This window comes from Phaseolus vulgaris, chromosome 9, assembly GCF_051622355.1.
Source record: "Phaseolus vulgaris cultivar YP4 chromosome 9, ASM5162235v1, whole genome shotgun sequence".
Classification (NCBI taxonomy): Eukaryota; Viridiplantae; Streptophyta; class Magnoliopsida; order Fabales; family Fabaceae; genus Phaseolus; species Phaseolus vulgaris.
Window position 1 is genome coordinate 20,444,167 of NC_143506.1, and position 72,089 is coordinate 20,516,255.

The window sequence follows — 72,089 nt, forward strand, 5'->3', positions numbered from 1 at the left end:
CCCGGCCAAAGGTATAAGCCTAGTCCTGCACCTCAATGCACTCACCCTCCTCGGCCTCAGCCTCCCTACCCTGAACATCGGCCTCCCCTCCTTCGGTCCCGGCCGGTTAAACCCCTCGAGTAGTCAAGGCCGCCACTTCAGCACTCGGCATGATCCGACCCTGATAGACTTCACAATCAAGGTCGAACTCCCCAGCAGCCGGCGGCCCTCCATATAGCACGTGCGCTTGACGCACGGCTCTTTCAAAGCACTGCTTCAGTAACTCCTCGGCCTCGTCGTAATTCTCGTCGAGTTCAGCTTCGACTTTGGCCTTGGCAGTTTGAAGGGCAAGTACCTCAACGGCCGACTAGGCCAGCTTCCTGTCGGCCCACTCCTTCAACTGGGCGACCTCAGCAGCCGCCCTCCTCTTCTCAGCCTCAAGCTGCCGCTTGGCCTCGGCAGCCTCATTTTGAGCCAGCTCCCTATCGGCCGACTCCTTTGCAATCTTGGTTGTCAAGTCAGCGTTAGCAGCCAAAGATTGATCCAAGGACTGGGTGGCCTCCAAGAGCTGATGCTCCAAGTGTGACACGGTCTCCACGTGTCGGTCTTGCCCCTGGAGACCGTGCTGGAAAAGCACCACCGAACGGCACACGAGCTCGAGGCCACTCCTGAAGAGCTCTGTCGGGGCGACGCCTTGGAGGGACTCCCGAGACTCATCGGGGAGCGCCACACGAACCCTTTATGTGAACTGATGGCCGCGCCCCAAGAGATCAAAGGGGGTCGGCCCAGATGAGCCCGGGCGGGAGCGAGGAGAGAGCTGCGCCACCTCGGCCGCCTCTCGACGAGGAGGAGGCGGGATCGGCATCGAGCCAGGGGACCGGACAGTAGTTGCTATGTTACTACCCTCTCTCGGCCTCTTTTTGGACTTCTGGGAAGGACCAGCCCGCTCCCTGGTTGGGGCCGCCACCTCACTGACCGGAGGCATCACGTCCAAGCTGCGGCGACCCCTGCGCTCGGTCGCTTTCTGTCGGTGCTTATCAAGCACGCCAACAGCACTTGGCCGCTCGTTCACCATGGTTTCTGCAAAAAGAAAACACAAGTTAATAAAGGCCGAACGATGAAAGATGACGACCAACGGACCAACTAAACGCCAAAACAAAAACCCATACCCCGAACGGCCGCCCAACGCCCAGGCTTGGCATAAGCCTTGACCAGCGTCCGACATGGGAGCCTCCTCGGGAGGGCGTCAAAGAGCGAAAGAATTTCCATCTCATCGGCACCCTCTGTCGGCCTCGGCCATTCTTTGAAGCCGCAGGGCTTGCGAGTCCAGTAGAGAGGGAACCTCGATCTACCGGACTCGTAAAAAAATATGGCTGTCGCCTCCAGCCGAATGATGACTTTAACGAAACGCTCCTTAAAGCTTTTGTAGGAGCCGACAAATAGGGCGAACAAAACACTACCCGTCCGCCCAACCAGTGAATGCCACAAGGCCTTCTTGGCAGGGTGAGAGGCATAATGACAAAGAAAACAAGAGGGAGAAGGATGAAGGCGCATTACGCCGCACAACAGGCGGAAGGCCTGAAGGGACGCCCAGGTATTCGGATGAACCTGGGTGGGCGCCACGTTGAGCGCTCGAAGAACGCCCATCGTAAACGTGTCAAAAGGCAAAGACACGTGGAGGTCAGAAAAGAAGCAAGTGTACATATAAAAGAAAGGGGGACCGTCACCCGGTCGCCCCATACACACTCTCTCAGTTGGCCCACAAGGCACAACATCGAAATAACTAGAGTGGCCGCCCGGCTTTAAAACTGGGTTCTTAACAAAGAACTCGGCCACGCACTCCGCAGTACTATATGTGGAAGATTTCTCAACCACGTTAGGATCCACCCAGCTAAAATCCATTAGCGGTATGGCCGAGGGAGGAGAGTCCGACCGGTCACACGCAACCGCCGGATCATCCTCCCTCACAACTTCCACCGGGGACGACCCCTCGGCCAACCCAACGGACTGGGAGCCGGTGGAAGAAGAAGAAGATGAAGAGGAAGACTGTCCGATAGGAGAAATCGAACGGCCAGCAGAACACATTGGACGGGCGGAGGGAGAAGATGTTCGACCAGATGAAGAGGATGTAGGCCGAGACCGGCTCGACATGACTAACCTTTTTGGGAAATGAAGTATGGACGAAGGATCACTCGGCTATCAGAGCTAAGGGCGAGAGTGCACTCGGCTATCAGTTCGCTCCAATAAAAGTTATAAGAACGCGACGCTGTGGTGGACCCCTATATATAGGGCCCATGGGCCTCGAAATTCGAAACGTCGTATCAATCTCAACCGTTAGATCTAAGAGATCTAACGGTTCACAAATTCCCCCGCCCAAAAAAAACCCTCATCAATGCGCGTCACGTCGCGCCGTCTGAGGTCATGTCACGCCGCTTAGTCAAATCATACCTCGAAAAACGAAACGACCGCACAACCAAGGGAGCCCAACCGACTCCCATCATCAAAGACTCATCGGACATATCTAACACATCTGCCCTTGAGCCTGGGGGGCAAGTGTACCGGTACTGGGCGAGGCCGGGACCCACCTGCCTGCCCGACGCCCAGTCAAGCCTGACCGAGAGACTGAGAAGTCAAGATCTTCAGAGACCTGACCGAACGGCCGGCAGACCTAGACCTTTGTATACTTGGCCGACTGATGAGTGGCCGAGACCTTTGCATACTTGGCTGACAGATGAGTGGCCGAGACCTTTGTATACTTGGCCGACTGATGAGTGGCCGAAACCTTTGCATACTTGGCCGACTGACGAGTGGCCGAGACCTTCGGAGACTTAACTGAGACGGTCGAAGACCACATTTATTTGGCCGATGGCCTACCCTCACCATGAGAATTTGGCCGATGGCTGAACCCTATTACAATTAACGCTCAAACCGAGATCAGTAAAGCTAATCCATCATCAAGAATTAGGTAATGCAACCCTAAGCGGTATCCACCTCGATAAACGGGCCCAACAAGGTAGGCCCATTAGAATAATATAAATAGCACGCATTCCAAGGAGTAAGGTATGCCATTATTACTGTTCACCTACCTGAGAGCTAACCACCCGCTTTACTGACTTGAGCGTCGGAGTGCCTTCGCAGGTACCCCCACCATCCGGTGTTCACCCGATGACCGAGTCCCGAGTGCCGAAGGATAAGCAGGAGGACGAGAAGAATCTCAGCTCATCACCCAGTCACCTGCCCAACCGAAAGAAGACGAAGAAGACTTCAATAGTTCTCTAGGTCCCATCTCCCTAGCAGGAACATAGTCATTAGGAAGAGTTAATAGTTTCTTTCTTAATTAATCATGCAATTCTGTAAGATTCTAATTAAACTCAGTAACCATTCAATTAACATCTTTAAAGTATTAGGTATTACAAATCAAAGTATATAAATGTCTTGATAATTATTATGATAATATCAAATCTAAGGAAATTATTATTATACTTTTTCACAGAATTTTCGGACTAAGATAATATTTAATTTTGCCTCTCAGCATTTAATTTTTTATTAGATTTATTGTGAAACGTTTCATATTGCTGATCATTTAATTTTACGTTGTTTTTTATTCCTCTCAATCATTATATTTTTTTTTTTTTGGTCTTGTCTAGTTAGTTCATGATTATGTTTGTTATTGTATAAAATTACTATAGGTGTGATATACTATGATATGCTACTGGAAGAGTCTGTGTTCTGTTAGGAGATTGACGCTTCATAAAGATAAATTTTAATGAATCCCGTTTAATTTTTAAAATGAATAATTATTATTTCAATCAGAATAATTACTTTTGAATCAATTCTAATTATTTTTAATAATGGACAATTACTACTCAACCAGAATAATTGTTTTGTAATAAATGCATTTTATTTTATAATTAACTTTTTAGGATAATAAGTTATTAGTGTAATTATTGTATGTTATTGTCCCTCTTATTTGTTCTGGCGAATGGAATGGAATTTTTCACCAATATCACTAAAAGAATCAAGTAATCAAATATACAGACACAAAATAATTAGTCCATAATGCAAATTCCTCAATTTCCTTATTCGTCTTTCGTGGTATTTCAGTTATTAATAATCTTATGGATGATTATTAGTATCCTCTCAAAATGAGGTGTTTTTTTATTGAAGGCATAACACCTCAATATGTACAATTTTGTCAAATACGTATAATCACACGTAAAGTTGACCAAGGGATGAAGGTGCAACGAATGATAGAAAGAAGATTAATAAAAAAACAAAAAATTTGCTCCATCCTAGTTTCTCAGTGCCGAACAATACAGAGAAAACGGTATAAATATATACCTAGATGAAGAAAAAAAGTTATCCATGATGTATTTTTATTCAATATACGTTTTTACTTATAAACTCTTCAATTATGTTTCTGATAAATATAGTTTGTCTCTATTTCATCACAAAACCTACACAATAAAGTCAAGAAAATAGTAAGTAGTGGGGTTGTTGTGAGAGTGGACGAGAAAGAGAATGAATGGTAGGAAGAATGCACAGTGGTTTGGAGATGGAAGAGAATGCCATGATTATGGATATGCACAATTTTGTTTCATCTCTTCCTATCCTATGCTTTCTAAATATTGAAATTAGAATTATAATATGCAATTCAAAATATATTTTTACCTATTGGAAAATATGAATGGTGAGAAGACTGTAAAGTGGTTTAGAAATGGAAGAGAATCCAAGATTGTTGATATGGCTGTTTGGAAATCCAAAGACAACTCCAGAGGCAGAAAGAACCCTACGAATCTTTAACTTTTCAGATAATAGATTTTTTTCAATTAATTATGTCATCATATACGTATTTATATGTGTTGAGTATTTACTGTTTCTGATAAATATAGTTTGTCTCTTTTCATCACAAAACCTGCACAATAATGTCAAGAAAATAATCAGTAGTGGGGTTTGCTGGGAGATTGGAGGAAAAAGGAAATGAATGGTAAAAAGATTGAAAACTGGTTTTGGGATGGAAGAGAATGCCATGATTGTTGATATGCCTGTTTGGGAATCCAAAGCGAACTCCAGAGGCAGAAACAACACTGTGAATCGTGAACTTTCAGATAATAGATTTTCTGTTTTTTGCAATTAATTATTGTACGTTATTGTACACAATTGTTGTACGTTATTGTCTCTCTTAATTGTTCTCGTGAACATAATGACATTTTTCATCAAGATCACTAAAAAAAATCAGTGACCAAATTTAGAGACAAAAAATAATTAGTCCATAATGCAAACCCCTCGATTTCCTTATTCGGCTTCCGCTAATACATATATTTTTTATATTTGTGTGAGTACCACGAACTCCAAACACATAGAATATCCCTTGAGCTTCTCCCACCAGGTAGTCATATTAGAATTTATCGATATTATATATATGCTCTTGGTGATATTTTAGTTACTAATAATCTTATGGATGATTACTAGTATCCTCTCAAAATGGGGTTTCTTTTATTGAAGGTATAGCACCTCAATAGGTACAATGTTGTCAAATATTTATAATCACACATAGAGCCGACCAAGGGATGATGAAGGTGCAACGAAGGATAGAAAGAAGATTAATACAAAACAATAATTATGCTCCATGGTCATATTTTAAAGTTGAAATTCCAACTAGTTTCTCGGTGCCTAACAAGTACAGAGAAAACAATATAAATATATCCCTAGCCGGAGAAAGTTATCCATGATGTATTGTTATTCAATATAAGTTTTTGCTTATAAACTCTTTCATTTTGTTTTTATCTCTCTTCCTATTCTTTCCTGTAACAAAAGAATAAATTCTTCATGGGTCAAAAATATTTAAGATTCTACAGTTTTTAATATATTTTCATATTATCTCATTCTAAATATTGAAATTGGAATTATAATATGCAATTTAAAATATATTTTTAACTGTTGAAAAATATGAATGGTGAGAAGAATGGAAAGTGAATTAGAAATGGAAGAGAATAACATATGCGGAGGAGAAAGGGAATGAATGGTAAGAATAATGAAAAGTTGTTGTGATCAACGAATTTCATCCACAAACTGATGGTTAAATAGAGATTGTGAACAAATCCATTGAGGCTTATCTCCATTGTGTTTTTGGGGACACTCCTTCCAAGTGGAATGAGTACTTACCTCTTGGAAAATTGTGGTACAACACTTTCATTCAACTATACAGTTAACTCCATTTGAAGCTCTTTATGGCTATCCTCCTTCTATTCCCACCATTATACAAAATAAAGATTCCTTAATAGAAACGGTAGCCTATACTATGAAGACACGTGATGAAATTAATCCGCTATTAAAAGCAAATATGGTTAATGCACAACAACGTATGAAGTTTTATACGGTTTAAAAAGGAATGACAAATAGTACCAGGTTGGAGATTGAGTTTATTTAAAGATTCAACCATGTAGGTAGACAACTTTATCCAATACACATTTTCACAAGTTAGTTGCCCAATATTATGGTCCCTACAAAGTTTTAGAAAGAATTGGCAATGTGAATTATAAATTGGAATTACCTACTGACTCTGACATTCATAATGCTTTCTATGTTTCCTTACTCAAACCATCACATAGAAATAAACCAGTGTCTACAACTTTACTTTTTGTTTACTGATAGTTGTCCTTTTGCTGTCAAATTAAGATGATTTCAGCGTAGACTTGTCTAACACTAGATAGATGATAGTATAATTGTAGTCAAATGACCCCAATTTGTCTCCCAACGAATCCATAGGGAAATTAGTAAATCAATGTTTAGAATTTATCTATAAGCAAGAAAAGTTAGCAATAACAATAAAGATAAAAGGGGGTTGAGATAGTTGTGAAAAAAAAAATATATAAGAGATTAAAACAGCAAATAGAAAGTGGTTGATCCCTAAGTTCTTTCACCATTGAATTCTTCACAGGTTCTCTAAAGATTAATCATTTCTCAATCCTCCACAAAGATAAACTAGATTGAACATGCGTCAATCTAATTCAACCGAAGTTCACCTGTAAAACATGCGTGTACTGGTTTAATCAAGACTATTGGTTTAATCAATACCCATTTTGTTCTATGCGTATACTCTATAGGAATGCTTATCTCCTCTCCCTTGAATCATGCATCCAATAATTAATTAGAACAGTGCAAACTAACTAAGAAACCAAAGTTTAAGATAAGGAAGACTCTCAATCATGCGATCAAGTACAACCTCTCACAAAAACCAACTTTCCAGGAGATTAGAATATTAAAACAACTACTATAGAGAAATAAAAAACGAAACTTTTATTAACCAAAACCTCTGAACTCAATGAGAAATTACAAAAGAATCAACCAAAAAGGTTTAGCCTTCCATGAGGAGACAAAAAAATAATTACAAAGAAGAAAAGAAACTAAGAAAAGCCTATTAAGCTCCCTTATAGTTGTCGTTTTGCTGTCAAATTAATATGATTCTAGCGTAGACTTGTCTAACACTAGAGAGATGAAAGTATAATTATGGTCAGATGACCCCAATTCGTCTCCCAAAAAATCCAATAGTAACATCAGTAAATCGGTGTGTAGAATCTATCTACAAGCAATAAGAGTTAGCAATAACAATAATAATAAAAGGGGGTTGAGATAGTTGTGCAGAAAAATATAAAAGAGATTAAAATCACAAATAAAAAGTGGTTGATCCCAAGTTCTTCCACCATTGAATTCTTCACAGGTTCTCTGGAGACTAATCATTTCTCAATCCTCCAACATAGCTAAACAAATCGATCATGCGACAATCTGATTCAATTGAAATTCACCAGTAAAGCATGCGTCTATTGGTTTAATCAATACCCACTTTGTTTCATGCATATACTCCATGAGAATGCTTATCTCCTCTCTCTTAAATCATGCTCCCAATAAATTAATTAGAAAAATGTGAACTAACTAAAAAACCAAAGTTTAAGATAAGGAAGACTCTCAATCATGCGTTCAAGTACAACCTCTCACAAAAACTAGTTTTCTAGGAGATTAGAATATTAAAACAACTACTATAGAGAATTAAAAATCAAAAGTTTTATTGATCAAAATCTCAAAACTCAATGGAGAATTACAAAGGAATCAACCAAAAAGATTTGCCTTCCATGTAGAGACAAAACAAAAGAATTACAAAGGAGAAAAAAAACTAAGAAAACCCTATGAATCTCCCCCCTTTCTCCTTGATGCTTGTGTCCTTTTATAGGATTTTTTGTTCCAAGGATCTTGGGAAAAAAATTGTAGTTTATATTTTTTTAACAATTTTCAATTTTCCATAGTTCTTGTATTTCGCAGAAGATTTTCTTCCACTTCTATTTCTGAGATATTGTAGCTTTTATTTCCTCCTCCTTCTCCTCAGATTTTGTTTTCTGTTTTGATTCAAAGAAGCAACTTGGACTTTTGCATATTTGGTCAATTTACAAAGGTAGACACTTCCTTCATAGCATTTACTCTAAAAACACAATTAACAAAAATAATAGTTAAGACACAAATAAACCCAATTATATGAATATTAATTAAAACGAAGAATTTATTTGTTATTATAGTCCAATAATCTATGATTAAGGTTATTGAGTGTGAATAAATATATGCTTATCACTGACAAGAAGAATCATTTTGTTCCACAACCATTGGTGATTCTAGCTCACAAAATAAAAAAACAAAATAATAAATCTGTAACTGAAGTGTAAAGACAAACGCCACTTACCCATCCGAAGAGCGAAAAACGTCTTTGAAACCCAAGTTTCTCCCCTCAGCAAGCTCTCTAGAGTAATCTCATACTCACTTTCTACCTAACCTTCCATACAAAATTGTCCTTGCAACATCACCATCCATCACATTTACATTGTTACCCTTTGCCACATCATCAATCATAGCCACGTTTGCGGTGTCAACAATGTGTAAGGAAATAAGAGTGTCAAGAAAACATTTTCCAAATAAGTATCATACTTCGTTTGGATGCTCATAGTACGAAAGAAGGCACTAAAGTGAAGTCTGAACATGGAGGCCATAAAGATGGGTAATTAGTAAATGGGTTACAATTAATTACTTTGCATATATAATCATAAATAGTCATTTTTGCAAATAAAGTTGAGATGCAAGCATGGAGACAAACAATTGGTTATGGCAAAGTACTAAGCACCCATGTTATGAAATTGAATCAGAAGTCAAATAAGGTTTTGCTGTCTCCCACATACCAAAATACAAAAGTGCTAAAGTCCATTATTGATGCACAGAATAAGGAACCACGTAAAAATAGCGGCAGAAATGAATACCGAAGCCAAAATATGGAGTCTAAATCATTGCTGCACATAATTTAAGCATGTTATGTTTAAGCATGAGTAGAGAATGTGTAGTGATCAGATTCGCAGAACATTATGAAGGGTAGATTCAGCAAACCTAAAAGTTCTTGCGTAAAAGAGACAATGCATTTCACAGATGATTATGGTATGATCACGTTCGGCTACATTAAAAACTATCCCATTTTTATTGTTGGTGATCAAATTATCAAAGAGAAAAAAAAATACATTTTTTTTAATAATTGAAGGACTGACTTTAATTCAAAAATACATAAGATCAAGTTCGATCCGGAAAAAACAGACTTTTCTCCTAAAGTCATTTTTAAAGATCATGGTTAATTACCTCAAATACAAGAATGCAGTTCAAACTTGAAGATATATTTCAATCTCAACATTTAATGCGACTTTTTATATAGTGTTGAAGAATTGTTATAAGTGTTTAGTAGAGATGGAATGTTTATTCAAAGCTTTTTAAGAAAATATTTATTAATATTGTAGCTTTTAGAACATTGTTATAGTATTTTAAGATATACCTTCCAGTGTTTAAAGTAATGTCATTCAATGTCTTACATATGGTAAACAAAAAGAAATAAATTATCATAATAAATATTAGTTTAATACCCAAATTATATTTTACTATAACTTTTTTTTATAATTTTGTAAGAGTTAAATTACTTGAGTGTCAGATATTAACTTCATCTACAAGTCACATAAGGATTTTAGATTTTTTATAACAAAAAAAATAAGAATAACAAAAAGATACTCCAACAACAATTGCCCAATTTCCTTTATTTAAAGGAGAAAGTCATGATATTTTAACTATAAAAATGAAAAAATTTGTTTACTTTCTTAGATGTCGTAGAGATCATATATACGAAGGTGAAGCCAATATAGTCACACATGTATCAAAGAAAAAATAAAATAACTGATGTTGGAGTTATTAGGATGATACAAATACGTCATATTTTTAAGAACTATGAGGACAAAAACATTAAAAAAAATGTGAGATAACCTTAATAAGTGTTCAAATGATATTCAAAAGTGAAAATAATCAAATTTCAATAATTTATAAAGGGAGATTTTGAAGATGAAAAAAAGAGTTTAAATGAATACTTCAATAAATAGTCTAGGTTAATAAAATGAAGCTCTAAAAAGATATAATCAATGATCTACAATTTTTTTATAAAATTCTTATTAGTTTAACGGATGACGGTTATAAAATGAAGACTTATGTCAATCATCACTAGCGCAGAAATGCTAATCAAATGCGGCTATTTTACATTTACAAATGCGGCTATAGAGCCGCATTTGATCAGCACGCAGTAGTAAATCAGAGAAATATAAATGCGGTTATAGAGCCGCATTTGTAAATGCGATTTACGAATGCGGTTATTTCAAATAACCGCATTTGTATATTCTTCTGAATTAGCAAAAGGGTTTTAGGGGTTTTAGGGTTTTAGGGGTTTTAGGGGTTTAGGGGTTTTAGTATATGATTTAAGAAGAGTGGAAGAGGACAAAGAGGAACAGCGGCAGCGGCGACGGAAGCAGTGGCGGAGCGGCGAGCCAATGGAAAATACCTTCGATATGCAGCAATGGAAACCGAAACCCATTAAAAACGAAAGCAATAGGGAAAGCGAAAGTCATTAAAAGCAATGAAGTTCAATGCAGTTGCAATGGAAACGAAATACCTTCGAGTGCAGCAATGAGTTCGAAAACGAGAGAAAACGAAGAAGAGAGATGAGCGCAAAGAGAAAGAAACTACGAAACTGTTGAGAATATTTAAATAACCGCATTTGTAAATCAAGCGCTTCAATTTACAAATGCGGTTAAAAGTAATAACCGCATTTGTAAATCAAATTAATTTCAAAAATGTCACCGCGTTTTTTTACGAATGCGTTTAAGGGCTGAGCCGCATTAAATAAGGAGCGCTCTTTTCTTATTTTTGTGCTCTTTTCTTATTTTTGTGCTAGTGCATATGTGATTTTAGATTAATGGAACCACTTAGATCTTATAAATAAAGTCATTATATTATATTGAAAAATCTATCGAATTTGGAAGAGAGAGTAAGAAACTCATTTAGAAAAGGAACAAATTACTATAACAAAAAAAGGAAAGAATGGAATATCAAACAAATGATTTGCAATCAAACATAAGAAAATCACGAAAAAAAATTTGTTGAAATAAAAGTGAATCAATGTTACAATGACAAAAAATATAAATATAGTCAAAACTATTGTCACTTTAACAATCAATATAATTTATTTGCTAAAGTAAAAACGTGTTATATTTAGCTTGCCGTTGTAAAACCATATATAATAAGAGAAAATAAATATACTATAGAGTTACAAGTTAAATTAGGAAATATAGAGTATGTTGAAGTAGAAGATAAAGACATCATTAGAGTTACAAGTAAGTAAGAAGTTTGAATTATAAAAAGATTGTGATCCATAAAACTTTGAGGAAGTGAAATTAGAATTTTACAAATTCTATCTCAAACCAGAAGAGAAGTTTTTGGAAATTTTAGATCAATGTGTCAATAAATAAGGAGAAAATGTTAAATAACAAGTTATAAGTATTCAAAGAAAATTAACTATTAAAAATATTTAATATAAGTTTTATCTTTTTTAGTTTTTAAAAAATCTTAGAATATATAAAAAATGTAAAAAATAAAATAAAAACTAATTCAATATTTAAATTATATTTTTTATACTAAAAACAATTTAGAACACAATTATATTGAATTAAATCCATTAGTGTTTGATACCAACCTTATTACCACACCAAATACTAATTAAGGAAAACAATTTATTTTTTGATGATTATATTTTCACATCCTTCCCCTTTTTTACACCTATATTACAATTATTATTATTATTATTCTTATAAATTTTTTATAATATTTAATTACAAACATATGCTTTATTATATTTTTTTATTAAAATAGTCAAATAGGAGTTGTTCTTTGAGGTTAAAGTATCATTTGTGTTTTATTTCAAATAGCATCTATTACAACATGAATTTCTGCATTAATTTGCAATCAATACACACGAATCTTCTTTCTTGATGACAAAAGAACCAATTAAAACTTGTCTTCATTGAACATTTGGAGAAATATTTACATCATATATCGAGAAGCAACTAGTATTAACGTTGCAATTCGCCACATGACCCATCTGGTCTTAATTTTTGTTTTGGTTCTGACGCAAACATGAATGCATTGCAGATCTATTCTCGGAAATCAGCTGGGAAACACTCATAATTGAATCACGACAAGGAATTTACATTAACCATCATTTTGCTTCGAAATTGCTTCAAAACGTGCAGAACAGACTGAATAACTAATTATGCAGACACCCACGTTAACCACCACTTGGCCTGACAACAAAAAATGGTAAAACATTAATCGATCAACAACAAAGTTATTTGTATGTATCAGAACACTGATAATGTCATTAAGAGATGACATTAATCAATGAGAGACAAGGTGCTTATTATGCTAGAAATAAAATTGAACTAAGAGTAAGATTTGCAACAAATTGGAGGTGGTTAAGGAGACACATGTACCAGAGAATGTTTCTCGTCCCAGACCCTACAAAGTATTACTAAGCATTGGAATATGAACATCTAATAACTTCCTTGGTATTTTTTTACTGCATCAAAACAAAGGGTTTCCTCAACATTTATTTGCCTGCAAAGAAAGTAATGAAATAATAAAGTACTGTGATAAATTAATGACTACATATATAATTGTTGGAATTGCAACTGCTAAGTGAGATCTGTATTCTATTCCTAGTAATTAAGCTTTTAGGTCATACCTCCCTTTAATTTTCCTGTGATGACAGGATCTGTAGCATCACTGCTCATAATGTTTTCTTGATTGAAAAATAAATAAATAAATAAAAAGTCATTATTGTTTATCATCATGAGGGGAAGCACAATAATCAACGACTTCTGTAACCTGCTTATTCAAATTACAAAGAAATTCGAAGGTTGGTAAACTTTTCCTGCTGGCCAATGTCTTAAAATTTCAACCTATAATGAAAGAAAAAGCATGGGAGAAAAAGAAGAGATTTTTTTTTACCCAATAATGAGAAATAATGTTTTTTAAGCTTTTTGATCGCTTTAATGAAAGGTTTGGAAATGCTGAATAAATATATGACAAAACTGAAGTAAAGGGTGGCTTTATACCTTTATCTATTTATTTTGTCTGACTGTATTTGATATTAGCTGCAAGCAGAAAAGAACATAGAAAATGTGGGACGTTGTGTTTCGGTAACAAAAGAAGAGAATCTGAATGATATAAGTATGACAATTTTGGATTAAAATAAACAATAAATTATATTTTAAGATTAAAGAAATATAAAAAAAAAAACATAAGTGTCGGGACATACAAAATTTTAAATGTAAAATAAGGACGATCAAGTGCATTGAATTAAAAGAAAAAACAATTAACGTGAAAATAATTTGAAATAAAACTATAAAATGTGCAATTAAATTATAGAATGTAAAGTTAAATGAAATAAGAGATATAGGAAATAAGACAGAAGAGAAAAACAAGAAGGAATGCAAGTTAAAGAAAATACTTGAGATGTGAACTACTAGATTGTAAATTAAAATTCAATGCAATTTTTTTAAAATGTAAATTAAATTTATTGATAAGAATGGTTGAACAGTTTACAGAAATTTTAAATTTTTGAAAGGAAAATGTTCCTACAAGATCTGACCCTGCAGAACACTTCTTCTGATGATGTCGTATCGTTCTTCTCGTCTTGTCGGCCTTCCGGTTGGTCCTCCGGTTGGTCTTCCGACTGGATCTTCAGCTTGGACACGATGGGGGGAGTACCTGCGAAGACACTCCGACGATCAAGTCAGACCGAGAGCTAGGTACCAGAAGAGTGGGGAGTGAATAGTTACCTTGGGTGATGTGCCTCTTCTGCTATTTATACTGCTCTAGGTGGGCTATGGGCGCTGTGGGCCTGCTTTAGGGTCCAAACGAAGGCCCAATTGAGTCTTAACCATGCTTACCATTTAAGTTGGGTTGTTTATGCTTAATTACGCGTTTAGCTTCGCCTGTTGTCGTCTAGTCGGTTTTGTCGTCTATCCGGTCTAGTCGGCCTTACGGCCATCTGGTAGTACACATGCCCCCCAGGCTCAAGTGAGTTGACTAAAATGTAACGTAGAGTCGAATTGCCGTGCAGAACACTGTTTGTTGAGGTTGAGTACATTGGCTTGTACTCGAGGCGCGTGCACGTGGTACGGTGGGATGTGACCGCTGGGTAGGATCTCACGCGTTCATTGCATGTGGATCCAACGGTGGGCATTTGTTGTGACGCTTCACCTTCTCGTCTTTCTCACCTATAAATAGGAGTGGCAGTGGGCTCCGATTTCTTCACGTGATTCATGAACTAGCTCCGAGAGTCCGACAGCCGAGTGATATCCTTCGTTCCTTGTGTATTGGTTGAAGAGTTTCCTGGAGGTAACAATGTCTCTTCTTTCGGCTGCTGCCTCATGTCCTTCTGTGTCTAGGGGGTCTGATAGGGAGAGGCCATTGGCTGATGATATCCCTGTCATAGATGCCGAGAGTGCCGAAGGCTCTTCTCGGGCTGTCGGCCCTTTGAGTCGGGAAAGTGAACAACCCGCAGAGTCGTTGTCATTGAGTGGGTACGCAGGGGAGGAAACCCGAGAGGCCGAGTATAAATGGGTACATAGTAGCGTTCGTGAGTTCTTTTCTGTCTTTACCAAAGTTTCGTTGCTTCAGGATTTTGTAGATAGCGTAGATATTTTGTTAGATGGTGTGCCTAGTGGTGCTTTCGCTCTTCGTAGGTGTCGAGAGTTTGAGACTGTTTGCTTGGGAAGGGGGGAAGGGCGAAAGGACTTTTTTTATTTCTATTCTTGTTTGTTTTCGGATATGCATATCCGCTTTCCCCTTGATAGTTTTTCCATGGAGGTGCTGCGTGTTTTAAATGTAGCCCCCACACAACTGCACCCGAATAGCTGGGCAGCACTCCAGGCCTTTCGATTGCTTTGCGATGTGTTGAGTCTTAGGCCGACAGCTAGGTCTTTTCTGCATTTCTTTGGCACTAGGCCGGGTGACCGAATATGTTGGTTATCCCTTGTCGGCCAAACAAAAAATAGCCTTTTCGCTCCTTATACGACATCTTATAAGAACTTTAAAACAGGTTTCTTTAAGGTTGTCATTGAGGAGGGGGGACGGCAGTTTTTCTTTGATGGTGAGACACCTTAGTTTCCTTTTTATTGGACGAAGGATCCGACACGTTTCAATTTATGGCCGAGGTCCCTGATGACCGATGACGACTTGGAAGTGTTATCGGTGTTGGACCAACTTCCTCGCAAGATTCCAACCCGGTCCCTCGTCCGTGCCTACTTGTCCCCTGATAGATGTGTTGATGTTGATGGTATGTGTTTTTACTCGTCTTTTTGTGCATTTTACTATGACTAACTTTGTTTTCGTCCTTCAGGTATAATGGCAAGTTTGGTGCCGCCAGGTGGAAAGAAAGATTATTTCCGAGAGCTTCGCCTGAAGCGGCAAGCTCAGATGGCCGCGAGGGGGGATATGCCGGGAGGATCGGGTACACCGAATGTCGAGGCTGCTATCCCCATTACTATAGTGCCAGCTGCCGAAGTCGACCGCCCGACCAACCCAAAGAAACGAAAAGAAGACCATGGCAAGGATCGTGGCAAGTCTTCTCGGCGCCATGGGGAGCGCTCTTCATCTGGAAGGTCTCCTAAGAGGGGCCGATTGCCTGGGAGACCGGGTTCAAGTGGGCCTGACTTTCTTGGACACGATCTTAATGTGGCCGAGAAGGTGAGCATCATGCTGAATCCTTACCAGCAGGATGCGTATCTGTCGGCACGCCCTACTCAAGTTCATGACGCCTTCATGGAGTTGTGTTCTAGGACCTTGGTACTCGGCAAACGGATGGCGTCCGATTTGATGAAGAGGGACAAAAATGCAGCCGAGGTGGAGGGACTCCGAACTAAGCTGAATGAGTCCTCGGCCAGCTTGAAAACAAAGTTGACCGAGAATGCTACACTTGTGGCTCAGAATGAAGCTCTAGAGACTGAGGTGGCGATGTGGAAAGAGAAGTCCGAATTGGCCGAGAGGGCTGGTAGAGAGGTTGCCGAGAAGGCTGATAACGAAGTGAAGGGCTTAAAGGAAGGCCTCTTGGACATGGCCCATACCAACCATCGAGCCGAAGAGAAGATAGAGAAGCTGCTGAAGGAACTAGAGGTGGCTGAAGATAGCGTCATGGAGGAACATGAACTTGGCTTTAAGAAAGCCCTTCGGCAAGCAGCCTTTTTCTATAATGTTCCCTTGGATGAAGGGAAATTTGATGTTGACAAGGACTTCTACGAAGGCCAACTCATGCCGCTAGATCAAATCCCAAGCTCACCTCAAGTGCTAGCTCCCCCGACAGCTTCAGAGGTCGAACACCTAGAGCCCGATAACTAGTTTGTTCTTCTATGCATGGGTCGCGTTTAATTGTTATTTTTTGTAAAGTCGTGACCCCGTCTTTTGTGTAATCGATACGGCGTGGCCGGTTTCTTTTGAATACCATGAATGAGAATTTCTTAATTTGAATGTCGTCCTTCACTCACTTCTCGTATACATTACTTGTTTGGCTTTCTGAGACTCTCTTGGCCGAGAGGTTTTTATTGTACTCTCGGTCGGCAGGGATTCACTTGGGTGAATTCTTCCTTGGCCGAGAGGTTTTTATTTTGAACTCTCTTGGCCGAGAGGTTTTTATTGCACTCTCGGTCGGCAGGGATTAACTTGAGTGAATTCTTCCCTGGCCGAGAGGTTTTTATTTTGAACTCTCTTGGCCGAGAGGTGTTTATTGTACTCTCGGTCGGCAGGGATTCACTTGAGTGAATTCTTCCTTGGCCGAGAGGTCTTTATTTTGAACTCTCTTGGCCGAGAGGTTTTTATTGTACTCTCGGTCGGCAGGGATTAACTTGAGTGAATTCTTCCTTGGCCGAGAGGTCTTTATTTTGAACTCTCTTGGTCGAGAGGTTTTTATTGTACTCTCGGTCGGCAGGGATTAACTTGAGTGAATTCTTCCCTGGCCGAGAGGTTTTTATTTTGAACTCTCTTGGCCGAGAGGTTTTTATTGCACTCTCGGTCGGCAGGGATTCACTTGAGTGAATTCTTCTTTGGCCGAGAGGTTTTTATTTTGAACTCTCTTGGCCGAGAGGTTTTTATTGCACTCTCGGTCGGCAGGGATTAACTTGAGTGAATTCTTCCTTGGCCGAGAGGTTTTTATTTTGAACTCTCTTGGCCGAGAGGTTTTTATTGTACTCTCGGTCGGCAGGGATTCACTTGAGTGAATTCTTCCTTGGCCGAGAGGTTTTTATTTTGAACTCTCTTGGCCGAGAGGTTTTTATTGTACTCTCGGTCGGCAGGGATTCACTTGAGTGAATTCTTCCTTGGCCAAGAGGTTTTTATTTTGAACTCTCTTGGCGGAGAGGTTTTTATTGTACTCTCGGTCGGCAGGGATTAACTTGAGTGAATTCTTCCCTGGCCGAGAGGTTTTTATTTTGAACTCTCTTGGCCGAGAGGTTTTTATTGTACTCTCGGTCGGCAGGGATTCACTTGAGTGAATTCTTCCTTGGCCGAGAGGTTTTTATTTTGAACTCTCTTGGCCGAGAGGTTTTTATTGTACTCTCGGTCGGCAGGGATTCACTTGAGTGAATTCTTCCTTGGCCGAGAGGTTTTTATTTTGAACTCTCTTGGCCGAGAGGTTTTTATTGTACTCTCGGTCGGCAGGGATTAACTTGAGTGAATTCTTCCCTGGCCGAGAGGTTTTTATTTTGAACTCTCTTGGCCGAGAGGTTTTTATTGCACTCTCGGTCGGCAGGGATTCACTTGGGTGAATTCTTCCTTGGCCGAGAGGTTTTTCTTATACTCTCGGCAGGGATTCACTTGAGTGAATTCTTCCTTGGCCGAGAGGTTTTTCTTGTACTCTCGGCAGGGATTCACTTGGGTGAATTCTTCCTTGGCCGAGAGGTTTTTCTTATACTCTCGGCAGGGATTCACTTGAGTGAATTCTTCCTTGGCCGAGAGGTTTTTCTTATACTCTCGGCAGGGATTCACTTGAGTGAATTCTTCCTTGGCCGAGAGGTTTTTCTTGTACTCTCGGCAGGGATTCACTTGGGTGAATTCTTCCTTGGCCGAGAGGTTTTTCTTGTACTCTCGGCAGGGATTCACTTGGGTGAATTCTTCCTTGGCCGAGAGGTTTTTCTTGTACTCTCGGCAGGGATTCACTTGGGTGAATTCTTCCTTGGCCGAGAGGTTTTTATTGTACTCTCGGTCGGCAGGGATTCACTTGAGTGAATTCTTCCTTGGCCGAGAGGTTTTTATTGTACTCTCGGCAGGGATTCACTTGGGTGAATTCTTCCTTGGCCGAGAGGTTTTTATTGTACTCTCGGCAGGGATTCACTTGGATGAATTCTTCCTTGGCCGAGAGGTTTTTATTGTACTCTCGGCAGGGATTCACTTGGGTGAATTCTTCCTTGGCCGAGAGGTTTTTATTGTATTCTCGGCAGGGATTCACTTGGATGAATTCTTCCTTGGCCGAGAGGTTTTTATTGTACTCTCGGCAGGGATTCACTTGGGTGAATTCTTCCTTGGCCGAGAGGTTTTTCTTGTACTCTCGGCAGGGATTCACTTGGGTGAATTCTTCCTTGGCCGAGAGGTTTTTCTTGTACTCTCGGCAGGGATTCACTTGAGTGAATTCTTCCTTGGCCGAGAGGTTTTTATTGTACTCTCGGCAGGGATTCACTTGGATGAATTCTTCCTTGGCCGAGAGGTTTTTATTGTACTCTTGTATTAATGATTTGCCAGAGGATTTTGAGTGATAAACATGATTTCATTGATTGTGGTGCCTCGTTAAAACCTTCTTCAATCAAAAACCCTCGGGATAGCCCTCTGGGAAAAAAGATCGAAGGTAGGAAAGAGTACACCTATAATACATGTTAACTGAAATACATTTTCAAATGGCTCGCGTTCCACGTCCTGGGAACTTCCCTGCCATCCAATTGTTCCAGGCGATATGCGCCGTTCTGGAGATTTTCTCTGACCTTGAAGGGACCCTCCCAGTTTGCATTGAACTTTCCTTCTGCTGGGATCCTGCGAGCTTCCCCTTTCATTCTCCAGACCAGGTCTCCTTCTTGGAAGGCTCTTGGTTTTGTCTTTGAATTGTATCTTCTCGCAGCCATCTGCTTGCAAGCTTGTTCTCTTATCTTGGCCCTGTCGCATGCTTCTTGGAGCAAATCCAACTCCGCTCTTAGACACTCTTCATTCATCTTCAAACTGTGGAGTTCTCTTCGGATTGTCGGCTCTCCGACCTCAACCGGCAGCATGGCGTCTGTGCCGTAGGTGAGATTGTACGGGGTTTCCCCAGTTGCCGAGTGGGGGGTACACCGGTATGCCCAGAGAACTTCTACGAGCTCCTCTACCCATTTACCTTTGGCACTGCCAAGTCTTTTCTTTAGTTCGTTCAGGATGACTTTGTTGGCAGATTCGGCTTGGCCATTGGTTTGCGGGTGCTCCACTGAACTTGTCTTGTGCTGGACGCCCAGACTTTCATAGAATTCGGCCAACTTGCGATCAGTAAATTGTCTCCCATTGTCCGTGATGATGGTGTGCGGGATTCCGAACCTGCAGATGATGTCTTTCCATACAAAGTTCTGGACTTGCCTAGCTGTGATGTTTGCAAGGGGTTCCGCCTCAATCCACTTTGTAAAGTAATCCACTGCGACCAGCAGAAACTTCCTTTGCCCGGTTGCCTGGGGGAAGGGACCTATTATGTCCATCCCCCACAGGGCAAAAGGCCAGGGAGAATTGATGCTTTGCAGGTTGTGAGGGTGTGGGTGGATTAGCGGACCATGCTCTTGACAACTTACACATTTTTTCACAAAGTTGGTGCAATCTGTTCTTAACGTAGGCCAATAGTAACCGGCCCTCAGGACTCTCGTCGCCATTGTTCGGGCCCCAGAATGTAACCCGCACGCCCCTTGGTGTAATTCTTGCAGAACATATTCGGCTTCTGCTTTCGACACACATTTGAGTAAAGGGGTTGAGAATCCTCGCTTGTACAAGTCTTCTCCTATTATAACAAATCGTGACGCTTTCCTGGATAGGTGTAAGTCATGGCCGTCCTTCCCTTCTTCACGGTCCTTGACAGCTTTCTTCATGTCGGACACCCAGTCGTCTTCTCCTTTTTCGGTGACCATGCATTCCCCGATGGAGACCGACGGAGCCGATAAGATCTGCTGAATGACAGAGGCGTGTCGGCCTTTCGTCCTAGCGGTTGCCAGTTTGGACAGGGTGTCGGCCCTCAGGTTTTCTTGTCGTTTCACATGATTTATCTTGACGTTTTGAAACTGACTGATGATGTTAACCACTCTGTGGTAGTATTTCAGGAGCAGAGGATCTTTGATTTGGTAGTTCCCATTGACATGCTCGACCATGAGTTGTGAGTCCGTATGACATTCCACCTTCTGAGCTCCCACATCTTTTGCCAGCAACAGTCCGGCTATGAGCGCTTCATATTCTGCTTGATTGTTCGAAGTAGGGAAACCAAAACGCAAAGATTGCTCAATTTGTATATTTTTTGGCCCTTCCAGAACAATTCCGGCTCCCCCACCCTTCTTACTTGAGGAGCCATCGACATGCAAGACCCATATGGTTTCAGGTTCTTGGCATTGCTGTAACTCTGAAGTGAAGTCTGCCAAGCATTGGGACTTGATAGGTCCTTGTGGTTCGTATTTAATGCTGAATTCGGACAGCTCGACTGACCAACCAATCATTCTTCCGGCCAACTCGGGTTTTTGCAAAATCTTATTGATGGGGAAGTCGGTTCGCACTATAATCTCGTGACTTTGGAAATATTGTCGTAGCCTTCTGGAGGCATGGACGAGGGCTAGAGCTACCTTCTCGATCATTTGATACCGGGTTTCCGCATCCTGTAGTACTCGGCTAATGAAGTAGACTGGTTTTTGTTCTGTCGTGCCTTGTACTATGGCGGCACTTACGGCTTCCGGCGACACGGCTAGGTAGACCAGTAGAGGGATCCCATGGACGGGTTTGCTTAGAATAGGCGGTTCGGCCAACGCCTTTTTTACCGTTTGAAAAGCTTCTTCGCAACCTTCGCTCCATGTGAACTTCTCTGCTTTCTTCGTGAGCCTCAAGATTGGTCTGATCTTATCCGCTAATCTAGGCATAAATCTGGACAAGGACGTCAGTCTTCCCACCAGCCGCTGAACTTCTTTCAGGTTTTCCGGGCTTCTCATGGTTTCCAAGGCCCGACACTTGTCCGGATTCGCCTCGATTCCTCAGCTTGTCAGCATAAAGCCTAGGAACTTGCCTCCTTCGACTCCAAATACGCATTTCTCTGGGTTAAGGCGCATGTTATACTTTCTTATCTGCTGGAAGACCTCGGCCAAGTCGTTGGCGTGTTGTTCCACGCTATCGGATTTTACAATTATGTCGTCAACATATACTTCCATGGTCCTTCCTATCTGATCTCGGAACATCTGGTCCATGAGCCTCTGATAGGTGGCTCCAGCATTCTTGAGGCCGAAAGGCATGACCTCATAGCAAAAATTGGCCTTGTCGGTAATGAAGGCTGTCTTCTCTCGGTCTGCCGGATTCATGCGTATTTGGTTGTATCCAGAGTATGCATCAAGAAAACTTAACACTTTGTGACCGGCTGCACCATCTACCAGCCGGTCAATGCTTGGCAATGGATATGCATCTTTTGGACATGCCCTATTAAGATGGGTGTAATCAGTACACATTCGCCACTTTCCATTGTTCTTCTGCACCAGGACGATGTTTGCCAACCACGTGGTGTAATGCACTTCTCGGATAAACCTAGCATCCAGTAGTTTCCTGGTTTCCTCTTCGACTATCCGTCCTTTTTCTCCCACGAATTTTCTCTTCTTCTGGGCTACCGGCCTAGCCTCCTTACAGACTGATAGTTTGTGCGAGATTATGCAAGGATCTATTCCTAGCATGTCGGCTGCCGACCATGCGAACAAGTCTGTGTTTTTGTATAGAACAGCTGTGATAATGTTCTTTCCCTCTTCTCCTAAGGTTGATCCCAAACGAGTATTCTGACCTGCTCGGCCCACTCGGCATGGCACCACCTCTTCCTTGGGTTCCACTTGGGGTTCGTCATTAGGTCTTGGATCCAAGTCATCACTCAAGGATATATGATGAACCTCGGCCCTCCGGGTGGGTGTTCGCGGTGGCAGAATCTTCAAACTTGCCGCGTAACATTCTCTAGCAGTTTTTTGGTCGGCATGGAGAGTGACCACCTCTCGGCCTCTACTCGGGTTGTCGGCCGGGAACTTCATGGCCAGGTGAGGAGTCGAGACTATAGCTCCCAATTTGTTGAGAGAGGATCGCCCGATCAAAATATTGTAAGACGTTTCGGCGTCGACAAGCAGGTATCTGATTTTGATCGTCCGACAGTCTCGATTTCCTTCTCCAAATTTGGTGTCCAGGTCAATGTATCCTCTGGTGTTGACTCTCTGCCCCGCGAAGCCAATGATTTGTTCATCATACTGGACAATGTCGTCGTCAGATATGCCCATCTTTCGGAAGGTCTTCCAATACAAGATATCCACAGAGCTCCCTTGATCTATCAGAGTTTTCATGATGACAAAGTTGGCTACCTCGATTGTGACTACCATAAGGTCATCGTGCTTCGGATTTATGTTTCTGAAGTCCGAATCCGTGAAAAGCATGGGAGGCAGGCTTCTCCTGTTGCTTCTGCTGATGGAGTACACCGAACTGACCGCCCGGAGGTGTCTTTTCCGGGAGGATGATGTAGTTCCTCCTCCCGCGAAACCTCCGACGATTGTGTTTATGACTCCCCGTACCGGCATGGTTCTTCGATGATCTCTTGCTCCTCGTCCTTCTCGGCCGTCCCGGCCTCTTCGGCCTCTCTGCTCGTTTGCCTGCGTGTCCCTACGCCCTTCTCTCTTTTCCAGATCAACTTCGTTTTTCCTCTCCTCTCGGCTTGTCTGGACAAAGCGTCGCAGATGACCAGCTTGGATGAGCTCTTCAATTTTATCCTTCAGTGCCCAACAATCTTCTGTTGTGTGCCCAAAATTGCGGTGGTATCGACAATGCTTGGTTTGGTCGGCACTCAACGGAGTAGGAGTCCTGCTTGGTGTCTTCAGGAGATCTGCATTGAGAGCTTCCTCTAAGACCTTTGACCTTTCGGCAGTCAAGGGGGTGTAACGGTTGAAACGTGGTCCCCTGGGTAAGTCTCTGGGCTTCCCAAAATGTGTTAGCCTGCTTCTGTCTCTCCTCCTCTCAGGTTCGTCGGGCGCCTGAGCTCTACTCCCAAACTCTTTCAACTCCTCCAGCTGCATGTATTTGGTGGCTCTTTGGCGCAACTCATCCAATGTTGCGGCCGGTTGCATGCATAAACTGTTCGAGAATGGTCCCGGCTTCAGCGCAGTCACCATGTGGTGCATCGCCACTTCGGGACTTAGGTTTCGTATGTCCAACGCTGTTTTGCTGAATCTGTTCATGAAGGCCCTCAAGGTCTCCGACTTCTCTTGCCGAATATTCACTAAGGCGATCGAGGTGAGGTGGTGTGGTCGGCTGGTAGTGAACTGTGCTCCAAACTTAGCCGCAAGTGTGTCGAAGCAATCTATGGATTGAGCTGGGAGTCGAGTAAACCAGCTCAAGGCTGCCCCCTTAAGTGAGGTGGGGAATATTCGGCACCACAACGCGTCTTCCGCCGTATGCAAGCCGACCTGTGTCAGGTACGCATTTACATGCTCATCCGGATCCGTGGACCCATCATACTTGTCCAACGTGGGGTTGTTCCAGGTTCCCGGCAAGGGGACTTCAAGGATGGTTTCAGTGAAGGGACTTCTTCTAGGCGCCGTGTTTAGCACATTATTTGGGGTCGGCCTTACGTTTTCTTGATACGAGCTCCCGGCCTCATGTGTATCCGTGTTCGCATGATCTCTTGAGGGGATATTATCCATAGCTTCCGGTACTTCCGGCTTCTTAGCAAGCTTTTCTTTCATTTGAGCATTCTCCTTCCTCAAAGCTTCCATTTCCTGCTGCATCTTCAAGATTAACGTCATAGGATCCGGACGGCTGGTTTCTTCTTGTGCATTCCTATCGTTACCCGTCATGTTCCTCGTAGTCACCATGCGGATAATTCGTGGGGTTAGTGTTCTCGGCCCCACGGTGGGCGCCAAAATGTTCCTACAAGATCTGACCCTGCAGAACACTTCTTCTGATGATGTCGTATCGTTCTTCTCGTCTTGTCGGCCTTCCGGTTGGTCCTCCGGTTGGTCTTCCGACTGGATCTTCAGCTTGGACACGATGGGGGGAGTACCTGCGAAGACACTCCGACGATCAAGTCAGACCGATAGCTAGGTACCAGAAGAGTGGGGAGTGAATAGTTACCTTGGGTGATGTGCCTCTTCTGCTATTTATACTGCTCTAGGTGGGCTATGGGCGCTGTGGGCCTGCTTTAGGGTCCAAACGAAGACCCAATTGAGTCTTAACCGTGCTTACCATTTAAGTTGGGTTGTTTATGCTTAATTACGCGTTTAGCTTCGCCTGTTGTCGTCTAGTCGGTTTTGTCGTCTATCCGGTCTAGTCGGCCTTACGGCCATCTGGTAGTACAGAAAATAATCTCATATTGATCAAATGAGAAACATAATATTTTTTTTAGAGTAAAACTAATTTATCTAAAAATGATGATTTTTTTAGTCGGTCAAACTAATTTGTGGGGCAATTTGAATTGGTCCACCAATTTTCTTCATCAAGTATTTGCCTTATAAAACAATTATTCTCCATCATCGCATGTACAGTTTTAATTGAGAATAACGTGTTATAAAAAAATGTTTTCTTTTAAATTTACTGATCGTCAAAATTCTTCTTAAAAATACACTCCCTAGTTCAAAAAATATTGATGTTTCAGTTGTAAAGATTTCACATTGTTTTCAAATTTTAATGAAATATTAAACTTTATTTTAAATTTATCTCAAGTAACTTACATCAACCAAGTCATCCAAACAAATGAGAAAATATATAAAATTACACTACAAGAAAATCATAAAATAGAAACTCATTTTAGAAATAAAAAATAATTAGTTGTTATAGTAATTAAATTAGAAACAATTTTAGAGACTAAAAAAATTTTAATTTCTAAATTAATTTTTATTATTATTAAATGATTTTTAAATTGGTGTTTAATTAAATAATTGTTGCTAATTAGAGATCAATTTTGAAACCATTTAACAATAATAGAAACTAATTTAGAAATCAAAAATTTTGTAGTCTCTAATTTAGATAATAACTATATTATTTTTATTTCATGATTTTATTTATAATAGTAATTAATAAATAATAGATTAAATTATTTAATAAAAAATAATAAGAACAATTATAAAATGATGGATAAAAAGATGTCACTTGTACTATTATTATTTAAAGTCTCACTTTAATCATATAAAAGAATACCGAATATTATATTAAAAAGAATAGGTTAAAAGATTATTATTCTAAATCTTTGCAGAACAAAAAGGGTGTCCACAGTCTTAGAGAACCGTTGACAGCTTTACGGAACCTTTTCTGTGATGCCTATATCAGTACAATTTTTCACTCCATATCAATATATATATACACTACCTCTTCTAAACTCCTCTCCCATTCAATTCAATCTCAACCCAGTTCACAGTACTCAAACCCATCTAGAGAAAATAAACAAATACCAACCTCAAGTGTGGTAACAAAAAGCCAAGTTATCGTGATATCTCAGAGAGAACAAAAAAAATGGCATCGGAGAAAGAGGTTGAAACTGTAATAGTTGGGAACTATGAAGAAATGGAAAGTGAAGGGAAGCCTAGGGATATAAAATCCAAGTTATTAAGCTTCTTGTGGCATGGTGGTTCAGTTTATGATGCTTGGTTTAGCTGTGCTTCCAACCAGGTTGGTTTCCAAAACATATTAATTCTTTCTTCTCAAGATATATTTATGCATCCAAAAAAGGGCTTATTCTCCATTCCATGCATGTAGATTCGATATTTACACTTTTATATGTTTATGTCAGGTGGCTCAAGTTCTGCTTACGCTGCCTTACTCATTTTCCCAGCTGGGAATGCTTTCTGGCACCCTTTTTCAACTCTTCTACGGCTTGCTGGGCTGCTGGACTGCTTACCTCATTAGCACACTCTACGTTGAATACAGAACCAGAAAAGAGAGAGAAAAATTTAATTTCAGGAACCATGTCATCCAGGTCCAACTCTCCCACTTTCAAATCTGAATTTTCCTTACCCTTTGGTCTTTGTAACTTTAATGTGTCTGTTTAACACAACGTAAGTATTTCAGTGGTTTGAGGTTCTTGATGGGCTCCTCGGGAAGCACTGGAGAAACGTTGGTTTGGCCTTCAACTGCACATTTCTTCTTTTTGGGTCTGTTATCCAACTCATAGCCTGTGCAAGGTATCATCTAACTCCAATGCAAAAATCATTAGCTGATTTTTACTATTATTCAGATGAATAAAACTCGTGTTCCGCAACTTATTTGGGCTAGTAACATGGTTAACTTTTTTTGCAGCAACATATATTACATAAATGATAATTTGGATAAGAGGACTTGGACTTATATCTTTGGAGCATGCTGTGCCACCACTGTATTTATCCCTTCCTTCCACAACTACAGAATCTGGTCCTCTCTTGGCCTCCTCATGACCACTTACACTGCTTGGTACCTCACTGTTGCCTCTCTCCTCCATGGCCAGGTAATAGTTTCAAATTTGCAAATAAATAACTACTATATTATTCCCACTATATATGCTTTATGAATATTATATTTGTTGGTGGTTGCTATAATAACATGCGATGTTATGTTACTATGATTGTGTAGGTGGAGGGGGTTAAGCATTCAGGTCCGACTAAATTGGTTCTATATTTTACGGGGGCCACAAACATTCTCTACACATTCGGGGGACATGCCGTTACTGTGTAAGACTGATATATCTCATCTCATATACCATTCCTATGAATTGTATCTTTTACGTTTTGACAACTGTTTCTTTTCTCCTCCTTCGATTTTGGCTTCGTTATACGTAAATGTTGCTGCTAATTGGATAATTCTTGAATAAATTTATCTGCCAACTTTATTTTTTAGTACTTAACTGTTCTTACTGCTTATGAATGCTAAATTGGATGGCAAAATAACGAGGCAGGGTGCATCCATTGGTGAAGTGAAGCTAAATGTCATTTTCTTTAGGAAAATGATGGTTTGACAACATTGCTCCATTTTACTCCCCACTAAATATTAATATTTTAATCATTTTTAATATTTTTTAATTTTAAAAATTATTTTAACATTTTATATTTTGTCTAATATTTTATTAAAGACATTTTTTTATTTTAATTTTTTTTATTATAAATATTAATATTTTAGTGTAGGTATAAACTGGAACTCGTATAATTTCCCTTTTCTTTATACTCAAACTTGACTTTTCATACACGAGTTGTCAAAATGTAGCCCATGACCATCTTAAGTCCCTTTCCCATTGATTTTTTCTTTTTAACTTTTAGACGAGAATCGTAACTTTTCATGTTCGGTTAGAAAATCAAAATTCTGCTGCGGACTTTTTTGTCAGATGTTATATATTACTTTTTTTTGGAAAAAGAAAATAATGCTGATACGCATGCGTGCAAAAGAAGGCCCCTTTTTTCTGGGGAATCCTTGAGCTCTTTTTTGGTTGTAGAAAGCCAAGGTTCTTTCTTTAAAGGATCAGCTTTAAAGCTTTTTTATCATGAGGACAGGAGTGTTCCAGCTTTCCTTCTTGTAACTTTCACAATTGTAGCACAGCTGCCACAGCTGAATGAAACATTAAGCCAAAAATTTCCACTTTTATTGTTCTCTTCACTTTTTTGTATTTTGTTTGTATATAAACTCCCACGTTGATGGCTAATTACTTTAACACCTGTGATTACTATTAGTATTTAACTTTAAATTGTAGAAAATGTGGTTTATTTGAACTGTATTTTGTATTTCATGAAAGTATATTTAAAAGATAGTAGTTGTAGAAGAAAGTTGGTGGAGTAAATTGGTGAAAATGATGATGTTTTGTGGTGACATGGGACAGGGAGATAATGCATGCGATGTGGAAGCCTAAGAAATTCAAGTCCATATACTTACTGGCTAGCTTGTATGTACTGACACTGACGCTTCCATCGGCAGCAGCAGTATACTGGGCATTTGGAGACATGCTTCTTGATCACTCCAACGCTTTTTCTCTCCTTCCAAGGTCACCCTTCCGTGACATGGCTGTCATTTTAATGCTCATCCACCAGGCAAGTAATAAGTAACTAACCACTCCATCTAATTCATAGCTGACAACTAACGATCAATAGTAACTGCAGTTCATAACATTTGGGTTTGCATGCACGCCACTGTATTTGGTGTGGGAGAAAGCAATAGGGATACACGAGTGTAGGAGCCTCTGCAAGCGTGCTCTTGCCAGATTACCAGTGGTCATCCCCATATGGTTTCTCGCCATAGTCTTCCCCTTCTTTGGGCCCATCAACTCCACCGTTGGATCTCTTCTTGTCAGCTTCACCGTTTACATCATTCCCGCCCTCGCTCACATCTTCACCTTCAAATCACCCGCTGCTCGACAGGTACCACCGTCTCTGCATTTTCATTGCAATTTACAACTGCTTCATTTCATTTGATTACTGATTGAATGCAATGCAGAATGCGGTGGAGCAACCTCCGAAGTTGGTGGGAAGATGGGCAGGTGCGTACACGATCAACGTATTTGTGGTGGTGTGGGTTGTAGTGGTAGGGTTTGGATTCGGTGGATGGGCGAGTATGGTTAACTTCGTACACCAGATTGACACATTCGGTTTCTTCACCAAATGTTACCAGTGCCCCTCACCCACCTCCGTCCACCCGCCACACCTCAACGCAACCGCGCCTTCCCCTCGCCCTCACTGACTCTCCTCCACTCTTCAATCCTCTTCCTACCTCATCAATGCTGGATTCTTCTATTTCTTTCTCTTTCTCTCTCTCCCTATGCTACCTACTTTATCTCCTTAATTTCTCCTTCCCATTCTCACAAAAGAGACAAAATAGAAAGGAAAATTTCCACCTTTAAAACTGCTTATTGTTTTTTAGTGTTGAACCAGACACACAATTTCACGTTAATGTTGCTGAACACTTTAAAACTAGACAAGGACAACAGTCCAATCTCATTCATGTTAAACATATGTATCAACTCCGCAAGGGTTAATTAAGTTACCTCATAAATTATTGATGCTTTTATTTTACAATTTTTTTTAATTTTTCCTCTCACATTATCTTAATAATTAATGGACGGTTGAAATAAATCTAAGGCAAGAATGAAACTATTTTAATAAAAAAAGTATAAAAAGCATATATTTATTACTGTTCCTACAAGATCTGACCCTGCAGAACACTTCTTCTGATGATGTCGTGTCGTTCTTCTCGTCTTGTCGGCCTTCCGGTTGGTCCTCCGGTTGGTCTTCTTCCGATTGGGTCTTCAGCTTGGACACGATGGGGGGAGTACCTGCGAAGACACTCCGACGATCAAGTCAGACCGAGAGCTAGGTACCAGAAGAGTGGGGAGTGAATAGTTACCTTGGGTGATGTGCCTCTTCTGCTATTTATACTGCTCTAGGTGGGCTATGGGCGCTGTGGGCCTGCTTTAGGGTCCAAACGAAGGCCCAATTGAGTCTTAACCGTGCTTACCATTTAAGTTGGGTTGTTTATGCTTAATTACGCGTTTAGCTTCGCCTGTTGTCGTCTAGTCGGTTCTGTCGTCTATCCGGTCTAGCCGGCCTTACGGCCATCTGGTAGTACATATGCCCCCCAGGCTTAAGTGAGTTGGCTAAAATGTAACGTAGAGTCGAATTGCCGTGAGCCTTCAGTTTGTTGAGGTTGAGTACATTGGCTTGTACTCGAGGCGCGTGCACGTGGTACTGTGGGATGTGACCACTGGGTAGGATCTCACGCGTTCATTGCATGTGGATCCAACGGTGGGCATTCGTTGTGACGCTTCGCCTTCTCGTTTTTCTCACCTATAAATAGGAGTGGCAGTGGGCTCCAATTTCTTCACGTGATTCATGAACTAGCTCCGAGAGTCCGACAGCCGAGTGATATTCCTTCGTTCCTTGTGTATTGGTTGAAGAGTTTCCTGGAGGTAACAATGTCTCTTCTTTCGGCTGCTGCCTCATGTCCTGTGTCTAGGGGGTCTGATAGGGAGAGGCCATTGGCTGATGATATCCCCGTCATAGATGCCGAGAGTGCCGAAGGCTCTTCTCGGGCTGTCGGCCCTTTGAGTCGGGAAAGTGAACAACCCGCAGAGTCGTTGTCATTGAGTGGGTACGCAGGGGAGGAAACCCGAGAGGCCGAGTATAAATGGGTACATAGTAGCGTTCGTGAGTTCTTTTCTGTCTTTACCAAAGTTTCGTTGCTTCAGGATTTTGTAGATAGCGTAGATATTGTGTTAGATGGTGTGCCTAGTGGTGCTTTCGCTCTTCGTAGGTGTCGAGAGTTTGAGACTGTTTGTTTGGGAAGGGGGGAAGGGCAAAAGGACTTTTTTTATTTCTATTCTTGTTTGTTTTCGGATATGCATATCCGCTTTCCCCTTGATAGTTTTTCCATGGAGGTGCTGCGTGTTTTAAATGTAGCCCCCACACAACTGCACCCGAATAGCTGGGCAGCACTCCAGGCCTTTCGGTTGCTTTGCGATGTGTTGAGTCTTAGACCGACAACTAGGTCTTTTTTGCATTTCTTTGGCACTAGGCCGGGTGACCGAATATGTTGGTTATCCCTTGTCGGCCAAACAAAAAATAGCCTTTTCGCTCCTTATACGACATCTTATAAGAACTTTAAAACAGGTTTCTTTAAGGTTGTCATTGAGGAGGGGGGACGGCAGTTTTTCTTTGATGGTGAGACACCTAAGTTTCCTTTTTATTGGACGAAGGATCCGGCACGTTTCAATTTATGGCCGAGGTCCCTGATGACCGATGACGACTTGGAAGTGTTATCGGTGTTGGACCAACTTCCTCGCAAGATTCCAACCCGGTCCCTCGTCCGTGCCTACTTGTCCCCTGATAGATGTGTTGATGTTGATGGTATGTGTTTTTACTCGTCTTTTTGTGCATTTTACTATGACTAACTTTGCTTTCGTCCTTCAGGTATAATGGCAAGTTTGGTGCCGCCAGGTGGAAAGAAAGATTATTTTCGAGAGCTTCGCCTGAAGCGGCAAGCTCAGATGGCCGCGAGGGGGGATACGCCGGGAGGATCGGGTACACCGAATGCCGAGGCTGCTATCCCCATTACTATAGTGCCAGCTGCCGAAGTCGACCGCCCGACCAACCCAAAGAAACGAAAAGAAGACCATGGCAAGGATCGTGGCAAGTCTTCTCGGCGCCATGGGGAGCGCTCTTCATCTGGAAGGTCTCCTAAGAGGGGCCGATTGCCTAGGAGACCGGGTTCAAGTGGGCCTGACTTTCTTGGACACGATCTTAATGTGGCCGAGAAGGTGAACATCATGCTGAATCCTTACCAGCAAGATGCGTATCTGTCGGCACGCCCTGCTCAAGTTCATGACGCCTTCATGGAGTTGTGTTCTAGGACCTTGGTACTCGGCAAACGGATGGCGTCCGATTTGATGAAGAGGGACAAAAATGCAGCCGAGGTGGAGGGGCTCCGAACTAAGCTGAATGAGTCCTCGGCCAGCTTGAAAACAAAGTTGACCGAGAATGCTACACTTGTGGCTCAGAAGGAAGCTCTAGAGGCTGAGGTGGCGATGTGGAAAGAGAAGTCCGAACTGGCCGAGAGGGCTGGTAGAGAGGTTGCCGAGAAGGCTGATAACGAAGTGAAGGGCTTAAAGGACAGCCTCTTGGACATGGCCCATACCAACCATCGAGCCGAAGAGAAGATAGAGAAGCTGCTGAAGGAACTAGAGGTGGCCGAAGATAGCGTCATGGAGGAACATGAACTTGGCTTTAAGAAAGCCCTTCGGCAAGCAGCCTTTTTCTATAATGTTCCCTTGGATGAAGGGAAATTTGATGTTGACAAGGACTTCTACGAAGGCCAACTCATGCCGCTAGATCAAATCCCAAGCTCACCTCAAGTGCTAGCTCCCCCGACAGCTTCAGAGGTCGAACACCTAGAGCCCGATAGCTAGTTTGTTCCTCTATGCGTGGGTCGCGTTTAATTGTTATTTTTTGTAAAGTCGTGACCCCGTCTTTTGTGTAATCGATACGGCGTAGCCGGTTTCTTTTGAATACCATGAATGAGAATTTCTTAATTTGAATGTCGTCTTTCACTCACTTCTCGTATACATTACTTGTTTGACTTTCTAAGACTCTCTTGGCCGAGAGGTTTTTATTGCACTCTCGGTCGGCAGGGGTTCACTTGAGTGAATTCTTCCTTCGCCAAGAGGTTTTTCTTTTGAACTGTCTTGGCCGAGAGGTTTTCATTGCACTCTCGGTCGGCAGGGATTCACTTGGGTGAATTCTTCCTTGGCCGAAAGGTTTATCGTGAACCCTCTTGGTCGATAGGTCTTTATTGTACTCTCGGTCGGCAGGGATTCACTTGGGTGAATTCTTCCTTCGCCGAGGTTTTTCTTTTGAACTGTCTTGGCCGAGAGGTTTTCATTGCACTCTCGGTCGGCAGGGATTCACTTGGGTGAATTCTTCCTTGGCCGAGAGGTTTATCGTGAACCCTCTTGGTCGAGAGGTCTTTATTGTACTCTCGGTCGGCAGGGATTCACTTGGGTAAATTCTTCCCTGGCCAAAAGGTTTTTATTTTGAACTCTCTTGGCCGAGAGGTTTTTATTGCACTCTCGGTCGGCAGGGATTCACTTGAGTGAATTCTTCCTTGGCCGAGAGGTTTTTCTTGTACTCTCGGCAGGGATTCACTTGGGTGAATTCTTCCTTGGCCGAGAGGTTTTTCTTGTACTCTCGGCAGGGATTCACATGGGTGAATTCTTCCTTGGCCGAGAGGTTTTTCTTGTACTCTCGGCAGGGATTCACTTGGGTGAATTCTTCCTTGGCCGAGAGGTTTTTATTGCACTCTCGGTCGGCAGGGATTCACTTGAGTGAATTCTTCCTTGGCCGAGAGGTTTTTGTTGTACTCTCGGCAGGGATTCACTTGGGTGAATTCTTCCTTGGCCGAGAGGTTTTTCTTGTACTCTCGGCAGGGATTCACTTGGGTGAATTCTTCCTTGGCCGAGAGGTTTTTATTGATTCTTGTATTAATGATTTGCCAGAGGATTTTGAGTGATAAACATGATTTCATTGATTGTGGTGCCTCGTTAAAACCTTCTTCAATCAAAAACCCTCGGGATAGCCCTCTGGGAAAAAAGATCGAAGGTAGGAAAGAGTACACCTATAATACATGTTAACTGAAATACATTTTCAAATGGCTCGCGTTCCACGTCCTGGGAACTTCCCTGCCATCCAATTGTTCCAGGCGATATGCGCCGTTCTGGAGATTTTCTCTGACCTTGAAGGGACCCTCCCAGTTTGCATTGAACTTTCCTTCTGCTGGGATCCTGCGAGCTTCCCCTTTCATTCTCCAGACCAGGTCTCCTTCTTGGAAGGCTCTTGGTTTTGTCTTTGAATTGTATCTTCTCGCAGCCATCTGCTTGCAAGCTTGTTCTCTTATCTTGGCCCTGTCGCGTGCTTCCTGGAGCAAATCCAACTCCGCTCTTAGACACTCTTCATTCATCTTCAAACTGTGGAGTTCTCTTCGGATTGTCGGTTCTCCGACCTCAACCGGCAGCATGGCGTCTGTGCCGTAGGTGAGATTGTACGGGGTTTCCCCAGTTGCCGAGTGGGGGGTACACCGGTATGCCCAGAGAACTTCTACGAGCTCCTCTACCCATTTACCTTTGGCACTACCAAGTCTTTTCTTTAGTTCGTTCAGGATGACTTTGTTGGCAGATTCGGCTTGGCCATTGGTTTGCGGGTGCTCCACTGAACTTGTCTTGTGCTGGACGCCCAGGCTTTCATAGAATTCGGCCAACTTGCGATCAGTAAATTGTCTCCCATTGTCCGTGATGATGGTGTGCGGGATTCCGAACCTGCAGATGATGTCTTTCCATACAAAGTTCTGGACTTGCCTAGCTGTGATGCTTGCAAGGGGTTCCACCTCAATCCACTTTGTAAAGTAATCCACTGCGACCAGCAGAAACTTCCTTTGCCCGGTTGCCTGGGGGAAGGGACCTATTATGTCCATCCCCCACAGGGCAAAAGGCCAGGGAGAATTGATGCTTTGCAGGTTGTGAGGGTGTGGGTGGATTAGCGGACCATGCTCTTGACAACTTACACATTTTTTCACAAAGTTGGTGCAATCTGTTCTTAGCGTAGGCCAATAGTAACCGGCCCTCAGGACTCTCGTCGCCATTGTTCGGGCCCCAGAATGTAACCCGCACGCCCCTTGGTGTAATTCTTGCAGAATATATTCGGCTTCTACTTTCGACACACATTTGAGTAAAGGGGTTGAGAATCCTCGCTTGTACAAGTCTTCTCCTATTATAACAAATCGTGACACTTTCCTGGATAGGTGTAAGTCATGGTCGTCCTTCCCTTCTTCACGGTCCTTGACAGCTTTCTTCATGTCGGACACCCAGTCGTATTCTCCTTTTTCGGTGACCATGCATTCCCCGATGGGGACCGACGGAGCCGATAAGATCTGCTGAATGACAGAGGCGTGTCGGCCTTTCGTCCTAGCGGTTGCCAGTTTGGACAGGGTGTCGGCCCTCTGGTTTTCTTGTCGTTTCACATGATTTATCTTGACGTTTTGAAACTGACTGATGATGTTAACCACTCTGTGGTAGTATTTCAGGAGCAGAGGATCTTTGATTTGGTAGTTCCCATTGACATGCTCGGCCATGAGTTGTGAGTCCGTATGACATTCCACCTTCTGAGCTCCCACATCTTTTGCCAGCAACAGTCCGGCTATGAGCGCTTCATATTCTGCTTGATTGTTCGAAGTAGGGAAACCAAAACGCAAAGATTGCTCAATTTGTATATTTTTTGGCCCTTCCAGAACAATTCCGGCTCCCCCACCCTTCTTACTTGAGGAGCCATCGACATGCAAGACCCATATGGTTTCAGGTACTTGGCATTGCTGTAACTCTGAAGTGAAGTCTGCCAAGCATTGGGACTTGATAGGTCCTTGTGGTTCGTATTTAATGCTGAATTCGGACAGCTCGACTGACCAGCCAATCATTCTTCCGGCCAACTCGGGTTTTTGCAAAATCTTATTGATAGGGAAGTCGGTTCGCACTATAACCTCGTGACTTTGGAAATATTGTCGTAGCCTTCTAGAGGCATGGACGAGGGCTAGAGCTACCTTCTCGATCATTTGATACCGGGTTTCCGCCTCCTGTAGTACTCGGCTAATGAAGTAGACTGGTTTTTGTTCTGTCGTGCCTTGTACTATGGCGGCACTTACGGCTTCCGGCGACACGGCCAGGTAGACCAGTAGAGGGATCCCATGGACGGGTTTGCTTAGAATAGGCGGTTCGGCCAACGCCTTTTTTACCGTTTGAAAAGCTTCTTCGCAACCTTCGCTCCATGTGAACTTCTCTGCTTTCTTCGTGAGCCTCAAGATTGGTCTGATCTTATCCGTTAATCTAGGCATAAATCTGGACAAGGACGTCAGTCTTCCCACCAGCCGCTGAACTTCTTTCAGGTTTTCCGGGCTTCTCATGGTTTCCAAGGCCCGACACTTGTCCGGATTCGCCTCGATTCCTCGGCTTGTCAGCATGAAGCCTAGGAACTTGCCTCCTTCGACTCCAAATACGCATTTCTCTGGGTTAAGGCGCATGTTATACTTTCTTATCTGCTGGAAGACCTCGGCCAAGTCGTTGGCGTGTTGTTCCACGCTATCGGATTTTACAATTATGTCGTCAACATATACTTCCATGGTCCTTCCTATCTGATCTAGGAACATCTGGTCCATGAGCCTCTGATAGGTGGCTCCAGCATTCTTGAGGCCGAAAGGCATGACCTCATAGCAAAAATTGGCTTTGTCGGTAATGAAGGCTGTCTTCTCTCGGTCTGCCGGATTCATGCATATTTGGTTGTATCCAGAGTATGCATCAAGAAAACTTAACACTTTGTGGCCGGCTGCGCCATCTACCAGCCGGTCAATGCTTGGCAATGGATATGCATCTTTTGGACATGCCCTATTAAGATGGGTGTAATCAGTACACATTCGCCACTTTCCATTGTTCTTCTGCACCAGGACGATGTTTGCCAACCACGTGGTGTAATGCACTTCTCGGATAAACCTAGCATCCAGTAGTTTCCTGGTTTCCTCTTCGACTATCCGTCCTTTTTCTCCCACGAACTTTCTCTTCTTCTGGGCTACCGGCCTGGCCTCCTTACAGACTGATAGTTTGTGCGAGATTATGCGAGGATCTATTCCCGGCATGTCGGCTGCCGACCATGCGAACAAGTCTGTGTTTTTGTATAGGACAGCTGTGATAATGTTCTTTCCCTCTTCTCCTAAGGTTGATCCCAAACGAGTATTCTGACCTGCTCGGCCCACTCGGCATGGCACCACCTCTTCCTTGGGTTCCACTTGGGGTTCGTCATTAGGTCTTGGATCCAAGTCATCACTCAAGGATATATGATGAACCTCGGCCCTCCGGGTGGGTGTTCGCGGTGGCAGAATCTTCAAACTTGCCGCGTAACATTCTCTGGCAGTTTTTTGGTCGGCATGGAGGGTGACCACCTCTCGGCCCCTACTCGGGTTGTCGGCCGGGAACTTCATGGCCAGGTGAGGTGTCGAGACTATAGCTCCCAATTTGTTGAGAGAGGATCGCCCGATCAAAATATTGTAAGACGTTTCGGCGTCGACAAGCAGGTATCTGATTTTGATCGTCCGACAGTCTCGATTTCCTTCTCCAAATTTGGTGTCCAGGTCAATGTATCCTCTGGTGTTGACTCTCTGCCCCGCGAAGCCAATGATTTGTTCATCATACTGGACAATGTCGTCGTCAGATATGCCCATCTTTCGGAAGGTCTTCCAATACAAGATATCCACAGAGCTCCCTTGATCTATCAGAGTTTTCATGATGACAAAGTTGGCTACCTCGATTGTGACTACCATAAGGTCATCGTGCTTCGGGTTTATGTTTCTGAAGTCCGAATCCGTGAAAAGCATGGGAGGCAGGCTTCTCCTGTTGCTTCTGCTGATGGAGTACACCGAACTGACCGCCCGGAGGTGTCTTTTCCGGGAGGATGATGTAGTTCCTCCTCCCGCGAAACCTCCGGCGATTGTGTTTATGACTCCCCGTACCGGCATGGTTCTTCGATGATCTCTTGCTCCTCGTCCTTCTCGGCCGTCCCGGCCTCTTCGGCCCCTCTGCTCGTTTGCCTGCGTGTCCCTACGCCCTTCTCTCTTTTTTCCAGATCAACTTCGTTTTTCCTCTCCTCTCGACTTGTCTGGACAAAGCGTCGCAGATGACCAGCTTGGATGAGCTCTTCAATTTTATCCTTCAGTGCCCAACAATCTTCTGTTGTGTGCCCAAAATTGCGGTGGTATCGACAATGCTTGGTTTGGTCGGCACTCAACGGAGTAGGAGTCCTGCTTGGTGCCTTCAGGAGATCTGCATTGAGAGCTTCCTCTAAGACCTTTGACCTTTCGGCAGTCAAGGGGGTGTAACAGTTGAAACGTGGTCCCCTGGGTAAGTCTCTGGGCTTCCCAAAATGTGTTGGCCTGCTTCTGTCTCTCCTCCTCTCAGGTTCGTCGGGCGCCTGAGCTCTACTCCGAAACTCTTTCAATTCCTCCAGCTGCATGTATTTGGTGGCTCTTTGGCGCAACTCGTCCAATGTTGCGGCCGGTTGCATGCATAAACTGTCCGAGAATGGTCCCGGCTTCAGCGCAGTCACCATGTGGTGCATCGCCACTTCGGGACTTAGGTTTCGTATGTCTAACGCTGTTTTGCTGAATCTGTTCATGAAGGCCCTCAAGGTCTCCGACTTCTCTTGCCGAATATTCACTAAGGCGATCGAGGTGAGGTGGTGTGGTCGGCTGGTAGTGAACTGTGCTCCAAACTTAGCCGCAAGTGTGTCGAAGCAATCTATGGATTGAGCTGGCAGTCGAGTAAACCAGCTCAAGGCTGCCCCCTTAAGTGAGGTGGGGAATATTCGGCACCACAACGCGTCTTCCGCCGTATGCAAGCCGACCTGTGTCAGGTACGCATTTACATGCTCATCCGGATCCGTGGACCCATCATACTTGTCCAACGTGGGGTTGTTCCAGGTTCCCGGCAAGGGGACTTCAAGGATGGTTTCGGTGAAGGGACTTCTTCTAGGCGCCGTGTTTAGCACATTATTTGAGGTCGGCCTTACGTTTTCTTGATACGAGCTCCCGGCCTCATGTGTATCCGTGTTCGCATGATCTCTTGAGGGGATATTATCCATAGCTTCCGGTATTTCCGGCTTCTTAGCAAGCTTTTCTTTCATCTGAGCATTCTCCTTCCTCAAAGCTTCCATTTCCTGCTGCATCTTCAAGATTAACGTCATAGGGTCCGGACGGCTGGTTTCTTCTTGTGCATTCCTATCGGTACCCGTCATGTTCCTCGTAGTCACCATGCAGATAATTCGTGGGGTTAGTGTTCTCGGCCCCACGGTGGGCGCCAATATGTTCCTACAAGATCTGACCCTGCAGAACACTTCTTCTGATGATGTCGTGTCGTTCTTCTCGTCTTGTCAGCCTTCCGGTTGGTCCTCCGGTTGGTCTTCTTTCGACTAGGTCTTCAGCTTGGACACGATGGGGGGAGTACCTGCGAAGACACTCCGACGATCAAGTCAGACCGAGAGCTAGGTACCAGAAGAGTGGGGAGTGAATAGTTACCTTGGGTGATGTGCCTCTTCTGCTATTTATACTGCTCTAGGTGGGCTATGGCCGCTGTGGGCCTGCTTTAGGGTCCAAACGAAGGCCCAATTGAGTCTTAACCGTGCTTACCATTTAAGTTGGGTTGTTTATACTTAATTACGCGTTTAGCTTCGCCTGTTGTCGTCTAGTCGGTTCTGTCGTCTATCCGGTCTAGCCGGCCTTACGGCCATCTGGTAGTACAATTACTATTTTGGATCTATGTTAAAATAAATTGAAAATAATTTGGGACTAAGATAGTATTTTATGAGTTCAATGTCACATTACAAACTAAATACTTAATACATTACGCAATACAGTTTATAACATTAATTCGTAACACAGTAACTACCAATGCCATTAAAAATGGTCCAAATTATGTCTGCATAGTAATGAAGTCCCTGTTATTGTCAGCTAAGAATGACCATATGTGAGGATGGTACCATCAACAATAAAAACATACCTTAACATTCTAATAAACTAATTTTTAATTACTTTTATTTTATTTTTTGTTTAAAATATTATTATAAGGAGTTGTGAAGTGTGTTTTTTTATTATTTGTGGTGTTAATGAAAAGTTTCCATATTCCTATAAGACTAGACCCCAGAACACTTCCTCTTGTTGTAATCTTTTCGTCTTCCTGGTCTTTTGGTTAGGCTTCTTTCGGCTAGATCTCTGATCTGGACACGACAGGAGGTCCCTGCGAAGACACACTGATGATCAAGTCAGTCCGAGAGCTAAGTATCAGAGGAGTAGAGAGTGAATAGTTACCTTGGGTCTTGTGCCTCTTCTGCTATTTATACTGCTCTAGATGAGCTATGACTGCTATGAGTCTGCTTTTGGGTCCAAACAAAGGCCCAATTATGCCTTAACCGTGCTTATCACTTATGAATGGTCCAAACGAAGGCCCAATTTTACAAACGAAGGCCTAATTATGATAATCAAACAAAACTCTCATATGCAAGCACCACCTATTGTAATTTTTTCCATTAAGGATAGGGACTGATAATTGGATAGAGTTCATGATAACAAACTAGCTTTAATACCATTTGTAGTAACTAATTGAAGAAAATAACAAAAAGCAAAAGGTTGTAAAAACTAATTGAATGCAAAACTGTTGAACTGATTTTTTTATTTTGATTTACTTCAATAATATATATAATAAAAGTACAATTACTGAAAGCTAAAAAATATGAATACTAATAGTCCTGTAAATTGACATTTAACGGTACAATAGTTCAAGTGTAATAAAATCAGAATTAATAATAATAAAATCTGAACTAATAACCAATACTTCTATTATCTCATGGAAGTAAAAAAAAAAATAGACAAACATCATCAACGGAAGCAGAATACCGCGCGATGGCTAATACTTGTTTGGAGATCGGTTGGTTGCGATATTTGTTGCAGGATTTAAAGGTGTCATGTAACTTGTCAGCTCAACTTTTCTGTGATAATCAAGCGGCATTACATATAGCAGCAACCCAATATTTCATGGACGCACAAAACACATTGAGATAGACTATCACATTGTGCGAGAAAAATTACAAGTCGGATAATCAGTCTTTATAGTTTTCTAACAAAAAATTCAACTACATTTTGAATTTTCATAACAGAAACACCAAATGTATTTATTTTAAAATGAGAATACCAAAATTATAGATTCAACCAAATAAAGGTCAAAAGTTATATATTTTAAAATATGATGTTAATTTTCATGTATATTGTAATTTTACATTATCAATTAATTACAATTTTATCTCAAATAACTTTAAAAAAAAACTTAAATATGATTATAATATTTGTTACATAATAGAGGACAAAAGTTATATATTTTAAAATATTGGATACATAATAACAATAAAATATTGGATACATAATAATAAAATATAGATATGCATTAGAAAAAAAATGCGGATACACATCGCGTCAGTATTCCCGTTAGGAGGATTAAGAGTGAGAGTGAATCTAGTTTTAAACAAATTTTTATATTTAAAATTTGTTAATAAAAATAATATAAAGAAGAGATTTCAATAAGATACTCTTTAACAAATTAGTCATTCATTCAAATATTTTATAACAAAACTTTGATAAGATACTATGATACATTTACAGAAAATAGATGCAAAACAAAAGTTTAATTATTTTTAATCAAATCTTCTAACAATCCTCATACTTGAATTTATATTTTCATCTTAATTGAATGAATTGAAACATGGATAAAATTTTAATTTTTCAATAGAAAATTTTATTTTATAATTAATGAATTTTTAATATTTTGTTTTTTTAAAAATTCCTTAAGAAGACCCGCATATCCATGGAATACCTCTTATGCAGAGCGGACTAGTAAAAAAAATAAACTCGTATTCCTTGTTTAAGATAGACTAACTCAACTCGCATTTTTGAACCTATACAAAATAGATCAACCCGCATTTTTTGGGCCTATGCAAGCCGGGTCAGCCCGCATTGCCGTCTCTAGAGTCCAGATATAACACATAAAGAAGAGGGTGTAACAAGAAGGGATTTTAGTCTTTTAACCACCCCAGTGCACATGTAAACTACGGGGTGCAGAAAGAAATAACGCAACTAGGCTCATGAGCCCACATAACGCAGTATTTCTCTTTTCATTTTGATGAACTTATGTGAACAAGTGAGAGGAAACCAATCTTGTGTAGGTTAGGTGTTGCAGTACCGGCACACGTCACCTCTGCCAGCCTTTTTTATAATCGGATTTTAGAGGGCGTGAGCGCGAAGATCGGAACACTACTCCGATTTCCTTCCTTTCCACTGTTTCAACAAAACGACGCTTCCCTAACCGTTTCTTGGAGAATTCCGGTTCCAGGTACTCATCTTCCGAATCGTTCCCTCTCGCGAGGGTTTTCTTAATCTCTTCTCCTGATCTCTGATGCCTCCATTTCATAATTTTCTTTCATATCTTTATGCAATCTTGACAATGTTTCTGCATCTTTAAGCGCTTTTAGAAATTTTCGTTTGACAGAGGCCTCGATTTATGAATTACACCTCACGATTCCGTTTGTACACGCTGCTTAGAATAGAACAGATTCACGATCTTGAATTCCGCGATGGTGTTAAGATGTTGAACCTTTCTTTATAATTTCGTCTCTCATTTTAGTTCCGCATTTCGCCACGGTGACATAATTGTCTGTTTCCATATTGTGACCGAGATTTCCGCGCATGAATGTGTTTTTGAAAACTTAAACTCTACTGGTGAGGTAAAGAAATTAAATATACTATGAACAATTCCAATAATTTGGAATTTGGATAATTTCGTTTCGGTTCTTTGACTGATGTGACGTCCTGTAAATTTCCACCAGGTTGTTGTTGTGTCATATGTGCGTGGGGTGCATTGTTTCTCTCCAGAACCAAAAAGGCACTGTTAACTTAATTGACAGATGTTATGAGTGTAATTTTATTTTAGATACTCAAGTTTGCTCTCACGTTGTCTTGATGATGATGTGCTGTTAGAAAAGAATATGGTTGTTCTGTTTTCTCATTTCATTAAAATGGTGGATTACTAGTGCCTGTGCATCTGTCGGATGTGATATTATTTTATCCAGTTGACTTCCTAAACTGTGGATTCTTGATAATAAGATCTGTGAGGAATGTTACAAGTTGTGGTTGTGTCGCAGTTGCAGAGACACTTAAAAACGGGATGTGATATTATTTTATCCAGTTGACTTCCTAAACTGAGGATTAAGATCTGTGAGGAATGTTACAAGTTGTGGTTTTGTCGCAGTTGCAGAGACACTTAAAAAACCTTTATCTTGTGGTGGTTGAGGACCATCTTTTAAACCTTGTTTGTAGAAAGTGGTAATACACTGGAATTTTTTTTCGTTGATGTTGAATGATTATTTTTTTCCCCTTTTAATTTCTTTTTTATTTTTTGGATGCAATACCTAAAAACCTGTGGAAATTGAAATTAGGATGCAGAACACGTGGCTTATGTTTTTTATTGCTTGCTATCTAGTATTACATTGTGATGAATGCAGTATCTGAATTGTCTTAACTATATTAGACCTTTGCCGATGTTTCTGGAAATAAAATAGTTGTCTTCAAAGTTGGCCTTTTTCAATGTTGTGTGTTGTAGTTGTTTTAAGCCTGCATGTCAGATTATTAAGATAACTCAACAAGCTCAACAATGAAACTTGTTGAGTCGAATACTTTTTTATTCTATTGTTTGTTGTCATTTGATATGCTCTGTATTGATTGATTTCCTTGTTTCAGTTTCAGAAGTACTAGTTTATGTTTGATAGTTTCACGGTGTGTTTGGTAGCGCTGATAGAGACTTGAGTAGCATGGGATGCCTAGTGGAATATTTAAGTGTTTGATTCTCTACCCTTAATAGCTAGCTTTTAAGTCTGAGTTCTCCAAATGCTTGGGTGCTTATAAATTGGCTTTAGACTTGGTTGTCGATGCCTTTGGAAACAGTTATGGAGGGTTTTGGCCAATAAGAAAGTTGAGGGAAACGTCATCAAGCAAAGTGTCATTTGGTGGAAGTTGTTGAGGAGTGGTGCTATGATGGGGAACTTGGGTATTATAGGGTGCCTAAGTCACACATTTAGTTGTCTGAGTTGCTTAGTGGAGTATTTAAATGTTTTGTTCTCTTTCTTTAATGACTAGTTTTTGAGGGTGGTTACCAAAGTAGTTGGCTGTTTTCATGACGAAAGAAAAGAGAAATGATATGGAAGTGCGAAGAAATCAGGTGATGTTGAAAAATGTGCATTGTATGGTATAGTGGAAATGAACAAGCAAACATTTTGGCAAACTAACAGGTTAAATAGAACAGGCCAAGCCTAAAGAAGATTTCTAACAAACTAATGGGCCGCCAGGCTTTGGTAGCCATACTTTGGCAAGGCCTTACTTGATCTGACTATTTCTTTCTCTATGACAGTTGGGATTTGCATTATATCTTTTTCAGAGGTTAAATTTGTAGGATTAATATCAGAACTCGTAATCCATTTGTCCTGGTTTTTGTCATGATGGGTCCACATTCACAATTCATGATGTTCTTTTATATTTGAAGTCTTTGGCATTATTAGAAAATGGTCATGAATGTTGTTTTGATAGAGGATATTTTTCTTAAAAATAATTTATACTTATGTTTCATTTATATCTTTTCCATTCACACCTTTTTTTGGACCCTTTTGTTCAATGATTAGCATCTAGTTGATAATCATTACTTGGTTCCACATTGTGTGTAATACCGTAGTTCAGAGATCTTGATCAGCTTGCAACCACTAAAATTGTGTTGTCGGTCATAAGGAAAGGAAACCCTATTCTTATATGAATGAGCATTAGACGTATTACATGTATTACATTTATTGTTACTTACTCTATATAAATGAAAAATTTGAAATAGTTATCAAGTGTTGCAAATAAAGGATATTTAGAATCATAATATAGAAAAAGAAGAGTGCCATTAAGTACCCAGTAATTTTGTATGTGCTGATTTACCTTGCGATTTGCATAAACTCAGATGTGTTTAGAAGGGATGAAAATATGTAGATTCTCTTTCATGGTAGTTAAAGTTGGGATTTAAATCATCAAATCCCCCGGTTTTACCATTTTAATCACACCCAGCAGTTCAAATCCTAGGTAAATTCTTCATTGAGGTAAATTCCTCTTACATCCAGATTTAAATGCCATAATCAGTAAAATCCATCAATTTTGCGATGGCACTAGTGGCCCATTTTCTCCCGAGCCGATTTCTCATTTCTTGTTTGTGACACATCCAACACCGTATGCACATTTTGTTTGATTTGGTGAAACCCTTGTCATCATATGAAGCTTAGTCTCCTTCACTCTTTTCTTCTGTGTTGTTTGTTGAGCCCTTGCCGTTCTTGGTATATCTTCCTCTGTTCTCTGAGTTGTTGCTATTCTTGGTTTGTCTTCCTCCATTGTTAATCTGTTTGAGCTTCTATTTGGATTATGAAGTTGATGGAACTGAGAATGGGGATGGAAGGGGGGATCCCTGTGATTGTTATTTGTGGATCCTTCTGATTATAATGTGATACGTTTTCTAGATCAGACATCTAGATTCTAAGATTAGAGTAGTTCTGTTTGCGTTGTGTTTAATATATTATGCCTTGCAAGGTTTTGATGTGTACGTTACCTTTTGTGTTTTTTTTTTTGTTTTTTGTTTGTTAAGTTCGGTACGACTTAATGGATTATGATATGACTTATGAATTTAATTTTGTAAAATCCATCCATTCAATATGTGATTTTTACCACTCTTCCCAATTTAAGGTGAAATTGCTATTTTAACTACATTGTTTTCTATCATTAGATCATGAGTGATGTCTGGTAGTGTGGATACATGAATCAAGATGAGAAAGATTGAGTGAATGCAATGTCATAGCTCTCTATTGTATGTTTTGTTTAAGATTCCATTTACATAGGACGATCTGCTGATATGTAATAGGTAATGATAAGATCGATTGGTTGCACAAACCTTTGGTTTAATTTGTATCTGTTGTCTTTTTTAGTGACGATGCTTGTTATACAATTTTGCAAGCTAGTGGTTGTACATGTACTTATTATGTATTATTTCTCTTTTAATATTTTGGGTTATGGTTTCTGAATTTCACATTACCCCGTAGTTATCAATTTATTTCCAATTTTCTGTAAAATGAAGTTTTGTTTGCTGTTTTATCTTAGTTGTGTATTGTGCTGCATGTTAGAATGTGGTGAAGGCTCTTATGATAGAGCTTGCTGGGCTTTAAGCCCTCTATTACATTAGCTATATGAATCACATGATTAGTGCTTATTGTGGTGAGCAAGAACGAACTAATGTTGTGTTTCTACTTGTTATTTAAATGCATGCTTAATTTAATCTTGACTCAATACTCTCCTGCCATTTGTGCCTTAGATGTAACTGCAAAAGTTGTCGAGAATGATTGAATCATTATGATAATTTTACACGTGTTTGTTGCTAAGAAATCTATAGGTTTTGTAAAAATTTCTACAAAGTCATATTAATGGTATCATGTGAAATATGTACTTCAGACATTTGATGATTGTGGTTGGAATGACTAACATTTTAATTTATTATTCTACATTTTCTCTCCATTCTGAAAGACTTACAGTGATGATTGGTTTTCCTTGATCAGTTTAAGGTTCAGTTTGTAAATGGCGAGAGTTGGTAAGTTCCGGAACAAGTCTCAAGGTCGGAAGGCATCACCATGTCTTTTGTCTTGTGCAAGAAAAAATCTAAAAGATGTTCATGTAAAGAAGAGCTCTTCTAAAACATCGGAGAAGAAAGATTGGGAAGATACAACCTGCTCTGTATGTATGGAGGTCCCCCACAATTCCATCCTCCTGCTTTGTTCTTCTTATGACAAGGGTTGTCGCCCTTATATGTGTGCTACTAGTAATCGCTATTCAAACTGTTTTGAACAATATAAAAAGGCATATACTAAAGCAACATCTGTTCGAAGTTTGCAGCTAGAAGCAAACAATTCAAATTTTGATTTAAGCACAGGTGAATCTAAAGACAATACTGAAGTTCCTGAGCTTCTTTGCCCCCTTTGTCGCCGGCAGGTGAAAGGTTGGACAGTGGTTGAAGCCGCAAGGAAGTCTCTGAATGCCAAGAAAAGAAGTTGCATGCAAGATGACTGCTCTTTTGTGGGGAATTACAAGGAGCTTAGGAAACATGTTAGGTCTAAGCATCCATTTGCACGACCCCGAGAAGTGGACCCAATAAGAGAAGAAAAATGGAAGAGGTTTGAGTGTGAAAGAGAACGAAATGATGTTATTAGCACAATTTTATCTTCAACACCAGGGGCTATGGTACTGGGGGATTATGTGCTGGAGCCAAATGACCATGCCTTTTATAGTGATGAGTATGATTCAGATGATGAATATCTAGAGGATGATTTTTTCTCAGTGAGGTCCATTGGCTTGGGGAGAGCTGGGCACTTTTTGCCGAACATTAGATATAATCAGGATCGTGCTGCTGATTCTTTCGATGTTGATCGGTTTGGTTTTCAGAGTGTTGCATCTGCAGGTTCTGCTGCTGTCTCGGGTCGCAGACTACACAGGATACTGTTAGGAAGGACTAGAAGACGACGGAGGCATAGAATAGCAAATGCAAGAAGGTAAAGTTCAAATACAAACTACAGAAATGTAGGGAAAGAGCTGCACTTCTGCAAATAGTATGCCAGTGATCTTGGCATGAGTGATTTTGTTGCTATGCCAGAGCATTTTTTATAATTTAATTGGCAGAGTATAGCAGTTCATCTCATCTATAGATTGGTATGGCACCGTGACTTACCCTGTTTTTATATTTTTTTAAAATAGACTGTACAAAAGGCAATTATAGAGTGCTCATTGCCTCTCTGATTTCTAGGTCTAGGAGATCCAGGTCATTATGATTGTTAGGTCCCATAGGTTGGATTGGTTTTTATGCGGTCATGCAACGTGATGAATTGAACAGAAAGTTGGGGACAACAACAAGATGTCCAAATAATTTCATTTTGAACTGATGCATTCTTCCAATGATGATTTACTTTCTGTACAGCTTCAATTACTGTATAATAAATCGTCTTTGATAGTGTTAGGGATATAGGATGTCATTCTGCATGCCCTTGGACCCACTACTGTTTGCAGTGATTGAAATGATGCGGCAAATGCTTTTTTGGACTTCGTTCTGGCCTAGAAATTATGGTATTCTTTTACCCGTCATTTTACTGTCGTCATAGGTATCAAACGATCACTACCGAAAAATGATGCATTTTTGGACTAGGGTCGTAGGCTTTTGGTCTATTTAAATTTTGTAGGGTACTCCATCATGGGCTGATTCTTCCTGCATCTCCATAGGTTCAGGTTCTTGTGATACACCTATAAGTTTTATAATTTCAAAAATACCTCTGTAAAAAAAGTTAAAATGTTTGAAGGTTTGGTTATGGAGGTGTATTTTCTATATATTTTGGATTGTGAAATTTGGTAATTTTCTATATTATACAATCTGATATATTATACCATCTCAAATTAATTGAAATGTTTGTGTACTTTTCAGATTAGGTAATATGGATTCTTGAATCTAGTAAAACATTTTTGGTTAGTCAATCTCTAATCTAAACTTATATTTTGGATTACCTAATTTGGAATGTGTTTTTTTTTTTATAAATATTTTTAATTGTATAACCTGAAAGTCAATTTATGATATGAGAGATATAGGAATCTTTTTGGGATTGATAGAATCTAGAAGTAATTTTTCAAAACAATACATTTTGAATTACATAAATTCGAAAGTTTTCCAGATGTAATCTGAAGTATAATTTTTTTTTAAAACGTGTTCCAGATTAGTGAAATTTGGATTTGGGAATAACTTTTGAGTTCTAGATTACTTAATCTAGATTTGGAAATAACTTTTGAATCATGTAATAAGAAATATATTTTAGAATTATGTAACATGAAATAATTTTTTTAAAAATGAAACCACATTCTAGTAAGTGAGAAACTAGTGCAAAAATATAGAAGTACAACTAAAAAACCAATCTTTTCCTAAAATTTTGTTTTCGGTTTTGATTCAAAGAAACAACTTGAACTTTTGCATATCTCACTCATTCACATTCACAAAGGTAGACAATTCATTCAAAGCATTTACTCTAAAAACACAAAATTAAAAAAAAAAATAGTTAAGGACCAATAAACCAATTATATGAATATTAATTAAAACAATGAATTTATTTATTATTATAATTCAATAATTTATAATTAGAGCTATTGATTGTGAATAATATATGCTCATCAACCAATTGTATGAAGCAATCACCATGCCCCATCATCTTCCTCAAAGCGATGCTCCACCACTCTTTGACTCAACCTTATTACAAGTCTCAAGGTCAAAAGGCATCACCATGTCTTTTGTCTTGTGCAAGAAAAAATCTGAAAGATGTTCATATAAAGAAGAGCTCTTATAAAACATCGGAGAAGAAAGATTAGGAAGATACCACCTGCTTTGTATGTATGGAGGTCCCTCACAATTCCATTCTCTTGCTTTGTTCTTCTTATGATACGATTGTCGCCCTTATATGTGTGCTACAAGTAATTGCTATTCAAACTGTTTTGAACAATATAAAAAGACATATACTAAAGCAACATCGGTTCGAAGTTTGCAGCTAGAAGCAAACAATTCAAATTTTGATTTAAGCACATGTGAATCTAAAGACAATACTGAAGTTCCTGAGCTTCTTTGCCCCCTTTGTCGCCGACAGGTGAAAGGTTAGACAGTGGTTGAAGCTGCAAGGAAGTCTCTGAATGCCAAGAAAAGAAGTTGCATGCAAGAAGACTGTTCTTTTGTGGGAAATTACAAAGAGCTTAGGAAACATGTTAGGTCCAAGCATCCATTTGCACGACCCCGAGAAGTGGACCCAATAAGAGAAGAAAAATGGAAGAGGTTTAAGTGTAAAAGAGAACAAAATGATGTTATTAACAAAATTGTGCTAATAACAACATTTCGTTCTCTTTCACACTCAAAACCTTTTTCCATTTTTCTTCTCTTATTGGGTCCACTTCTCGGGGTCATGCAAATGGATGCTTAGACCTAACATGTTTCCTAAGCTCCTTGTAATTCCCCACAAAAGAGCAGTCATCTTGCATGCAACTTCTTTTCTTGGCATTCAGAGACTTCCTTGCGGCTTCAACCACTGTCCAACCTTTCACCTGCCGGCGACTAAGGGGGCAAAGAAGCTCAGGAACTTCAATATTGTCTTTAGATTCACTTGTGCTTAAATCAAAATTTGAATTGTTTGCTTCTAGCTGCAAACTTCAAACAAATGTTGCTTTAGTATATGCCTTTTTATATTGTTCAAAACAGTTTGAATAGCGATTACTAGTAGCACACATATAAGGGCGACAACCTTGTCATAAGAAGAACAAAGCAGGAGAATGGAATTGTGGGGGACCTCCATACATACAGAGCAGGTTGTATCTTCCTAATCTTTCTTCTCCGATGTTTTAGAAGAGTTCTTCTTTACATGAACATCTTTCAGATTTTTTCTTGCACAAGACAAAAGACATGGTGATGCCTTTCGACCTTGAGACTTGTAATAAGGTTGAGTGGTGGAGCATCACTTTGAGGAAGATGATGGGGCACGGTGATTACTTTGTACAATTGGTGGTTGATGAGCATATATTATTCACACTCAATAACTCTAATAGATTATAATAATAAATAAATTCATTGTTTTAATTAATATTCATATAATTGGTTTATTGTTCCTTAACTATTAATTTTGTGTTTTTAGAGTAAATGCTTTGAATGAATTGTTTACCTTTGTGAATGAGTCAGATATGCAAAAGTTCAAGTTGTTTCTTTAATCAAAACAGGAAACAAAATCTGAGGAGAAAATAAAAGTTATAATATCAAAGAAACAGAATTGGAAGCAAATCTTTTGTAAAATACAAGAATTATGGAAAGTTGGAAACGGTTAACAAAATATAAAATACAATATTTGTCTAAGATCCTTGGAGCAGAAAAGCCTATAAAAAGACACAAGTATCAAGTAAAAGAGACAACTTCATAGGGTTTTCTTAGTTTGTTTTTTTTCTTTGTATTTTTTTGTTTTGTGTTCGTATGAAAGACTAAACTTTTTTAGTTGATTCCTTTGTAATTTCTCATCGAGTTAAGATGTTTTGGTCAATAAAAGTTTCAATTTTTATTTTTCTATAGTAGTTGTTTTAATATTCTAATATTCTGAAAAACTAGTTTTTGTGAGAGGTTGTACTTGAATAAATAATTTAGAGTATTTCTTATCTTAAACTTTGTTTTCTTAATTAGTTTACAAGATTTATTATTAATTTTTTGAAAACATTATTCAAAAGAAATAAGAAATGATTAATCTTTAGAGAATATGTGAATAAATAAAATTTATTAATAATAATTAATAAGTATCAAGTATCCGTGGATAGGATATTATGATATTTATATTCGTCTCATTAATAAAGGAACAACTAAAATACTTATATTCATTACAGATTTTACATATTTTACATATTTTACCAAAGAATATCCACAAATATATCAGAGATGCTGATTTTTCTTCAGTACGATCCCTTCTTGTACATCTAGTAGTATCTTAATAATTAATAATATTATTGGTAGTTAAAAGTAATATTTTTCTATAAAATTGTTTATTATTTATGAAGTATTTTTAAAAATACTTATTTGATATAACCATTTTCAATAAATATTTAATTATCGTTCTCCATTTTACATTTTCAATATATACAAAAATCTGTTTTTTTTTTCTCTAAGCAAATATACTATTTCATATAAAAATACGTTACATTAGAGTGCTTTTAAGCTCCTTTACTGTAATTTTATACATGAAAAACACTTCTAGATTATAATTTTCAAACAAGTTAAAAAAACACTATTTTTTTATATTTATAATTAATCGCAATTTATCTTCTACTAATAATAATTTGTTTTTAATAAAAAATAACTTTCTTTAGTACAACAAAGGACTATTTATCTTACACGATGAATCATTATATCATATTTATTTATTTGTATAAAAATATCTGCTGTGCGGTTTATAGCAAAGATTTGTCGAACAATATCACATTAACTTAAGGATTTTTTTATTCTCAGGCCGGGCACTTGAAATGTCAATTATAAACTCACGAAAAATAGTTTACCCAAAATTCACCGAACTATTTCTAATCTCATCAAATTGTAGTGAAAAGATTGATAAGTAACAAATTTAAATTCTGATTCTTTTTATTCACTAAATTCAAAAGATAATTTGAGAGTATTTGAAAAATGAAACTTATTTGAAGTAGTTTGCAGTGAACCGTGATCAGAGTCATGGCAAACATGCACAAACAATGTTTGAGGACTAAATTGAAGATTCAGTGAACAGTTACACACTGAATGAATGAATGTGATTTTCTCTTCAACTTTCTCACTGAATGAATCAACTTTTTCACTTAAGAGTTTCCTCGCTGAGATGATGACAGTAACTAATTCAGAAAATAAGGGATAACGCAATCTATTTTCCCACTTTTCGCCACTACATCTCTTTGCACGACAACCTTTTCAACGCGTTCTTAATTTTACTCTGCACATGAAACAAAAACACACTGAAACACAACATCATAGGGAAGAAAAAACAGTGAATGCAAATGGTAAATTTGATGTTACCAAAAAGGGAAATTCATTTGGGGTTCTTTGTTTGGATGCGAATTCTTCATTTCTGCACATTTTGGTCGAGGAGGAGCGCCACCAGATCGTGCTCCCTCCAACTGAATTTCCAAAATTCTAGTTTTTTTTTTCTTAATTCCCTGAATTGGAACTTGAAGAAACAAAAGGGAGAAACACAATTAATTAATTATTATTATTATTATTACCTTGCTTTTAGTTTTGGGTAATGAAACCTTGTGACAGGCTTCATTTCTGAGCTCTCCAGAGTAAGCAAGAAGGAGAGCACGACGATCATGGCCAATGCCACGTGGCTTTGTGTTGTTGGTGGGATCTTCTGATACTCTTCTTCTCAGTGCTTCCTTGTACAGTGTGATGATCACCCCATTTGTGTTGTTAGGGTTTATCTTCACACTCCCATTCTCTTCGTTCCTTTCTCTTCTTTCATCTGACGCTAATGCCATGAAATGGATTATCACAAGCATGTACCAGAAAACATGTATTCAAAGAGAATAGTCCTATAAATTTATCTATTTGTTCAAGAGATTCATTAGTATCCGGTGATTAACCGAAAAAAATCACAGCATATTGAAGTTTTTTTATTGGCAGCGATTTTTGTTGACTTTTCAGAGCTTAAGATGTGAATGGTAAATATTTTGTTTTCCATTAATTCACACTCTCAGAGTTAAGTCTTGCCAAAACTGGATTTTTGAATTAAAAGATGCACCATACGAATTAAGATTGCCATTAATGGAGTACGATCACAACAAATATTTGGAGGTAATTCTTTAGCTTTGTAAAATACTAGCCATGTGTGCACATTATTCTTTTAAAAAAATTAGAATAGCTAAATGAGTATATAATTATACATAAATAAAGTAAAAATAAATAAAATAAATATTACATGATAAACAATAAATAAATAATAAAAAACTAATAAATAATAATTAATGATAACTAAAAAATAATAGACAAATGATTTTTGTTTATAAATAAATTAATAAATAATTAGACAATACAAAATACTGAATTGTATACTCTCAACATCAACGAATGAACTAATGAAACATTGAAAATGATGGAAGCACATGAAATCACGTTGTGGTCTTTATTCCCTCCGTTGCTAAAAGTCTAATCATCTCCATTCCCTCCAAAACTGTGACCTTTCTCTCCTCTACTTTGCCTTCTCTTTTACCGATTTAGCAATTGCACACCTTCTGCTCATTGCGTTACCAACACTGCAAATCTCTTCTTTTAGGTATGTTTTACTTGACACGATTTTTGAATTTTGAAGTATATTGTTTTTAAAGCATATGTTAACATATCAACTAATAAAATTCAAGTTACTTGCCTTTTAGAATAAATCATCTTTTTACATAACTATTTATTATTACTTACTTTTATCAAAATTTGTGTCAGTTTATTAGTACTTGAACAATTTATTTTTTTATGTGTATTATTTATTTTTATACATTGTTTATATTAGTATGTTTAGTTTATTTATTCGTATATACTGATGTTTATTTCTTACATAATAATATTTTATTTATAATTTATTTTCTTGAAAGAGTGTATTTGGTGTTTTAAAAGTTCCTCACTCATACTTATTTAGTTATTATTTTTATTTTACGTTAAATAAGTTTGAAATTATTTGTATTTGAATTTTTAATTTGTATTATTTTTAAGGTTAATGATGTTACATTGATTATATTGTTATATTATTATGTTTGAGTTAATTTAAAAAAAAATGTTGTTTCTTCATCTATTTTCAAAATTCTTAGACAACTTTTTTATGGTATTTAACATTTAAAAATTTGTTTTACTTTTTTATTACATTTTACAAATTGTTCATAAAGAATAAAAAATTGAAAAGTGAGGAATTGAAATTAAATACAGTACCTAAACAATTAAAGATAAAATTACATAAGTTTACAATATAAGGAGTACACAAATTATAAATTAAAAAAAATATATTAACTAATTTTCTCTATAATATGTACATTAAAATAATTTGAACTAATTCTCATAAAAATTATAGAGGTAAATTCGAATTTTGTCCACCAACTTTATGCTGGTCCATCTTCCAAAATATCTTACACTAATTATTGTAATTAAAAGGTTAAAATTATGTAAAAAGATATAATTCATTACATTATAGGAAATTATAGGAAGTACAGTTAAGTTAATGTAAAACTGATAATTTGTTTTTTGTTAAATGGTGAGAAGTACAAAAGTTGAAACACTGAGTTTATGAATTGAAAATACAGTGATGAAAATAAACTTCTTTTTAGGAAGCTGTAGCATTAAATACACAACCCAAATCTGGGCCGTATTTACTTTTTGCTTTATGTTGCTTATTCTATCCGTTAAAGGGTGATTTCTTCTACAGACCCATGATTTCAATTTGCACTCCCATGAGATAGTGAAATGCTCAGTTTATCCTTAATGAAATATATATTTTAAATCTATATTCACTTTTTTGGTAGAGCAACACTGCTACTTCAATTCTTGTTTCGGACCCGTTTCCAGAATCTTTTATTGTTGTCAGGAAGTGCCTTGGTCACTCACTGTCCCTTAGTATCGGTGTTATTGTTGAAGATGATGGTTTTCGTAAATAATTTTGATTTGTTGTTGTACATTTTCATCGCGTGAAGTTTAAGGATTGAGAGTTCAGAATCTATTTTTCAAAATTTGCATAAATTTAGACTATACATTCTATAATACATTTCAAGTTTTCTAAATTCAGGTAGTTTCCAAATTGTATAATTTGAGGTATATTTTTCAATAACATAATATATTATAAATTATATAATTTATATGTATTTTTATATTTAAAATTGCATTTGATAAAATATATTATGTTATTTAAAAATACAGTGTGAATTGTACAATCCAGAATTCATAATACATTTTTATTCTACATTTATTCTTCTAATGGTTTCTAGGGTGGTATTGATGGAGGAATGACTATTTAATGTTAAGAGTTGGATGATGTTCTCAAGGTTTTTGTATAAAGGTTGAGATGTGTGTATAGTTAACTATGGAGGTCAGTTTTTTCTTCTCAAACTTGGTGAGAAGACAAAATAGCGTCTAAAGCGAATTTGGTGAGAAGAGGGATTTGTATAACTGATAATATTTTTTGTATGTGCGGGGAGGAAGAGGAAAATACGTCTAATCTTTTTTGTACATATAGAGTTGTCTGACTTGTGTGGTGTAACTGTTATGAGTGGATGAGGGTGACATCGATGGATCATCAGGAGCCTAAAAAGCACTTTGCTCACTTTAAGGTGAGTGGAGTCAAAGAAAGCCTTAACCAAATTTGGGGGGGGTGTGGATAGCAGTTGTAGGGGAATTATGGAAACACATGAATAATAGGATTTTTAGAGGCGGGCATGATAGATCATAATGAGATTTTTACTTTGTCTCAACCGAAAGCTTGGTCTTGGATAAAGTCGAAAGCCCGTGAGGCATGTTTTTCCTTTTCTGATTGTGTCTTGAGCCACTGGTTTGTATGAAGTTTGTCAAATTTTTTTAGGAGGTCTAGATTATGAGTAGAGAGGCTATAATGGTGTTAGTTTTAATGCTTTATAGTTGTGTCTTGTATAAGAGGTTAAGGTTTTTGCTTGTGTAACGAGGTTGGAGGAAAATAGTCTTAAGTAGGTCTTTTGTATAAAGGTTGAGGTATCCCTGAAATACCTCTTATTTATTCATTCATTTTTTTCTGATAAAAAAAATAATAACGCATTTCTATATTACATCATCTAAAATATATTATGTTATTAAAAAATACCTCATCCACTTCTCTGGATACATTACCTGGATACATCTGTCTCGTACGTGTACCTCATTTGTTGTAAAAGGGTAATTATAGTTTCTTTCAACCAATTCATCTTGTGTTGCCATAAACTTTATAATATGGTACTCGTTCATGTAAGATAACTTATCCACTTCATAAGAATTTGTTTTTTCTCCAAATGTGGGATTCAATAATTTCTACTAAAGTAATTGAAAGAATGATTACAAAACAATGTAATACTTGATATTGGGATATTGAATGGAAGTATTGAATGGCTACATATGTAATTTGAGTAAAATTGGAATTTTTAAATTTATGGGGTGTAGAAAGTAAATGCGAAGCTCTTCAACTCTACAATCTTTTATATAAACACTCTAATGAACAATATCTCGTTTTATGCAACAAGTACTTGTGTGATTAAATTTTAAATATTTTATAAATTTAAATATTTTCAATTGAGTTTATTTTTAAAAATTGATTATATTGAGTATTTAAAATATCATATATAAGTATCATGTCATTTGATTTTGTGTAGTTGTTACTTTTGTCTCTAATCTTTAATTTGTTGATAAACTCATGTTTTTCCTCTTGAAATTGGAGAAGAGAGAAATATATTGATTGGTAAGTTGAAGGCGAGAAAACAAAACTAACAATCACATCATTTCATAAATACTTATACAAAAATAAAAATATCTTGAACACTCAATATGACTTTTTTTAATAAAAAATTAATTTAAAATGTCAAATTTATGAAGTAATTAAAACTTATTTAATTCAAATATTTTTCTGTTTATACTTAAGAAAAAAAAAACGTGATTTTACAGAATAGCTAATTGTTAAAAATCTACTCCCTAGTAAGTCTTATAAAAATCTGTGTGAATCTTCTAAATTTAAAATACCTGTTTCCAACAAACATTAAAAAGGCTTACTTGCTCTATATGATTAGGAAGTATGAAATTAAAAAGTAAAAACAAAGTTTGTTTTTTGTATATTCTAGTAGCAACATGGCTTCAACTAGGTTCTTTCATGCTTTCTTCTCAGCTTCAACTTTCTTATAAAATAACATCTTAAGAAGAATCCACTAGAAATATCTTAAGAAAAATCACCAGAGATTTTTGCAATGGGTTTTAAAAAATATTTTATTATCTTTCTACAAGCTTATGTTAAGATTATTAATTAATTGAAATAATCTTATATATTAACAAATTAATTAATTCACTTGTACGTGACAATATCATGCAAAGAAACCAGAGGGACATAATATATATAAAATAAACGGTAGCCTGAACATTGAAAGTGAAGGCCAAGATATAATTTTATGAAAAAGTAGGAGAGACATATTAATTAACAAGAAAAAGACAAAACACAATAATTAGCTTGTTATTATATATATATATATATATATATATATATATATATATATACATTGACTATAAATTTTAAACAATGAATTTAGTACCTTTTTCATTTTTATAATCTCACTTGATTAGTTTTTAATTAACCTCGCATTTCATTACCCCACTTTAATTTTTAAATTGAGACACTTTAGAAGAATAAAGATTAATTGTAAGATTTATGACATTGACATATGGATATAGCAAATCTGAAATTTTCCCCTTTTCTATTTTCCTACCCTAGTTAAATCTAATATGCCCCTTTTCTATTTTCCTGCCCTAGTTAAATTTAATATGGGTTTTTTTATTATGATGGGTTTTTTTTTTTTTTATCAAAATGGAGTCTGTTTAAAAAAAATTACAAATTTATGTAAGTCGTGCCAAATTGGCACGACTTCATATGCAGAAGTCGTCCCAATTAGGCACGACTTCTGCCATGTCATACTAAAGTCGTGCCAACTTGGCACGACTTCTGTCCTGTCATACTGAAGTCGTGCCAACTTGGCACGACTTCTGCCCTGTCATACTGAAGTCGTGTCAACTTGGCACGACTTCTGCCACGTCATAATTTTTATTTTTTTTAATTTTATTGTTTATATATTGGGTAGTAAGGTATGTAATGTTAAAAATTAATTTGATACATAATTTTCTAAGAGTGTTAGTTTTAAGGAACAAAAAATTGGATAATTGTGTATGGATCATGTTTGAATTGAATGAATAAATAAATAATTTACTTCTAGTTCAACTTTATAGTTTTATTTTATATCTTGTAATGAATCTTACTAATTTGTTTAGTTCTAATTAATCTCTTCTCATCATTAGTGTTCTGCAAAATCATTACTTCTCAAGCTATTTATTTTGCAAATTCACAACAATAATTCTCTATTTATTTTTCAAATACAATAAATTTTCATTTATGTATTTATTTTCAAATTCAATAACAATTTTCTTCATTTTTTAATTAATCAAATTGTCAAGTTATTGTATTACATTACCGTCAAACATAATCCATACACAATTATCCAATTTTTTGTTCCTTAAAACTAACACTCTTAGAAAATTATGTATCAAATTAATTTTTAACATTACATAATTTACTAAAAAAATAAAAAATCATGACAGGTCAGAAGTCGTATCAAGTTGGCACGACTTCAGTATGACATGGCAGAAGTCGTGCCAAGTTGGCATGACTTTAGTATGACATGGCAGAAGTCGTGCCTAATTGGGACAACTTCTGCATATGAAGTCGTGCCGAATTGGCACGACTTGCCTAAATTTGTAATTTTTTTTAAACGGACCCCATTTTGATAAAAACCAAAAAAAATAACCCCATCATGATCAAAAAACCTCTAATATGGGGTTCAGATGATTTTATAATTTTTAGAAAATTTAAATATATTGAAGTTAAATTAATATAAATTTAATTTATTTAATTTTTTCAATATTTTATTATAATAAAAAATAAATTTATTAATTTTTGTTTGTTTGGATACTGTTGTTTTGTTAACATGTAAAAAAATAGTGTTGTTGAGAAAACACAGAAAAATTCAACTTATCAATAGTTTTGACTTTCATGAGCGGATTAGTAATCTTCACATTACTTAGAAAATTACTTATATTATTGTTAACTAAAAACCTCTGAATTACATTAATCGAAAAATATTTTTATTGACATCAATACAAAAATTAGTTGACTTTGACAAAAAATAATAATTCTACTAATAGTGATGGAAAAATAATCTTGAAGTAAGTTTTCATCAACCATTGTAAAAAAATCCAACTAAAAATAAGATTTATTGATCTTAATACATAAAAAATATATTTATTATCATTCAAAAAATGTTATTAATATTGACAAAAGAAAATCTAATTAACATCAGTTGAAAAATAATAATAGTTTATATAAAAAATTTCATGATAGTAACCAAAAAATAATAAGTAATCAAGTTAATTTTATAATATTTTTTAAGATTTCAATTTCTTTTAAAAAATATTATACAAATACTATATTTTATCATACAATATTTTTGTTTATTTTAAAAACAAAGCTATCTTCTAAATCTTTTACGATAAATCTTTGTAGGAATAGAAGTATAATATACATTAAACTTCAGTTTTGTATTTTTGTAAGGTATAATGCGTTTACATATGTCGGAGAAAAATATAGTAGAATAGTGAAAGGGCAAAAGCAGCATATAGACTTGAATTACTAGAAGAAAATAAGTATATAGAGGAGGTTAATAACGATTCAAAAGGGTAAAAGCTGACTCTAATTGTATATTTATGTGGGTCTTGCATAAATTTTAAAACAAACATTTTATATGTAAAAATTAATTTTGTTGTGTTAGTATGTGACTAATTAAATAAGTTCAGTCTTAACTAAGACAGACGCTAATAAAGTGGTATGCGTCCATGTTGACTGGAAGCTAACAACGTAGGTTAGACTCCCATTAATAGAGTGAGCTAAATTTTCACTAAGTGGAAACTAATAGTTAAAGTTAAATCATTGCTAAGTTAAACATATTTATCTTTGTAACTAGAGAGTGTGTAACCAATACTACACAATAAAATGAAAAAGCCTAGTGTGGGTTAGGCCCTCGCTAAGCTTGATATGTTCTACCCTATCATTGGTCTAGCCTACGCATAATACGAGTGAAAAAAATTTGATATTTGTTTAGAATCTAGAACTGTTTACTTGATTATATAGTTTCGAATTGCAATGTAAATAAAATATCTTTTATCAAGCAATATCAGTGAATTCTCAATATTCCAAGAACAATTTGATGTAGATCCAAGATAGAATATATGATGAAATCATGTTCAATTTAGGGTTCCAATAATTTTAACTGCCCTAACTAATTAAGGCACACTGAACATTTTTACACAATCCAAATTTAAATTTTCCAAACTTATTACAATCAATTATCAACTCTTAAAACTAACTTTTCAGGGTCTACCAAAATCGGCTTCAAGCTTCATGAATCCTAACCAATGAAGCAGCTCAATCCAAAAGTATATAACCATGAAAAAGCAACACAAGCTCAACAATCAAGAACCAACTTAAGTTCAACCAAGAAGCAACTTAATCATAAAAACACACATACGGTTAAGCTCCAAACTATCCAACAACTCCTACCTCACCCCACAACCACCATTGCAAATTGGATTCCACAAACAGAGTTAAGTCTACCAAGTTCTCTTTGCCACCACACATAATAATGAACAAATGGAGACCAACCAATGTGAGCAAGAACAAATCTAAGCAACAAAAAATGGAAGGAACAACCAATGGAGAAACACAGTTTTGACCCACAAACAAAGAACCACGAACGAGTAGCAAAGGATTTCAACACAAAAGGTAAAAGAATGAGGAATAGGTGGGATAGAGTAAAGGGGTGCAGGTGACACTATATCACTTAACTATCAAGAGCCAAACCTTAGCTTCCTCCTACCTTTATGTGAATGCCCAACCCTAACTTAGCTCTAACAAAAGGACAAATGGAGCGTTGATTAGACTCTAACTTCTCATACCTAAAAGCTGGCATCGGCTTGACCTTAACTTGTCCTCTTCACATGCAACATTCGTTAGGCCCTAGCTAGCCTCTACTACCATCTTGTGTCCTCTCAACCCTAACAAGCCTCAACTACCTTCTTGCGTCGTCCCAGTCCTAGCAAACTCTCTAATTTTCGTTTTATTTATGTCCTCACATACACATTTTGTGTTCCATTTGTGTCTGTATGACTGACTCTAATCTTTATGAATTTAGTAGTTTCCAATTACAGTCGTGTTAACCTACTCCAAGAACATCTGATATTTGTTCGACACTTTATTTTGGTCTCCAATTCAATGTATTATGGTAGTAAATGTGTGTTTTTAAAACCAATTTTTTAGATTTATATGTAAAAATATGACACTTACATTATTGATAAGTTTTGTGGAAAAATATTTTCCTAAATCACATATCTATTTTTATTCTTTACATGGAGAACAAATAAAAAATCTCGTTCATCCAAGTATTTTAATTATGTAGTTGATTATTTATAAAAAAAATAAGAAAAAGATAATTAGTATATATTCTTTTTATTTATTTCTGGTGCAGTCAAAAGTCTTGATCAAACTTTAAATTTTGTTAAACTCAAAAGTATTTGTGTAAATGTAGATCAAAACATTAACATGTGTGAGTATGTTTGGTATTTATAAAGACGAGATTATTATTCTTTAACGATTTATCCGGTTTTGGAAGTCTCCATCTATTTGAAATTCTTAAGATGTATTATAAATGACTTGTGTACATGTGAACTTGTTGATGGAATTCCGAAGACGTACGTTAGGAATGATTTGTCAACATATATATCATGATATGCGACTTCTAGCTTGCATGCATGGTTGTGGATCTTTTCCTATTCGTTATCAAGTGCAATCGTTAGAGTAGAACAAACCAATGAATTGCCATTTCCATATCTGAACTGCAATCGATTTTCACCAATAGGAGCAAACATAATTATTTGGACATCAATTTTTGAAATTGAAATAGACTCAACTTTAAATTGTTTATTTTGATTGGATGTATACGTAAATCAATCTTAACCATAAAAAAATATTATTCAGCGAAAGATACAAAAATGAATTTCCCAAAACAAATAAAGACAGACTGAATATAACACTAGTTTCCAGTATTGGATATGATATCTGTAATAGTTCACAAAAAGATACAATTGTGACTTATCAGTTGGCGGGAATGGATGTGGGTGGAAACGAAGGGACAAGAAAAATATCAAAGGAAAAACAAAAGAGATGTGGTTTTTGTGGTATCCTCGTACGTTTGGACTTGTGAAAGAGAGAAAGTCACTGAAAAAATCCCATGTATATTTTTTAGATGCAAATCTGCGAATTTTTTTGGAAGTTGCGAGAGTATATATTTGCTATATGATAAGTTGAAATACGATGTAATACAGTAAATTTTAAAATTGTTCTATGTCTTAAAGTGAGATCTACATTTCAGAAAAATATATTTTTTAAGGTTTAGGATTGTGAAAATATCTACAGTCTTAATATATTTAGTGTTTTTATTAATATTAATTTGTGAGGCAGTGATATTGAAGAAGTGCAGGTGAATATGGTTTGGATTTTGGATGATAGTAAGATTGAATGAAAGGGGTGTTTATCTATATGGCTGAGATGAGATGCATGTAAAAGTGGGTGACAGAATGAGAGAGAGTGACAGAGAGAGCCACCACAAACACAAGGTGACTCCACACCTCATCAAAGAGCCAACCCGACCTCCCACATTACCCCTCTCTCTTTCCAAGCAGACGCCCCCTCCTTCCACACTTTTTTTTTTTCATTTTCTTCTCCAAAATCATATATTTAACACTTTCTACCTCTTAAATGATTTTTCGTGTCCGATACTTATATCAGACACGGACACTCGTATGACACCCATCAGACACATATCCGTGAAGTATCCAATTCAAAAAGTATTTGTTAGATTTTTGACATTTATAGTACGTTTCTAACACAATTTTAAAAAAGAAAAATTAATTTTCTAAAATTCAAATTTTAATGTATAAAAATAAGAAACAAATAATTGTGAACCAATCATGAAAAACATATCTCTATTCCAAAAAATAATCTGAAACGTACTTGTGCATATAAATCTTTATTGTCAATTTATATAATTCATAATTATATAATATATAGATTCTTGTCCCGATATCTTATATTTTAGAGATTTTACGTATCTCTGTGTCTGTGTTGTATCAATGTCCGTGTCAGTGTATGTGTAGATAACTTTCTAATGCCACTGGATTTTCTTAAATAAATTATACATTAATATTTTCTTAAAGTTTGTATCGATTTGAGTGAAGAAAACTCAATTATTTGGAGACATGATTCATCCCACATTAGAAGTACAAGAGTGGGTTGATTTTGGTAGAATTGCAAAAGTTGTTACTAGGGAGGGCTTATTGAATTTGCGTGTTTTGGTTTGGTACGTAAAGCAGCCCCATGTTTTGTTTGGGTGGTTCCTTGGCTGTTGGGAGAGACGATGCGCCACTTCGCACTTGCAAACTTGTCCCTCCGATATTTTTATGCTCACTCTTTAGACTTTTACCATTGGTTGGGCATTAGGGTTTATAAATTATATCTTTGAACGCTGTTCAATCATGGGAATCTTGGAGACACTTGACCCCAACTTCCTTGCTTCTTATTAAACAATAACTAAGGCTACTGGATCTACCACTCACTTTAAATCCATTGCCCACGACAACACTACCTTTTTGCCTCTTCCTATTCATTGGCTGCAAACTCCTACAGTTTTAAAAATCTATGCTCCAATCTCATCCTTCATCTGCATCTCTTAAGATTCACCAAAATATCCTTACCAAAATATCCTCAGCTGTTGAAAACAAAAAGTGTAACACTTGTTTCCTTTTTCAATTAAGAACTCTATAACGTGGATTCTTTCTAATCACAACACTCATAGTAAATCTTAACCATCAAAAGTGTAAAGGTCAAAGATTCAAAACCCAAACAATATCATTTTTTCAAACTCTTTTCACCTAACCCCTCTTAAAGTTCTGTGTTGTATTCTTTAGTTAGTATGATTTTATTAAAAGAGGATTTCAAAGAGAATATAATTTAACTAATTCTTTGGTTGTAAGGCCTCCTAATCACTAATACATGATATAATAAAACTAATCAGAATCTGATTTTGTATAAGAATCTTTGAGTTTATAGGTCAGTCTCTAATAGTATCGTCTACTTTATGCGGTTCTTTTATCTTTTTTATACTGTCATTTTTTTTCGATTTTTAAATGTGTATTCACCTCTTTTTTTTCTATTTTTAAGTGTGTATTTACCTCTATTATATTTTGGATAACTTTTTGTCAACTACATAAATCATTGATAATATTACTTAACGCTCAAATTTTCAACAGGAATGCATCAACAAAACAGCCCTTCCATATAGATCGTCGTGGCATGAACTTTGTAAAAAAATGAATGGATAGCTAACTCCTCTTCCTATTGATCTTGATTAGTTCCAGCTTGTTTAGAGTTCTCTTTTCTTTCTAGACCGTCTCCTGAAAGACCTGCTATATAGATAGTAATGCAATCATTTTTCATCAATAATTAAGAATAATGAAAATATTCATAAATAAGATATATTATTAATTCATACTTTTTTGCCATTAGATACACTCATATTGAAGTTCTATTCACATGATTTAGTTTATGGTTGGGATTAAAGATGGTCGGTTCAACCACGTATCCGAACAACTATGTAAGGGTATAAAAAAAATCCAAATTACAAAATCTAATCCATAATTATCCAAATTCATATTAGTTTTGATCCATTTAAATGGATTTATCTCAAATCCAAATCCATATTTTTGAATTTTAAATCCAATCCATTTAATTGGATATGGATTAGATATGAATTGGATACATTTTTGGATTATCCAAATTGTATTTTGGGTTTGATTTTGACTTGGCCCAATCCAGGTTGAGCCAAGACAATTCACGCGCAGGTTGAGCAAAGTCGACCCAAGTCCACGTCGAGCCGAGCAGGCCTGAGCCGATGTCGAGCCGAGCGGGCCCAGGCCGATGTCAAGCCGAGCGGGCCCGGACCGATGTCAAGCCGAGCAGGCCCGAACCGATGTCAAGCCGAGCGGGCCCGAACCGATGTCAAGCCGAGCGAGCCCGGACTGATGTCGAACCAAGTGGGCCCGAGCCGATGTCGAACCGAGCAGGCCATGGCCGATATCTAGTCATTAGAGCTCGGGTCGATGTTGAGTCGTGTGGGTCGGGGCCGATGTCGAGTCGTGCAAGCTCGGGCCAATGTCTAGTCATGCGGGCCCGGGCCGATTTTGAGTCGTTAAGGCCCGGGTCGATGTCGAGACGAGCGGACCCAAATCGATGTCGAGGCAAGCGGGCCCGGTCGATGTCAAGACGATCGAGCCCGGACCGATGTCGAGTCGAGCGGGCCCGGGCCGATGTCGAGCCGACCATACCCGAGCCCATGTCGAGCCGACCGGGCCCGACCCATGTCGAGCAGAGTGGGATCGGGCCCATATCGAGCAGAGTGGGATCGGGCCCATGTCGAGCCTACCGGGCCCATGCCGATTTCGAGTCGAGCGAGCCCGGGTCGATGTCGAGTTGAGCAGGCCCAGGCCGATGTCAAGTCGAGCGAACCCGGGCCGATGTCGAGTCGAGCGCGCCCGGACCGATGTCGAGTCGAGCGCGCCCGGGCCGATGTCGAGCCGACCGTGCCCATGCTGATTTCAAGCTGACCGGGCCCGGGTCGATGTCGAGCGGGCCCGTGCCGATGTCGAGCCGAGCGGGCCCGAGTCAATGTCGAGTTGAGCGGGCCAAGGTCGATGTCGGGCCCGAGTCGGGCGGGCTGAGGTCGAGTCGTTTGGCCCAGGCTGATGTCGAGTCGTTCAGGCTCATGCCGATGTCGATTCGTTCAGGCCCGAGCCGATGTAAAGTCGTTCGGGCCCGAGCTGATGTATAGTCATTCGAGCCCGAGCCGATGTATAGTCGTTCGGGCCCGAGCCGATGTATGGTCAAAACTTGAATCTATGATTCAAAAGAAAACTCCAAGAAATAAAGCATCTCTTGTCAGAAGACAGGTAAAACTTGACTACACGGATGGTCAAAGTATGATGGAGCACTTAAATTCATATTTAAGGGTCTTGTCAATCAATTTACAAAGATAGATATGAAGATTGATGATGAGTCGTAGGCACTTTTGCTACTCAGTTCATTACCTGATAGTTGGGACACACAGTCACGCTCAACCACTCAATCCTTGATGGGAAGATCTTAATGGACACGGTTTCAAACATTATGTTGAATGAAGAATCCAGAAGGAAAGAAAGAGGTACAAATTTTCAATATGAAGCAAATGTTATTGAGAAGCGAGGAAGAGGTGAAACCCGTGGAAAAAATGAGTCCCGTGGAAGAAACAAAAGCAAAGCCAAAGGTCGTTCTCAATCTCTCACAAGAACAATATGATATTATTGTAGCAAAGAAGGTCATAAGAGATATGAATGCAAATCTTTGAAGAGAGATCAGAAAGCCTGAATTTTCCATCCAAACATAGTTGATCCAAATAAGAAGGATTGTACTCCAACTACAATCGTCGTTGTTAACAATGATGTTTTTTTTTATTTTATTGGAGAAGACAATTACCTAAATGTTGCATATGGTGATTGCTCTTGGATCGTTGATTCTAGTGCCTCTTTCCATGTAAGTCCACATGAAGATTTATTTTCAAATTACAATAAATGTGACTATGGTACTGTGAAAATGGGAAACCATGTTACAAGCAAGATTGTAGGTATTGGTGATATTGTGTTACTAATAGACACAAGAAACAAGCTTGAATTAAATGAAGTGAGGCATGTTCTAGAAATGAGTCTCGACCTTATCTCAACGGGTAAGTTTGATGATGTTGGTTTTATAAGCCACTTTGGCACTGGAAAGTGGAAACTAGAAAAAGGAAACTTTGTCATTGTCATAGGTTCAAAGGAAGGATCCCTTTAAATTATGCAAGGAAGAATTTGTTCTAGAATAGCAAATGTTGCTACAGAGTCCAAAGATGTTTGGCACAGACGATTGGGGCATATGAGTGAGAAAACACTCCAGATGCTCGCCAAAAACCACTTGCCAAATATAAAGGGTCAAACCTTAGAATCTTGTACTGATTGCATTTATGATAAACAATGCAAAGTCAATTTTCAGAGATCAGACGATCCCTTTAGGAGACAAGAGGTACTTGAACTTGTACATACAAATGTTTGTGCACCATCTGAAAAATCTCTTGGTGGAGCTCACTACTTTGTCACATTTATTGATAATCACTCAAGAAGAGTATGGGTGTACTTGATGAAAACCAAAGATCAGGTACTATCAGCATTTAAAGAATTTCATGCTCTAGTGGAGCGTGAAATTGGGAAAAAGCTTAAGTGTGTGAAAGCTAACAATGGTGGAGAGTATTGTGATCCTTTTGAATCCTATTCCAAGATGTATGACATTAGAATGATAAAGACACCACCAAAGACTCCTCAATTGAATGGAGTGGCCGAAAGGATGAATCATACTATTGAAGAGAAAGTCATATGCATGTTACAAGGTGCAAGCCTCCCCAAGTCTTTCGAGGGTGGAGCAATAAAGACTGCAGTTGATCTCATAAACTTGACACCTTTAAGACCTCTAGATGGAGAGATTCCAGAGGAAGTATGGTACAAGAAAAAGACATTTTTCAACCATCTGAGAGTATTTGGATGCAGAACCTTAGTTCATATTGCAAAGGATGAAAGAAAAAAAGCTAGATGCGAAGGCCAAGGAGTGCATATACCTTGGGTTCTTAAAGGATGAATATGGGTACAGATTGTGGGATCCTATAAAGAAGAAAATTGTTATAAGTAGAGATGTTGTGTTATTTGAGGATCAAACTGTTAAAATTGTACTCCTTAAACAATAGGGGGATGAATTATTTATGAAAGATTTTTACAAATATTGAAGGTAAATTGAAAGACAGTGAGGAATCAATCAATTAGAAATCAATTCAGCCAATTAGAAAATTGTTTTTAGTTTGATTGTAGAAAATCAACCTATTGTTTTTACAAAACAACCGGTTGTTTATACCAGCAGTTTATAAAATCAAAGCTAAAGTAGTTTTCAAGAGAGTAAGCATAGAGAGATTAACAAAAAATGTTTATAATGGTTCACTCTTTACCAAGAGTTACATCCAATCCTCAACTAACCACTGAGAATTCACTAAGAAATCAAACCTTGATTACAAACAACACACCAAAGTGATGATCTTGAACCCTTCAAGAACACACACCACCTTTGGCAATCAACACACGGTTTTAAGATCAACCTTTGAAACTGCACAACACCAAGTCACACAAAATTACAGTGATTAAGAAAGAAATGAATAAAATACACCTACGTACAATCAAATATTAAAGTACAAAGAATACAGTGAATCTTATTCCAGACTTGATGATGATACAAAAGCTCTTTGAATTCTTGAAAAATGATTTTGATTGATCTTTCTTAGTTAGTTAATGACCAGGAGCATAAAACAACATTTTTATAATCCAACCAGTTGGTCAAAGCATTTAATACAAGAGCCAAAATCAGTTTAAATAATTTAAAACAGATTTGCACAAATTAACAGAATTCTGTTAAGATTTTCAGAAAATCAATCGATTGAAATCACAAATCAACCGGTTGAATTGGCTTGACAACAAAGTCAAAAAAGTCAAGATTTTCAAATCCTTTTAAAAAACCACTAAGTGTAAAACAACTGATTGAATCGATATTTCAACAGGTTGAATTTTCACTTTCTTTAGAAAACATATATTTTTCAAAAGGATTAAGATTCATTTAACCTTGGATCTTCACAATGAGTGGATTAAAAAATTCAACTACTTCTAGACAAACATACAACCAACAACAAGGATCTTCATGCATTCCACTTGGATTTTCCAGAAGATACCTGATTTTTATTGTTTTGCAAAGATACCCCTCTTCCCTGAACGTGGTGTATAGATCATTGAATCCTCGTGTGTCCACTCGCTCACCAGAGAATCCAACAATCTGGTCATCATAGGAATGAATTTCTGACTTTGGAATTCTCATCCTTTTAGAAGTCTTCAAGTATGAAATATAAATCAGGCTCACCTGATCCACCAGAACTTTGGTAATGGTGAAATTATCTATTTCCCCTATGATGACCATGGGATCGTCTTGGTTGGGTCAATGGCAGTAACGTTGTCATCAGTGAAGGTCATTGGTGACATCCTCGGTCGACTTTTGGTGGATACTGAGTGGATCGACTGAATGGCTCGAATATGCCTTTTCCGAGTGGAACTTGAACATCCGCCTAGAAAAAATCCTTCGACGATTGTATTTACTTGTCATGTTGTGTACTGGGGGTCTCAACCTTTTAGGGAAGTCTGCGAACTTGTTTTTCCCTTCGACTGGCGTTTCTGAATGAAATCAGAACGACTATGGTGTTAGTGACCTCCCAGACACCGTGTTTTGTCCGATTAGTCCTCCGCGGACTCTCGATTTGTGGTTGAGTTCTTCGCACTGGGCCATCACTCCTTCTTCTTTGCTTAGTCGGTTAGGAGCTATCGTCAAAACGACATGACCTTCTTGTCCACGTCAATCATATTGTTCTCTTCGGTTCCTAGGTTGGTACCTCTCCCTTTGCGGAGATCGGTATGAGTTAGTGTCAGTCCAAACAAATTTGTGCCAGTGGCCAGCTTGGATGAGTTTTTTTTTCTATCCTTCAGTGCCTGGCATGTCTCGGTCGATTTCCCGAAGTTGCGATGATATTGACATTATTTAGACGTGTCAACATTCCTCAAGCTTTGCGACTACCTCAGAGTCAGGATTAGTTCGACTTGTAGTGTTTCGACAAGAATTTTACCCCGTTAAGCATTCAACAGGGTGTAATTAAAAAATCGAGGTCCTCGATTTTCTCTATTCCACTCTAACATATCAGAGATAGGTCAATTTCCTTTATTCTTCTATCTCCCCTTATCGCCCTCGTTCTCTAATCATACGCTTCTGTGGAAATTCGCCAATTCTTCTATTTACATGAATTTGGTTGCTCGGTAACTCAATTCGTCAAGGTCATTAACAAGCCTCTTGATCAAACTCTCGGTTAACCGGCCCGGTCGGATCGTGAAACCAGGTGGTGCATGGTTCTTTCTGGCATGAGATCTCTGATACTTAGGCAAACTTTATTGAACTTGCCCGCAAGGATTCCCCATTTTCCTGTTTTATGATGAGGAGGGGCATGGACGACGTATGATGTGGTCGGCTCGTTGCATACTAAGTGGTGAACATGACTGCCAGGGCCTTAAATCTATTTACTGAGTTGGGAGGGAGACGAGTGAACCATCCGAGTGCCCCTTCTTGTAGAGGAGTGGGGAAAACTTTGCACCACACGACTTTGTTTGTCGTGTAGAGGTTCATCTGCGTCTTAAAAACGTTTAGGTTGATAGTCAGGATCTATGGAACCGTCATAGAGCTTGATAGTCTGTCCCTTCCATTTGGAAGGGAGTTGTGCCTCCATTATTTCATCCATAAAAATATGTCCTTTTGAGTCTTCATCGACATTGGCCAAGGGGGCGCTCGTGTGCCTGAAACTTTGATGAGTGTGTGTTCGAGTCTGCTCTTCTTGTTCATGCCCATCAAGTCGTTTCTTCAACTCTTTATTCTACTTCTTAAGAAGGAGTACCTCCTATTCATTTCGACGTTGATCCTCTTCATTTTGTCATTGATCTTTAATTCTTTTTTGTTGTATCTCTTCCATTTGTGCTTCGAGAGTTTGGATCAGTGCAATTTGCTTGTTTGTGACCCGATGGTTGTTGGTATTGTAACTTGTTGACACCTTTGTTGTTAGTCTGTATTCGATGCTGAAATTGACTACTATCTCGACTCCACGGTGGGCGCCAATCGTATCCATATAGGCAAAGAGAGCTTAGATAATATCTGAAACTGGTCGTATAATTGTTGGCGTGTCGGTAATCTTTTGATTTCTTCCTTTGAGTCTCCTTCCACAAATGTTGGTGCTCAGTCGGGGTTGATCTGAAAAAGACATTTCGACAATCAAGTAAGTACTTTGTGTAAAGAGTGTATGTAGGTAATTGATAAAAGCGTACCTTACTCCTCCGTAAAAGGGTTTATTTATAGTGTTCAGTCATGAACCCTTGTTGTGATGTGCCGAATCATTCAAATGTTAATTGCTAACTGATTTATAACATAATCCTTGATTTATGGGGAGGTATATTGGTATATCTGAAGAATATCTTTCTGTTAATTAGTACTTAGTTGATTCGTCGGAGATATTACCTGCATATTTCAGGACATGAATGTGACATATTAAGTAGTATTGTAACTGTCATCATTGTTATTTATTATCTGACTTGAAGTGCTCTTTGACTCGATCGGTCGATCATCGAGATCGAGATTGGCTCGTCCCATACCGACCGGTACAATTCTTATAAAATTTGACATTAATATTTATTTAAACATTTTTTTTCTATAATTAAGATATATATATATATATATAATCAAATTAAATCTATGCAATATCTAATATTTTTAATTTGAATGTTTAATCCATTCATCACTTTCTCTCATTGAAAACAAATTTCCAATTAAATCTTACTAATGTTTAACAAAATTCAATTCAAATTTTTATAAAATTATTATTCAACAAGAGAATAAGTCTGGAATAAATATTTTCAACATATCTTCTTTTCTTCTGTATTTATTTGTTAAATAAATAAAATATAAACAATTAAAGTTATAATAAATACATATCTATTTAAATAACTTTTAGAAAATTCTTTATTTATTGTTATTTGATCTTTTTGGAAAATAAAAAACTTAAGATAAAAATAAAGAAAAAGAAGTTGATGTTTGACCGGCCAATCTGATAAATTT

General features: G+C 38.2%; 3 protein-coding genes and 2 pseudogenes across 3 annotated transcripts; 4 read left to right on the forward strand and 1 right to left on the reverse strand.

The window, feature by feature from the left end:
• Positions 1-25,900: 25,900 nt before the first annotated feature.
• LOC137821993 (auxin transporter-like protein 5) lies at positions 25,901-29,654 on the forward strand. Its single transcript, XM_068626832.2, has 8 exons — positions 25,901-26,295; positions 26,417-26,602; positions 26,695-26,807; positions 26,923-27,106; positions 27,232-27,329; positions 28,466-28,673; positions 28,743-29,000; positions 29,077-29,654. The coding sequence occupies exons 1-8, from the start codon at positions 26,140-26,142 to the stop codon at positions 29,317-29,319; spliced, it is 1,446 nt and encodes a 481-aa protein (XP_068482933.1). The 5' UTR covers positions 25,901-26,139; the 3' UTR covers positions 29,320-29,654.
• Positions 29,655-30,420: 766 nt separating this feature from the next.
• On the forward strand, positions 30,421-32,668 carry LOC150025208 (uncharacterized). Its single transcript, XM_090295601.1, has 2 exons — positions 30,421-31,481; positions 31,545-32,668. Exons 1-2 carry the CDS (start codon positions 30,551-30,553, stop codon positions 32,537-32,539), a joined length of 1,926 nt encoding a protein of 641 aa, XP_090151727.1. The 5' UTR covers positions 30,421-30,550; the 3' UTR covers positions 32,540-32,668.
• A 9,214-nt stretch (positions 32,669-41,882) lies between these two features.
• LOC137820739 (uncharacterized) lies at positions 41,883-47,766 on the forward strand. The gene is made up of 2 exons (XM_068624972.2): positions 41,883-42,091; positions 46,380-47,766. Exon 2 carries the CDS (start codon positions 46,399-46,401, stop codon positions 47,368-47,370), a length of 972 nt encoding a protein of 323 aa, XP_068481073.1. The 5' UTR covers positions 41,883-42,091; positions 46,380-46,398; the 3' UTR covers positions 47,371-47,766.
• Positions 47,767-49,071: 1,305 nt separating this feature from the next.
• On the forward strand, positions 49,072-49,706 carry LOC137820740 (uncharacterized; annotated as a pseudogene).
• Positions 49,707-49,711: 5 nt separating this feature from the next.
• Positions 49,712-52,920, reverse strand: LOC137822283 (uncharacterized; annotated as a pseudogene).
• Between the last annotated feature and the right edge of the window lie 19,169 nt (positions 52,921-72,089).

What these genes read in the sequence shown, in the direction of transcription:
- LOC137821993 (XM_068626832.2), top strand. Translation starts at nt 26,140, where the DNA reads ATGGCATCGGAGAAAGAGGTTGAAACTGTAATAGTTGGGAACTATGAA. An exon ending in GGGGGACATGCCGTTACTGT is followed by an intron (nt 27,330 to 28,465) that starts GTAAGACTGATA and finishes GACATGGGACAG; the next exon opens with GGAGATAATGCATGCGATGT. An exon ending in AATCACCCGCTGCTCGACAG is followed by an intron (nt 29,001 to 29,076) that starts GTACCACCGTCT and finishes AATGCAATGCAG; the next exon opens with AATGCGGTGGAGCAACCTCC.
- LOC150025208 (XM_090295601.1), top strand. Translation starts at nt 30,551, where the DNA reads ATGTCTCTTCTTTCGGCTGCTGCCTCATGTCCTGTGTCTAGGGGGTCT. An exon ending in TAGATGTGTTGATGTTGATG is followed by an intron (nt 31,482 to 31,544) that starts GTATGTGTTTTT and finishes TTCGTCCTTCAG; the next exon opens with GTATAATGGCAAGTTTGGTG.
- LOC137820739 (XM_068624972.2), top strand. Translation starts at nt 46,399, where the DNA reads ATGGCGAGAGTTGGTAAGTTCCGGAACAAGTCTCAAGGTCGGAAGGCA.